This window comes from Polypterus senegalus, unplaced genomic scaffold (assembly GCF_016835505.1).
Source record: "Polypterus senegalus isolate Bchr_013 unplaced genomic scaffold, ASM1683550v1 scaffold_4671, whole genome shotgun sequence".
In the NCBI taxonomy this organism is placed as follows: domain Eukaryota; kingdom Metazoa; phylum Chordata; class Cladistia; order Polypteriformes; family Polypteridae; genus Polypterus; species Polypterus senegalus.
The window spans coordinates 1-60,287 of record NW_024377635.1 but is presented as its reverse complement, the minus strand read 5'-3'; the positions used below and the strand labels follow the sequence as shown (position 1 = coordinate 60,287).

At 38.9% G+C, this 60,287-nt stretch overlaps 1 protein-coding gene and 3 long non-coding RNA genes across 6 annotated transcripts; 1 reads left to right on the top strand and 3 right to left on the bottom strand.

Annotated features, from left to right (window-relative positions):
- Positions 1-35,136: 35,136 nt before the first annotated feature.
- LOC120519363 lies at positions 35,137-36,165 on the bottom strand. The gene is made up of 2 exons (XR_005631458.1): positions 35,992-36,165; positions 35,137-35,519 (listed from the first exon to the last, which is right to left on the bottom strand). It is a non-coding gene; the product is annotated as an uncharacterized LOC120519363 (long non-coding RNA).
- A 329-nt stretch (positions 36,166-36,494) lies between these two features.
- LOC120519361 lies at positions 36,495-38,225 on the bottom strand. The gene is made up of 5 exons (XR_005631457.1): positions 38,057-38,225; positions 37,468-37,626; positions 36,861-36,927; positions 36,641-36,706; positions 36,495-36,569 (listed from the first exon to the last, which is right to left on the bottom strand). It is a non-coding gene; the product is annotated as an uncharacterized LOC120519361 (long non-coding RNA).
- Positions 38,226-47,004: 8,779 nt separating this feature from the next.
- Positions 47,005-49,350, bottom strand: LOC120519364. The gene is made up of 3 exons (XR_005631459.1): positions 49,020-49,350; positions 48,119-48,207; positions 47,005-48,038 (listed from the first exon to the last, which is right to left on the bottom strand). It is a non-coding gene; the product is annotated as an uncharacterized LOC120519364 (long non-coding RNA).
- A 341-nt stretch (positions 49,351-49,691) lies between these two features.
- Positions 49,692-59,628, top strand: LOC120519365 (mediator of DNA damage checkpoint protein 1-like). Of its 3 annotated transcripts, none has more exons than XM_039742457.1 (4): positions 49,692-49,885; positions 55,927-56,054; positions 58,218-58,844; positions 59,478-59,628. In XM_039742457.1, the coding sequence occupies exons 2-4, from the start codon at positions 55,934-55,936 to the stop codon at positions 59,489-59,491; spliced, it is 762 nt and encodes a 253-aa protein (XP_039598391.1). In that variant the 5' UTR covers positions 49,692-49,885; positions 55,927-55,933; the 3' UTR covers positions 59,492-59,628. The 3 variants fall into 3 exon arrangements, with proteins under 3 accessions (XP_039598391.1, XP_039598390.1, XP_039598392.1); XM_039742456.1 differs by lacking the exon at positions 49,692-49,885 and adding an exon at positions 52,248-52,267; XM_039742458.1 differs by lacking the exon at positions 49,692-49,885 and adding an exon at positions 53,590-53,672.
- Positions 59,629-60,287: the final 659 nt, after the last annotated feature.

Below are 60,287 nucleotides of genomic sequence, written 5' to 3'. Positions count from 1 at the left end.
GGATGGCTTTACCAAAACAATTATTGATGGCGAATCGATTATTCATAAAGCTTGAATTGGTGATCTGTTTTCTGTGTTAACCTCATATTTTTTCATACTTCTTCTCAAACTAAGGTGGTGCGAGGGTAAAATGAATCGGGATGCTGATCAATGTAATCGGTGTACCAGGAAATCATGCATTGACAAAAGCTCCCCTTTGCTTGTAATGCAAAGTGTGATTAAATGCATTATTTTTAGCGTTATGGAGCACATGCATGAAGCTTCTCAGCTGTGCTTGTGCTAAGAAAAGGAAAGATTTTAAAAATAACGTAACACGATTGTCAATGTGACCTTTTGTAAGTAGTGCCTGGAGGATTCAGTGTGGAGAAACTCTAGAGACAGCGTGTGTATTAACTTGTGGATTTTTCTGTGAGTATTTGGTGGCAGTCTGACGAAGTTGCTTCGGAAGACGGCGTTAGCCGCGGAGCTCAGCTCAGAGCGAAATGAGATGAATGGGAGGGGAGATGATGACGTGACTCCCCCACCCGCCTTAACTGTCAATCCCCCACAAACACAGTCTCGGATTTGCATAAGCACACCCCTTCACCTACAATTTTAACTTAGTTACAAAGTGATCAAAACTCGTTTATATCCTCGTCCTCTCATTAAACTGTATCATGGCATGTGAAAGCGCCAGCGGTAGCCTGTCTATGAACTTAATTTAAAGTTTAGGTTTACACCTTGCTTTCTTTCCAGGTAGCAGCACTCATGAATATGGTAGTATATGTCACTCGCTCGCTTCTTATTGTTTGCTGCCTTCTCAATTATATAATGCATGTTTTCTTAAGCGCTTTTGGAGGTCTTCCTGGTTTTCTACGCACTGCGTTGACAGTCAGTTCGCGATGATTACGTGGGAGGCGTGATGATGTCACACTGAAACTCCGCCCACGTCTTTCCAGCTCAACTCTATTACAGTTAATGGAGAAAAATACCTTCCAGTTATGACCATTAGGCGTAGAATTTCGAAATGAAACCTGCCCAACTTTTGTAAGTAAGCTGTAAGGAATGAGCCTGCCAAATTTCAGCCTTCTACCTACACGGGAAGTTGGAGAATTAGTGATGAGTCAGTGAGTGAGTGAGTGAGTGAGTGAGTGAGTGAGTGAGTGAGGGCTTTGCCTTTTATTAGTATAGATATACTGTATATATATATATATATATTACACTAAACCTCTCTATTTTCTCTCAGCAGACCAAATATGAGAAATTGTACCTGTCCTGGCCCGAGGACATAACTTCCTTAACATCCATCCATAACAGACTATAAAAACCTGTCATCCTTCATATCTAATCAGTTCTACTTTGGGCTCGAACCTGTACACATTGTACTCAACTAAAAGCCTTTTGCAGCTAAGGAAACTATACTGGTGGCTGCCCTAAACCTTTGTTGTTTGTCCAGTCATTTATTTCACATTGGCGTAGATGGCAGGACGGCCTCCTTCAGAAAACAGGACATGGACCCTAGAAGAACCTGGACACACCAGTCGAATAACTGACCACTGAGGAGACAGGTGGGAGATTATCTGTCCCACATTCCTGCTGGGGGGGGGTTGGTTAGTGTTGGCGGGGGAGGACCTGAGGTATGCTTCAACTCAAGGGGCTGCTAAAATACCTCGGGCATGTGGACGAAGGGCCTACAGACTAGGGCCAGGCTCAGAAGAGAACACATGGGGGACTGATTATGGGCTCCCAGGTAAATGAACCACTCCACAGGGCCCCACAAAGGGAAACACCCTTACTAAATGTGGGAGTACCCCAGGCTGGCAGGCAAGGAGTGTGATGTAGTGAGAGTGCAGTTCCCAGCTGCCGACTGCCTCCCAGGCCACACAATTATGGACTAAAGTCGGGTGCTGTTCAGGTCCGCCTGAAGCTGTTCCACTATGCTCAGCTACCACTAAAGGTATCACACGGGAGTTGGTAGGGGTCTTCTCGTGATGCATCATCTATAAAAATCCTGATGGATCAAGGGGCGCCCTTTACCTCGGAAACATTTAGGGAAACAGTTAAGTTACTGTGGATAAAAAATTAAAGAACCTCGGTGTATCATCCTCAAACCAATCATTTAGATGTATCAAACAGATGCTTCAAAAGGTGGTCAGTGAGGATGGAAGGAAGCAGCTCCTCCCCCTCGTTCTTTTTGCATACTGGGAAGTCCCGCAAGCCTCTACAGGGTTCTCACTGTTTGAATTATTATATGGATGACAGCCCCAGGGCATATTAGACATTTCAAAGGAAGGCTGGGAGGAAGAGGCCCCCCTTCCACAAACATATTGGACTATATCACTCAGTTACGTGATAGATTCGATAAAATACGGCCCGTCCTAAAAACTCACGTGGAAAAGGAGCTCTTATGACCATGGCACATTGCTTTGCGAGTTCTGACCGGGCGATTGTGTCATGGTCCTCATTCCTACATCACATTCTAAATTACTGGCCCATTGGCAAGGCCCTTAAGAGGTTAAGGAGAGGAAGGAGCTTGTAGACTATTTGGTTAAACAACCAAACTATCGACCGTGTGAGCGGATATACCACTGTGACAAATTAAGGCTGTATCGCTCCCTTGAACTCCTGTCCACGACTCCAGACACCAGATAAAAGTCCAAATGATAACTTTATTTATTTGCCACAGTGCACAAAGCACCCTCTCCTCCAATATACTCATAAATCACAATAACAAGTACAAGGTACAAGTCCTTCTTCTCACCCCGAAAGCACGTCGCTCTTCCTATGATGTACGTCCGGGTTATAGGGCACTGAAAGATTCTTTGGTCCTCCTGCAGCTCCCTCTTGCGGCCCCTGTGGTATCCAGCAGGGTGGGTGTAAAAACTACATAGTCCATGACTCCCTGCTGGTCTTCGTGGCACCTCCATACTGCAGGGAGGGCTCCATCTGGCGGCCTGGGGGTATTGGCCCTGCTGAAACTATGGAAGGACAGGGACTCTGACCCCTCCTCTTGACATCCCAGCGTAAATCTGACCTTAACTTCCGTCCTGATTTGACAATCCAGCAGTCCTGAGCTCGAAGCAGCCATCTCAGCCATTCCTGAGGTTGTGAATAAAAAATCGAGGCAGACCTCACTAGTTGTGCATGACATAGTGACAGAGCCTAGGGTAATAGTCTGAGAATACCCCTTTACGCCTTCGGAGGCAAAAGAACAGAAGTGGAGCTGGAGATCAAACAAATGCTGGAAATAGGTGTAATAGAGGAGAGTCATAGTCCCTGGTCCAGTCCCATCGTGGACGACCTCCTCGAGCGACTAGGGCACTCTAAATTCTTGACCAGCCTCGATATGACAAAGGGTACTGGCAGGTTCCCTTAACGGATTCCGTGAAGGAAAAGATTGCGTTTATCACCCTTAGTGGACACTGGCAGTATTGTGTCCTTCCATTTGTGTTACATGGGGCCCCCACGACCTTCCAGCGTCTGGTAGACAAAGTGCTCCAGCCTCATAACTCATACAGTGCTGCCAACCTGGATGATGTTATCATCTATTCCAGCACATGGAGGGAACATCTACAGCAGGTACAAGCAGTATTGTGGACGCTAAGTGAAGCCGGCCTACGAATTAATTTAAGAAATGTTTCTTCAGGTTAACAGAGGCCAAATACTAGTGGGGTGGGGTATTGTAAGATCACAGTGTTCGAAAGTTAATGACATTTTGAAATGGCCCCATCCAAGAACCAAATGGCAAGTCCAAGCCTTTCTAGGACTAGCGGGCTACAATCGCTGGTTTGTGCCACACTTTTCCGAGAGAGAGCGGTGCCCTTGACGAACCTCACAAAGAAGAGGTGCCCAAATCTGTTGTATGGGATGCTAAATCAGAAGCTGCATTTAGTGACTTGAAAGAGGCCCTTACATCAGCTCCAGTATTGAAAACTCCTGACTTTTCTTTACGTTTCGGACACAGATGTTGGTGCCACGTTGAGTCAATGTGTCAATGGAGTTGAACACCCCGTCATGTATCTTAGCCGGAAACTGTTGGACCGCGAAACCAGGTATGTGGCAGTGAAGCGGGAAGCCCTAGTGGTTAAATGGTCGATCAGCTAGCTGAGGAACTACTTCTTGGGCCTGGAGTTCACCCTGGTGATGGACCATGCACCCCTACAGTGAATGGCCTTACTCAAGGAGTTGAACTCACTGGTCAAAAAGTGGTTCTTGGACCTACAGCCGTATAAGTTTTCAGTCCTTTACCCGCGGGGTAACCTACAGGCCAATGCTGATGCCCTCTCAAGGTGTCATAACCTCTCGGCCAAGTACGGCTGACCCAATGGGTCTGGGCTGAGGGTGGGGCCATGTCATACATGTGCATTTGGGAGTCAACCAAAGGGACCAATCTCACACCAGGCCAGGGGGGCGGGGTGGCGGATTGCGCTAAACCTCTCTATTTTCTCTCAGCAGACCAAATACGAGAATTCCTACCTGTCCCAGCCAAGAGGACGTCACTTCCTGTCCCAGCCCCGAGGACATCACTTCCTGTCCCAGCCCAAAGACGTCATTTCCTGTCCCGGCCCGAGGGCGTCACTTCATGGGAACAGACTATAAAACCCATCATCCTTCATATCTAATCAGCCCAGGGTAGTGGCTGCTGGCTTCTTTTATAACGCACTGGCAGCACTTCTGGGTGTGGTGGAAGAGCTGCTCTGTAGGGCTCAGCAGCAACTACACCACCCTCTGGCTGCTCAAATGGAACCCAAAAGGCTGCACAAACTCCAACTCCATTGAAACCCTCGGGAGTCCTAGGCACCTCTGCAACCCAAGAGGGCTGCCATCTAGCGTTTGTGGAAGACGAATGTTCTCTTCGTTCCCTTGTACTAATTCATGTCTGAGAAGTAAGCTTTACAAAGCCATGTAATAGCATGCTTTATTTTAGCAAACAGAAAAATATTTGTGCAAAGGACTCAAGGTCTGAGCATTCCACACATGAGTCTGCCTTATCACGTTTTCCCTTAACTTACATCTGAGCATACATAACAAAAGGGGCCAAGAAATCAAGTTGCATAAGGGGCGTTGAAGGGGCTCAAGGATTGTGTATAATAAAGTGTTGACTGTTACATTTTATAATGATATTAAATTACGCATTCTAGGGGTTTAAAACTGGACCCCACCCAACAGGCGGGTTCAGAAGAGCCCTGCGCTGTCATGTATATTTGATTGTCTGCTTTTCTGAAAGCGCTTCTCACCGTGACTCTGAAAATAAAGCTGCTTTATAACCACACCTGCTGTCGGGTCTGAGTTTTCGTCCACAGTTTTGGCTAGCTGGGGCAGGAGACAGTAGGCGGCTCCTGCAGGATCGTCCAGAGGACCGTGGTGGAGCCGATTCCGCCGGATCGGGTCCAGCTTCGTAAATGTAGGATTGGCCTGCCTTGGGCGTTTCCTGGGGAGTCCCTGACCTCTCCTCCTAGCGATCTGACGCGACTGGCGGGCATTTCCTGGCAGGTGGATGGAGTCACGGTGAGTAGATCGGGGATTCCTGTTAGTTTGACTGGTGTGCTGGAAGTAATATGAATATAGAAGGAAAAGGAATAAAAAGCATATACAAAATATAAAGAATAAGAAAGCATACTGTATGGAAAATACATAGGAGGTTCTAGGGCTCACGGAAAGTGACTTTGGGACCCTACGGAAAAACACAGTGTGAATGTTAGCTAGTCACCCCTGTGGAAAGGATTAGAAAAGGGTGGTGGCACTCCTATAATAATTTGAGGAGCGGGGTGAAAGGGCATATTTAGAGAATGTGTGTCTAAATAAGCGGGAGGTCGAGTTTTCATCTGCTGTCTGGTCATACTCTTGTTTCAACGGGTTGCTAAGGTGACGGAGACAATACCCTGGCAGATTGGCGCATACAAACCGTCTGATGAAGGGATCGGGGTAAAAACCTCCATATCCTGGACTCCACGGGCGTATTGATGTAGGATTCTGCTGATGCAATAAGCGGACGCAAAGTCACCTGAAGCTGTAATCCGGGAATAGGAGCGGACGGCGGGTGGAGCGGGTTTATCGAGGGCTGAGTCACTTTCTGCTGAGATCCTGCCACTCACTATGGGAAAAACAATTAGTAAGCCAGTCAAACAGTCCCCCAAGAGTCCTAAAAACCTAACGTTAGAAGGATTATTTTCGGGGGATCGCCAGGCTCCTAGTGCGCTGTCGGGATCGAAAGGCGGGTCCCCTAGAAAGCTCATTGAAAAGAAGACAGGATTAGATTAAAAAATGTAGGAGGTGGAATAAGGACAGTGGAGGTAGATGGCCAGTGGAAGGAACTGGAGATATGAATACAAGAAATTAGAAAAATACTGTGCAGAAATACACAGGGTTGTTGTAATGGAGGTCCTTATCGGATGGATATTTATGACAGATGGGAATTGGTTATTAAAGACCGTACGTTGGAAGGCACAAAAGCGGAATGAGCTTTTAGTTGCTGAACTTAAGAATAGAAAGGAAAAGAAACTGCTTATAGCTTTACAGAAAGTGTAGGCTGATACGGGACCCCAGTCTGAAGGAAGGAGGAGAGGAGTGATAAAAAAACTTTTATATCCAGTGCTCTCTTCCCAACACTTTACCCACAACCCCTTCCACTGCCACATTCACTCATTGCCCCAAGGCTCCTGTGGTTACCGATGCCCCAGTTACTGATGATTTCTTTGATGAACAATATCAATGCGACCCCTCCTAACTTACAGATCCTGATGATGAGACTGGCGCCACTTGTTAGGGGCTATGGGAGGCTCTTCTAACTTATACAAAAGCCCTCCATTTCACGATTTACTAGAAGCAAAACCCTCAGAGATAAGTCCCCTGAAAACCTTACCCCGTTTAAGTCCCCTAAACCTTTAGCACCCACATTTTCATGCCCTTTAATTGAGGTTCCTAACCCCGACGATCCCACACTCCCCAGGAAATGCTAACCCCACTACTGTAATGATACACGTAACTGGGATATTCAAGAGCTGAAAGGCGTAGTGTCCGAATTGCCTGATCGTAAGGTAATCGGTGGGTTGAAGTTTGTGGAACAGGTGCAGCAACTAGACAATATACAAACCCAGTGCCCGAGTGGACCCAAGTGCTACGCAGAAAGTTGGGCACTACTTGGGCTACTGTCAATCATGGGCAGCATAATGGAGTACAGTGGCAGTGGAATGAGGCATTGCCTCGTGGACAAAATAATGAGGGTCCTTTCCTTGCCAAATGGGAACCGTGAAAACTGCAATAGCTGCAAAATATAAAAAGGGCACCGACTGACCTTTTCAGCTGCCAAACAAAGAAAGATGAGACGGTAGATGAATGGGCACACCGCATTCAGGACTTGATGACAAACCATTCTGGCTTAGACAGCCCAGGCGACCGTAACAAGGCAGGGTTCCTCCTTTTCTGTCCGGACTCAGAAGTGATATTCAAAATAAAGTATGCACGTCCTGTATTTGGATGGGAAAGTGCCACTTTTGATGAAGTTAAAAAAAAACGGAGCATGCTGAACGACAGACTAAACAAAAGAGTCAGACACTCAGACCAAGTTAATCGCGGCACAAATGAATTATTATGCAGGTGGAGCTGCCTCAGGCAGGAGGACGTGAAGGACGTGGATTTTCCGAGAACAGGGGCAAGCCGGGGAGAGGTCGTGGATTTTTACTTCCTAATCCGAATTCTTCATCTGCTCAGCCGCCTCTCCCCTCAGATCAAGCACCTACACATCTTGCCTGTTACGATGGGACACTTCTGCCGCAATTGCCCACATCAGCTTCCTCCCCCGCCTTCCTTACCTGAACCTGAGGATATTCCTTTCACAGGGACCCCCAGCCACTCTCTTCAGTTGCCTTTGCTCACTTGCCATGCGGACAGAGATCCTTTATTGACTTTGCTGGTGAATGGCACTGAAACTGCTTTTCTAGTCTGCCTCGAGCGATACACTGACTGTTCTTAGTGCTTCTGGACAACCACATTTTTACTGGTGTCTAAACCTCTTCGAGTTCAGCTTCATTCCAGTGGTTCCACTTTGATGCACCGTTTTTTATAAATCAGCTCTGCCCTGTTAATCTGTTAGGAAGGGATGATGACTAAGCTCTCCCTCTCTATTTCTCTAACCAAACGAGGGTTTCACTGTTCTATTCCTAAATTCCTGTGCCAAACCTCCCCCCACACTAAGCCCTCTTTTGCAGCCTGGACCCTGAACATCTCCTCACACACCATTCTCCTTAAAGCCCTACACTCTTTTCTTTTTCTTTCCCCACTTGCAAGTCCCCAACACCCTCCACTGCACTGCCCAGTACTTCCCTTCTGAAGTGGACACACCTTGGTTAGAATCTTTTCTCTTTCAGGTACTAGCCCAGAGACCCTTCATATCCCTTGCATTTTTTTCTCATCCAACAAAGCCACTGCTGTCAGTGCACCTCACATATTCGCGAAGCGTTTTCTATTTAGGAGGTTCGGTTCCCCATGTTTTCTTTAGCCAATTATAGCACCGTTCACTGAGTTGAAATTGGGGTAATGGGTGGAACAATGTCTCAATAGGACGGACTGGCTACATGTTGCTTTGGGTATCTTTGATACCTCAGATCATTTGATAACTAAAGTTTGTGCTTCAAAATGATTTTTAGTACATCATTGTGCCATCCTCTCCTTTTCTCTTTTCATTGCAAACCATCCCTCTTGGCTTTCCTCACTTCCCGATGCACTTTGGTCCCAGGGGAAAAATGATTATGGAAGGATAGCACACTGTGAGCCACTGGTGATTTACCCAAAATCCTCCTTCCGCCGCATCGCTCCCAGTATCCTCTGTCTCCAGCAGCAGAGGCTGGCATCTCCGCCGTCATTCCGATCTCGTGAAGCGTGGAGCAATCATTCAAATTAAATACTCTCCAGTCAACTCCCCCGTTTTACCTGTTTAAAAGGCTGACGGTTCATGGTGTTTTGTTCAAGCTCTTTGACAAGTTAATTCTGCAGTTTTCCTAGGGCACCTATTGTTACTAATCCTTCCACTATTCTTTCTCTGATACCCGTCCGCCTGTTATTTCTCTGTTATTGACTTTGCTAATGCTTATTTTGTATTCCTTTGCACCCGACTCTCAATTCTGGTTTGCCTTTACTTTCCAAAACCGCCGTTGGACATGGACCGTTATGCCTCAGGGATTTATTGTAGCCCTTGTGTATTGGATAAGCTCTTGCTCAAAATTTAAAAGGCTTTTGGCAGAAAAGACAGTGTATTGATACAGTATGTGGAATGTTGTGTAGTACTACAGAAGCAGATTGTGCACGGGATACTCAGCAATTGTTATTATTTAGCAGAAAATGGCCACAAAGTTTCTAAAACAAAACTGCAGTTAATTCAAACAACTGTGAAATATTCAGGTCATGACATTTCTTGTGCAGAGCTCTCTCTCTCTAGCGACCATAAACACCATTCAAAATCTTCCTAGACCAAGACATGTTACAAAGCAACAGGTTGTGTCTGTATTAGGCATTATAGGATACTGCCGGCAATGGATTTTAAACTTCAATGAAAGAGCACAGATTTTGCAAACTTTAGCGGTCACCCTGATCTCCCCCTTTCTGGTCAGGTGGCATGGAATGATGAAGCTGGGAAGGCTCTATGTGACTTAAAAAAAAAAGTGCTTCCTACTGTTTGCATGCGTTGGGACTGTTGACTATCTCGTCCATTCACTCTGTTTGTGGACGAAAAGGGGGGATATATGAATGCATTTTTTACACAACTCCATGGAGAAAAAACAAAGGCTTAGCCTATTTTTGAAAAAATTGGATCCAGTGGCTGTGGGACTTCCAACCTGTCTCAGAGCTGTAGCAGCCACAACAGAGGCCGTGCTAGCCAGTACAGATATAGTGCTCATGAGCCCCCTAGTGGTAAAAGTGCCTCACGCCGTACACTCCATTTTAGTACAGGCTAAAACCTCACATCTCATTACTGCTAGGGCAATACACTACCAAAATATACTCTGTACATTGTCAAACGTTACCATAGAAAGGTGCTCCACCTTAAATCCAGCTACATTGCTTCTGAAAATCCAACTGTCATGATAAAATAACTAAGGTTATAAAACCTAGACCAGACCTACAGGAAACACCCTTAGGAACAGGAGAGATAATTTTTGTGGATGGATGTTCTTTATGATTAGAAAATGGAACACCTTCAACCAGCTATGCAGTGGTCAAAGGTGACCACCTGCTGGAAGCAAACCGAATTTCTTCAAGTTTAAGCGTGCAGGCAGCTGAGTTGATAGCTCTCACCCGAGCTTGTCAGTTGTCAGAGGGAAAAATTGTAACTATCTATACTGATTCTAGATATGCTTTTGGAGTCTGCCATGATCATGGGGCATTATGGAAACTCAGGGGATTCAAGACCAGTACTGGCAAGCCCATTCAGCATCAAAAACTAAAAGAATCCCTCTTAGAGGCCATAACGAAACCATCAAAGCTAGCGATCGTTAAATGTCAAGCTCCACAGGAAAACAGGATCCTGTCAGCAAAGGAAACAAATTAGCTGATCATTTTGCTAAATGGGCTGCGTATAATAACACACCAATCTTTTATTCCAACAGAGAAATGACCAGGGGCCTCATGTATAAGCGGTCGCATATGCACAGAAATGTTCGCGTAAGAACTTTTCCACGTTCAAATCATGATGTATAAAAACTACACTTGGCGTAAAACCGCGCACAATTCCACGGTACCTAATGCCTTGTCATCGGCGAGTTCTCCGCTCGTTTTGCAAACTGGCGGCACCCAGCGTCAAAACAATGCTACTGTTCTTGTGTGATTACTCATTATTTTCATGGCCAGCGCTTTACAAATACACAGAAACTAACCGCATATTGTTTATTAGTGTAATGCATCTGATTGTAATTAACTTCGTAACAATATAATGGTCAGGGAACAGCCATAGTATTCCAAATACCATAATTGCTTTAGCGTTGTTACTTTCACTTTTCCTTCTCTTTCTTCTTCTTCTTCTTCTTCTTCTTTCAGCTCCTCCCGTTAGGAGTTGCCACAGCTGATCATCTTTTTCCATATTACTCTCACTGCATGACTCGAGTATTTATATCACTGTATCTGAGTGTGAATCACAGCAGCAGCTGATCGGAATGAGAATTATCGGTATACAGCATTAAGGACACGCTGTCTCAGCCACTGCAAAGCGTTTTAAAGCCTTTTCCTGTACAGACCTCGCGGTTCAGAAACAGTTTAATCCCAAGAACTTTAAATGCACTCAATCTATTGCTCCTTGTAGAACGGTTTGTACTTATAAGTACAATCACCCCACTGTAAACTTGCACTACAGTTATAATATCTCACAACCTGAGCCACTTTATAAAGCGTATTTATATATGATGGCGATAGCATTTTAAGGTGAAATGCAGGAAAATATGTTTGTTAAATTATGCACATAAAAACTTTAACTTCATTTAAATAATCTATATTCTTCACTGGGAGTGTATCGTGAAGGATAGAAAAATTAAACATGTACTACGAAAATATTTCAATGTTCTTTAAGCGTTTTGAAGAATCGGTAGCTAAACACAGATGGCTTAACGTCTATTACAGAGCTGATTGTATGGCGTCGGTTACTTGGGGAAAGAAAAGTATAAGGACTCTTGGGAGCCGCCAATATATATTGAATATAAAGAGAAGAGAAAATAACAACACAGCTAAAAGCATGGCGACAAATTTGACAAAAGATAAATGCTTGTCATGAGCACGCGAGGCTCATTAAACACATGTTTAATAATGTGCTTTAGCTCCTATCATCATGAAAATGACATCGCGTATACATCTCAGTATTTTAGTTATTCAGAGAGCTGTAATATCACAAATGTAATGGACTCTGTGTCCAGTTGGAGGAAGAGAGCCAGTTTAAGAAGCAAGTAGTGATTCACACACATAGATCACATACGAGTTGAAGATCAAATACAAAACAAAGCATTTAACGTGCTACTTTAATTACGATGTGATTTGAGAAACTGGTTAATTAAACGATTTTAAGATGGTTTATGATGTTCTACTTTAATGACAAAATAAACTACATGATTAAAGTGGAAATGTTGAGATTGAAGTGGACATTTCGTGCTTTTTCCCCACCGTGTGCCTTTTTTCTCTGTACCCTAATAAGCTTTCTTATGACACTCAGACAGTGGGTCTTACAACTTCGGCTTTTCATGGCGACTTTGATATATGTGACTTCTTTTTATTTCGGGCACTGTGCGATTTGTGAATATGAGCTTTCAAGTTTCTCCAACAAGCTATGTCACTCGATCAACTTCCTTTTGTTGATTATACCACGGTTTATTTGAACAAATAGTATGTTTTTCCTTTGCCTCCACTTGGTATTAGCTGAAATTCTTATATTTTCCCCGTGCTTTTCCCATTGTCTTTTCACAGAAGGCTGCGCTTAAGGGCGATTTATATTGATTTGCATATTCAAATAGGCGTAATTCTCGGGAGGATTTGGGCGTTACATAATCTGGCGTGCACAAGCGTTAGTTTTCACGCTGGTCGGGATTTATGTAGCGGAAGAGCGTGGAAGTTGGAGTACACACAGATTCCTGCATCTGGATTTTTCTGTCGCGTAAGCACATTCCGACTTTATTACTTACGCCCATGTTATAGTCGCGAGTTCTAGGCGCGGCGTTATACATGAGGCCCCAGGACACTGATAATCAAATTATTTCTTTACAGAATGCAGCCACGGACACAGAGAAGAGAAAATGGTCCAAAGAATGGTCCCTCTCTGATGGAGTCTGGACCCATAAGCAAACTAACAAACCTTTCGTTCCCAAAGCTTCTTTTCCCAGGTATGGAAAAAATGCCCATGGCCTAGACCATGCTGGAAAAGACGCCATGGTTCAAGATGTTGAAAATATTGGGAAGCTGTAGGTTTCTCTACATATGCAGAGCAGTTCTGCAGGTGCTGTGCATTATGTCAAAAGTTTAATGTAGGAATGGGCACCCAGGTAAGTCCCGCCATTACACCTAACCTAATGGGTCCATTTGAACACCTTCAAATGGACTTCATTGAATTAACACCATCAAAGGGGTACCGATACTGTTAAGTAATTGTTGATGTGTTCTCCTGATGGGTGGAAGCTTTCCCTTCCAAACATGCAGATGCCAAACCTGTGGCAAAAGCTTTGATAAATGAAATCATTCCTAGATGGGGCACACAGAAATTACAAACTGATAATGGCACCCACTTTGTAATTTCCGTTATAAATGAATTAACCACCTGGCTCCAGATAAATGTGCATCATTATTGCAAATACCACCCCCAGAGTGGAGGTATTGTGGAACGATGCAATGGTACCTTGCAATCTAAATTGGCTAAAATCTGTGAGCAAACAAAACTCTTGGCCTGATGCTCTGCCTCTGGCCTTGATGGGATTAAAGGGGAAGAACACATTGGGCAGTTAGGGCTCTGCATTTGAAATTCTGACGGACTGACCCATGCCAGTCGGCATGGTCATAGGTAATGTTACACTGCATACTGTGGACAATGATCTTCTTTCCAGTCTTACAGGTCTCCGAGTTTCTCTGAAGGAAGTCCACGAGCAGGTGAATCAGGCCTGGAGAACTAGTCCTCCATCAAAGGACTCCCCGATTCCATTAGGAACCTGGATTCTGGTTAGAGATACTCGAAGGAAACATTGGCATCACCCTCGGTGGAGAGGACCGTTCCAAGTTCTGCTGTAGACACCACATGCTGTTAAAGTTGAGGGACTGCCTGCTTGGATTCACATCTCACATTGCAAAGATGGCACCCTTGATTGTGGTCCTACTATGTCTTTCCATCCCCTTGTCGACTGCTCTGGTCACCTTGACTTTTCCTTTTGGAATCACCACATCAGTTCAGGTGGATTTCTGTTCTATTATTGACTGTGGGACTGATCGACAAATCCAGTGGAACTGGTCTGACAAATATGTGTGTGTAACTGTTACAAACTCTGGATTGAAGTAACTGTGACATGTGGGACTGGGTTTTGGCTAATACTGGAACTGATGACTGGGGTTTATCAACCCTATAAGGCCCAGAAGTATGGTCTGAAATATCGTTTTTCTATTATAAAAGGACATGCCCCTCATGAATGTGCCAAATACCATTGTAACCCTTTGATCATTACTCTGAAGAACCCTTCTTTACATGATTCAGGAACCTGTATTTTAGGGGCATATGTATCTGGAATAGATCCTCTAGGAGATTTCAAATTAAGGTTGAGAACCCTGTTACTAACACCTCCCATTTCCCCACACACACACCTCTCTCTCCTACCCCTGGTCCAAACCCGCCCCCTGTCAAGGTCATGAATATTTCCACCTTTTTTTCCACTTTTTCGATTGAAACTGGGTATGGCGATTAGAACCGTTGGCTGCAATTGGTATTATATTCAGCTAGATAAGTGAATCAATCTGATTGCTATGCATGTGCTACAGCTAGGCCACATTTGGCCACTGTCCCTTTTCCTCTTTCTAACATATCTGATCCTACTGGCCTTCCTTGCCTACATGCCCTTTTATCTCTTCCTCTATTCCAATCGACTCTAATTGCATTACACTTTCCCTTCTTTTTCCCCCTACTCTTCCCATGACTCCCCCGATGTTCCAGCCTGATGAAGGTATTTATACCTGTTTTTTAGAAACAGGTACCTCTCATGGCACAAATGTTGGTAATATCCCATCCTTTTTTTTGTTTGCAAAATTTTCCGATTAATTCTTCCTCTTTAGCTTCCAAATTATCAACTTTTCTGATTACTCAGAATACTCCACGAGCTGATAGTTGGTGAATGTGCCATAGGTCTAAATTGCTTGACATCCTTCCACCTGACTGGACTGGCACTTCTGCTTTAATACAACTTGTTATGCCTTTCCGACTTTTCCCTTTAACTGCCTTCCATGTATGCGACCATGTTTGACATCGTCAACCCTTCTGTGGACCCTTCCCAGTTTTCCCTACATGGCCCTGGGGTGTATTTTGATTCCATTGGAGTCCCTCGTGGAGTCCCTGATAAGTTCAAGGCAAGGGACCAAGTTGTTGCCGAATTTGAGTCTATTTTTCCTCAGGTTACTATAAACAAAAATGTAGATTGGATTAATTACCTCTATTATAATCAACAAAGATTCTTAAATTTTACTAAAGAAGCTGTTGAAGGTATCCATGAGCAACTTGATAAAACATCCCTCATGACCTGGCAAAATCGATTGGCTTTAGATATGCTCTTGGCTGAGAAAGGAGGCGTTTGTGCTATGTTTGGTGATGCATGCTGTACCTATATCCCTAATAATACAGCTCCTGATGGATCAATCACCCGTGCTTTAGCTAATTTGACATGAACTAGCTACTAATTCTGGCATTTCTAATCCTTGGGACAAATGGTTTATGTCCACTTTTGGGTCCTGGGGCCAATGGCTTAAATCAGTTTTCATCTCTCTTACGGTTGCTTTAATTGTTCTCCTGCTTGTAGCTTGCTGTATTGTTCCTTTGATAAGATACATTGTATCCAAGTATTTTACTGCCTCTATGGCAAAGGCTTACGTTTTACACAAAGAAAAATGCTTCAGATCAGCACAGCCACCCCACACTCCTCCGCCCACTCCACTCCATCCTCCTCTCCTACCCTTTCCTACTCAACTCTCCCTGATCAAATATTTTTGTTTGCTAAAAAAGGGGGGAATGTGGAAGACGAATGTTCTCTTAGTTCCCTTGTACTAATTCATGTCTGAGAAGTAAGCTTTAAAAACCATGTAATAGCATGCTTTGTTTTAGCAAACAGAAAATATTTGTGCAAAGGACTCAAGGTCTGAGCATTCCACACATGAGTCTGCCTTATCACGTTTTCCCAGCTTACATCTGAGCATGCCATAACAAAAGGAGCCAAGAAATCAAGTTGCATAAGGGCGTTGAAGGGCTCAAGGATTGTGTATAATAAAGTGTTGACTGTTATATTTTATAATGATATTAAATCCATTCTAGGGGTATAAAACTGGACCCCACCCAACAGGCGGGTTCAGAAGAGCCCTGACAGCTGTCATGTATATTTGATTGTCTGCTTTTCTGAAAGCGCTTCTCACCGTGACTCTGAAAATAAAGCTGCTTTATAACCGCACCTGCTGTCGGGTCTGAGTTTTAGATCCCACCGCGTTCCAGGGCAGGTACTGTCCTGATCAGTCTGCTCCCCGGTCCATGTAAGGGAGGCGTCCTGGCCAGGCAGGGGCCCTGGCCATCTGCCACACTGCCCCTCCCTCAGCTGAGCCATGTGGGGCTAAGTGGCCCGTCCCGTGAGCTCACTTTCTCAGGGGCCGAGGGAGTCAATGCTGCTGGGTTCACAGTTCCTCCTGCAATAAAACAAGAAGAAAGGGATGGGAAGTGCTGCCCCAACACCATCCACTGCCATTCTAAATGAGCACCTCAGGCGTGACCCATATTTTGACATTTATAACAGCGTCGCCTCCCACTCCTGCTCCCATGGCCTGCGGACATGCAAAAGCAGGAACAGGAATCCCGATTCACCTTGCATCCAGCCGAGGTGGGCGTTTCTCTCCGCCTCCACGCAGTCAAGCCCTCTGCTGCACCGAGAATGGACAGGATTTAAGCTCTGTGCTGCTAGGGAGGCCCAGTTTTCTCTTTACAGGTCCTCCTCTTGCTCTGGGGTTCAATGACAGTCTGGGTCTCTCTATGAGGAAGAAAAAGACTGCGCTGTCTGCACCTCTTTAGACTTGTGTGAGATGCATACCAGTATTTGGGGTGGGGCACTCTGGCTGCTGACACTTACAAGCTGGTGCCATGCATGCACCTCTGTTGTATCTGCCCCCACCACGCGATGTGTTATTTCATGTCTAGAGGGCTCTAATAATGTTAACAGTGTGGGAGAGTTTATAAGGGCTTAAAATATATAAAAATAACCATACAAACATATGGTTTATACTTATGAATTTTCATCTATTGTGGGGGTTCTGGAGCATAACCTTGATCGAGGAGGGATTACTGTATATCGCATACGGTGTGTCTATTTTTACTGGTAGTTTTGACAAATTAACAGAGTACCTCTTTTATGTGTGTTTTTGCTTTATTGTTAGTTTGTATTTTCTATTATCCAGTTAGCTCTGGAGAGACCAAAATTGCAGGCAAAAGACAGGTCAAGTGGCTTTATTATCATATTATCCATACACAGTATCAAAGCATACAGTGGCACCAAATAACATGACAGGTAATAAAATTATACAATGCCATAAATATGTTGTAATTATTTGAAATAGATAGTAATACATAATAACAACATTCAATAATAAAATAATATAAGTAGCTACAAGTGTAAAATATGTAATGTATATAAATAAGCTACTATTAGCAGATCTGAGAGCAGGAAGGATGCATGGAGTTCAGTGTCAAAGGATAGATGCTGTTGAAGAATCTGGATGAACTAGTTTGGGTGCTACATTATCTTCTACCAGGTAGAAGTGGGACAAAGAGATTGTGGGAGGGGTATGATTGGTCCTTCACAATGCTATGGTCTTTGCGGATGTATCCCTCTATAAAGGTGGCTTTAATGGAGAATAGAGAAGTCACAATGATCATTTCCCTATCCATTGCAGGGCATTACAGTCAGAGAACACTGCAGTTCTCAAACCAGACAGTGACAGCTGGTCAGAACACTCATGATGGTGCCCTGTATAGCCTGTAGAATGTGATGAGAATGGAGGGAGGTAGGCTTAACCTTCTTAGATTAGATTAGATTACTTATTGATAAAAGCACAATTAAAATAACAGAGGTTGTGCCAAAGTGCTTTACACAAAGAAGCATTAAAATAAGCACAATGTATTATAATCTTGCAGAAGCAGATTAATAAAACAACCAATTATAACATCCACCACAATACCATTATACATTATATAGTGAAAAACGGAAGAAAACAAGTAGGCCTTAATCCAATTTTAAAAACCTTCGTCAGCCACCGAAGGAACGGAGACATTGCTGTGCCTTCTTGATACCCCCAAGAAATACATCATTCTGCTGCAGTTAGTCAGAATGCAGGTGAAAAGAATCTTAACCAGAAAAAGAAAATCTAAGCACACCTCACCAGTTTTAACGTCATTAAATTTGTTACCCGTGTCTGAGGTTCGATCCCCATGGGGAGGATGCAAAGATGTGTACACCTCATGAGCCCCAATAAGGACAAAAACCGTCTAATTTACTCTTTGTAATATTTGGCAGATACTGTATAACATATATATATTTATATATATTTTAGTGTGCATTATTTGTTGTATACTATTTAATTACCTCATTTTGACTATATATATTCTTTTCCTTGTAATAATTTCTTTGAAGTCTTTTAAAGCACTTAAGCTACATGCTTTGTATGAAAATTAATTTGGCAGATACTGCTATAACATATCTATGATGTGTTTTCTCACAACTGTGAGGACAAGGTGAATGTTTTCCAACTGGCTGACCAACCACAGGCATTACCTAGTAGGTTATTAAGCTACTGCAATCTGCGTGCCTGCCCAATTTCTGCGCACAGGTGTATTGAATGCCTAGCATGCCATAAAGTGTTCATGCAGGAGTTAAACAGATAGGGCAGCACCGTAACGTGTGTGATGATGTAGCCTTTCAGTATGCACGTGCACAGATCGGTCCGGCAACAGGAACCAGGTAGTGACACACACCGCATGTGCTGAATGAAAAAAACAAAAAAATCCACTTTATGAGGCACAGCTCAATCTGAACTGTGCATGCCGATTCACAACTTGACATTACGATATATTAATTTTAGCTCCACATTAGTTTACCATAATGAAAATATTCATCCTGCAAAATAAACAAAGCAGCATTATGTCATAATGTTGGCGTCCAAGGTTCAAAGCGCTGTAAGGGAAGCATAGCTGTGCACACCTGATGAGCCCCAATTAGGGCGAAACACATGTTATGTACTCCTTGTATTATTTGGCAGGTATTGTGTGTGTATGAGTGTGTGTGTATATAAGTATGTAATGTTTTAATTTTTCCACTCACATAATAAATGATATAAAGTCCCCTTTCTGTTTTGATCTATTGTTGCAATTTCCTTCAATGGACAAATTGTGTTTGTTTAAAAATATCTTTAGATATCAATTATTATTAATAAAATTTACCATTTGTCTTAAGGCATCAGGTTTACAAAACCTAATGTTGCCAACCAGTTTTATAGAAATAAATGGTCCTTTTTCAACAAAAAGGAATTAACATTGTGTTGCATTGCTTTGTGCTGACTGTCCCTATTAGTGTTAACTGTGACTGCCCACTTTTTCAGATTCTTTTATTCATTCTCAGTTGTGCAATCATGTCAGATACTGAAGGAATCAAGAGTATAAAGCCACGGTTCAAATCCTCATTTATTCCAATGGCTATTAATCTTACAAAGAAGTTTAATTTTACATCCACAGACTAAAGTGAGTGAGCTGTTATCACATCAATTTTTTTTATAGTAAGTGCTTGCTGCTGTAGTTCATATTTATAATAGGTTTGTTCTTAGTGATCTGTTTTTAATGTTGTTTCAAGGTGTCTCTGTAAAACCCACCTGAGAAACCAAACTTACATATTAAGACAATAAAACTGAACTGAATTTAACAGCTGCAAAATAAAATATTCTGCAGTAACTGAGGAGAATTTAAACAGCATGAAATAGTTCAGTTTATGGTGAACACCATGTGGATAGAGTGCAGTGGATATTCTTTCTTACAAGTTTAATCATCATAATATACCAATGTAATTTGTGTGCAGATTCATCTCATGTGAATGGTTTTATTAACCCATATTGATACAGAGCCAGTTCATTTTTACAACTTTAAAAAAGGAAATACAATACACTTTTTCATATTTTTTTTTTTAATAAATAAATGGTATGTTTAAAATAACAAAAGTGAAAAATCTGTGAACAATGTAAAAAAAAATTACAAAGAAATCAATCAATCAATCAATCAATCAACATTTATTTATATAGCACATTTTCATACAAAAAATGTAGCTCAAAGTGCTTTACAAAATGAATAGAAAAATAGAAGACACAATAAAAAATAAACATAAGTCAACATTAATTAACATAGAATAAGTGAGGTCCTATGGCCAGGGTGGACAGAAAATACAAAAAAAACCTCCAAAAGCTGGAGAAAAAAAAAAAATCTGTAGGGATTATAGACCAAGAGACCGCCCAGTCCCCTCTGGGCAATCTACCTAACATAAATCAAACAGTCCTCTTTGTATTTAGGGTTTTCATGGAAGGACTTGATGATGATGGTCACGTAGACTTCTGGCTTTCAGTCCATCCATGTTGGTGCATCATGATGCTTTGAGTGGTGGTGGTGGTGAGCAGTGGAAAAAGAAACAGAAGAGAGTTGGGGTCAGTAATGGATTTTGGAGCCACTGTGAATAGTTATTATGAAGAAATGAACATACAGAGTATCAGTATTAAGTTAAAGTGAAGTTATAAAAAGGCCATGTTAAAGTAATGTGTTTTCAGCAGTGTTTTAAAGTGCTCCACTGTATTTGCCTGGCGAATTCCTATTGGCAGGCTATTCCAGATTTTAGGTGCATAACAGCAGAAGGCCGCCTCACCACATCTTTTAAGTTTAGCTTTTGGAATTATAAGGAGACACTCATTTGAAGATCTAAGGTTACGATTTGGAATATAACATGTCAGGCATTCTGATATATAAGATGGAGTGAGATTATTTAAGGCTTTATAAACCATAAGCAGTATTTTAAAGTCAATCCTGAATGATACAGGCAACCAGTGTAGTGACATCAAAACTGGAGAAATGTGTTCGGATTTTCTTTTCCTAGTTAGGATTCTAACAGCTGCATTCTGCACTCGTTGCAAGTGATTTATGTCTTTTTTGGGTAGTCCTGAGAGGAGTGCGTTACAGTAATCTAGTCTACTGAAAACAAAAGCGTGAATTAATTTCTCAGCATCTTTCAATGATATAAGAGGTCTAACTTTTGCTATGTTTCTTAAGTGAAAAAATGCTGTCCTAGTGGTCTGATGAATATGCGATTTAAAATTCAGATTACAGTCAACAGTTACCCTAAGTTTTTTACTTCCGTCTTAACTTTTAATCCTGATGCATCAAGTTTATTTCTGATAACCTCATTGAATCCATTATTGCCAATTACTAAAATTTCAGTTTTCTCTTTATTTAGTTTGAGAAAATTACTATTCATCCATTCAGAAATATCAGTAAGACATTGTGTTAGTGTATCGAAGAGTCTGAGTCATCAGGTGCTATTGATAAGTACAGCTGTGTGTCATCAGCATAGCTGTGGTAACTCACATTGTACCCTGAGATAATCTGACCTAGCGGAAGCATATAGATTGAGAAAAGCAGCGGACCCAGGATAGAGCCTTGTGGAACACCATATCGGATATCATGTGTCTTTGAGATTTGATTACCACAACTCACAAAATATTTTCTCCCTGCCAGGTAGGATTCAAACCAATTTAAGACTGTGCCAGAGCGCCCACCCATTGACTAAGGTGATTTCTAAGAATGTTGTGATCAATGGTGTCAAATGCGGCACTCAGATCTTAAGGATGAGAACAGATAAATGGCCTCTGTCTGCATTTACCCATAGTCATTTACTACTTTAACAAGTGCAGTTTCTGTGCTGTGATTTGTTCTGAAGCCTGACTGAAATTTATCAAGAATAGCATGTTTATTGAGGTGGTCATTTAATTGCAAAATGACTGCCTTCTCTAGAATTTTACTTAAGAAGGGCAGGTTAGAGATGGGTCTAAAATTTTCAAAGGCAGAGGGGTCAAGATTATTTTTCTTGAGCAGGAGTTTAACTACAGCAGTCTTAAGACAGTCTGGAAGACCCCGTATCTAATGGAATTAACTATGTCCAGAATATTGTCAATTGCATGATATATATGAAATATATATATGAGTAGAAAATTCAGTAATCATAAAGATGTATAAATAGTGAATGCATTTAACTTGAACACAAATACAATGAAAATGGCCAACAATGGGGAGGTGTTAAAAACTATTGGAGAAAGGGAACACAAATATATTGTCACACACGTGCGAATAGAGGGACGTTGTGTGGACCAAGTAAAGGTAATTCCATGCCAGGCCAGGGGAGGGCGGGGGTGCACTAAACCTTCTCCTGTTATCTCTACAGACCAGCCGCGGGAAAACCTATCTGAATCAAGAGCGTCACTTCCTGTTCCAGTGCTCAGAAGAATGTCACTTCCAGTTCCGGCACCCAGAAGAGCGTTACTTCTGGTCCCAGTGCCCAGAAGAATGTCACTTCCAGTTCCGGCGCCCAGGCTGATGCCAGAAAAACATTATTTCCGGTCACCCTACATCACTTACAGATAACATACATCACTTCCTGTCTGACCACTTAAAACTGCCATCTTTTCCAACCTTCATCAGTTCTGTCTTGGATTCCGTAAAATCAACAACTCTGTTGAATAAAAAAGAAAACCTTTGCAGCTAGGAATATTATATGGGTGGCTGCCCCAAACCTTTCATGTATGTGAGTCTGTTTCTTTTTACAATATTTACAAGTTTTTACCTTGGTATTAAAAAAAATGTTAACCAAGGTTTTGAACACAGTAAAAGTGAATCATTAAATTTGTCAAAAAAAGAAAAATTCTACTTTAGCTTTATGAACAAGATACTACTCAGAGTCAAAGAGTTATTATCCTGCAATATTCCATAAAAAATGTGTTCTATTTAAGCATACTTTTTCCTGATTAGTAAAGCTTAACATTTGTTCACTAATAATATTTCTATATCCCCTTTTCTTCCAAGTTTAGCTCAAATTTATCTACATAAAATACAGTTACAAAAGAAAATTGAAGGTGTTCTAAAAGTTAATAAGAAGCAAATTAATGGGTCCTTGTCTGTTGTAATAAATACACTGCATGGTCAAATGGCCAGGGACAAAGACAAACTTGCAGCTTTCAAGGTTGCCAGAGATAATAAACCTCTGGGGGTCCCAAGCCAAAGCCTGCACAGGCCCCCCTGCACATCTCAGCATATATAATTGTGGAATCACAATTCCATTTCAGGACATCTTGCAAACTTTTCTTCTCTCCACCATCACAGGCAGTTTGAGTTGATGTAACAGACAGTGGAGATGTAGGGGGCACCATTGCAATAAACAGGAAAAAGACAACAGAGAAACACAGCAGAAGTTAGTGTCCAGTGCAGATCTTTACAAACTGTACACAGTACCATTTCTGATCTATTACAATCAATGCAAGTAATTAAGAAAAGGCCAAGTTAGAAATTTTGAAATGATCGACATTTGTAGCCTGGCACTTCTCTATTGGGAAACCATTCCAGATTTTGTTACAGGAGTACAGAAAGCTTCCGGTTTTTATGGTTGATCTTGGAATTGTGACAAATAGGGGGCGCTATCGCTCCCTTGAACCCCTGTCCAAGATATATTTCTAGAAAACTGGTTGGATACATTAGGTTTTGTAAACCTGATGCCTTAAGACAAATGGCAATTTTATTAATAATAATTGATGTCTAAAGATATTTTTAAACAAACACAATTTGCTTATAAGAGGGAAATTGCAACAATAGAAATGGAAACTTTATATGATTTATGCATTGAGTAGGAAAATAAAAAAACTACATACTTTATATAACATACATATATACAGTGATCCCTCGCTATATCGCGTTTTGACTTTCACGGCTTCCCTCTTTATCACAGATTTTAAATGTATGCATATCTAAATATATATCACGGATATTTTGCTGGTTCGCGGATTTCTGCGGACAATGGGTCTTTTAACTTATTGTACATGCTTCTTCAGTTGCTTTGCCCAGTTGATTTCATACAAGGGACGCTATTGCAAGATGGCAGAGAAGCTACCCAATCAGAGCACGTATTACATATGAAATAAAACTCCTCAATGATATACAATATGCTTCCCGATGCGGTGCTTTGCATACTTAAAAGCCCAAACAGCACGTATTGTTTTGATTGTTTGCTTGTCTCTGTCTCTCTCTGACATTCTCTGCTCCTGACGGAGGGGGTGTGAGCAGAGGGGGTGTTCGCACACTGTCTTAGAAGATACTGGACGCTCCTCTAAAAAATGCTGAAAGACTACCTTCACATTGCTGCTTTCCTTGTAGCTGCTTTGTCAGTGATTGCCTCGCATACTTAAAGCCCAACAGCCCTATTGGTTTTGATTGTTTGCTTTTCGTTCTCTCTCTCTCTCTCTCTCTCTGACATTCTCTGCTCCTGGCCACCTCCTTTGAAAAGGAAGATATGTTTGCATTCTTTTAATTGTGAGGACGGAACAGTCATCTCTGTCTTGTCATGGAGCACAGTTTAAACATTTGACTAAAGGGTGTAATTTCATGTCTAAGGGCTCTAATAATGTTAGAAAATGTATTTAGAAAGTCGTAAACAGGTTTTCTATGCTCTAACTGCGAAAATATTCGATTTATAAATAAACATTCTGGTACATGTACAACTCGGTTTACGACCAAAAAGTTCGCCAAACTTTTGCCTCGGTTCATGGCCACACACTTCGGTATAGGAACAAGCCAGTTTCCCTTTTGGTTTGTACATGTTCAGCCTCTCCCTGTGCATTTCCTGTGCAGCGAGCAAGAGAGAGAGAGTGAGAGCGCGACACACACACACAGAGGCCGTGCGAGATGCAGAGACACAGGCAGCGCGAGAGAGCGCAACACACACACACACACACAGAGGCAGCGTGAGATACAGTCACACAAGCAGTGCGAGAGAGCTGGGCGCATTAAGGTAGGAAGGCAGTTAAAGAATGTACTGGGCTTGATTTTGTTTTCACTTCTGTTTCCAGCAATCTGTTTGTAGCGTGCATTGTTGCAATTTTATTTTTCTTGGTGGTTTATTAAATTACTGATTTTTTCAAATGTTCATTTTTTTCCTTGTGCTTAAAACTCATTAAAAAAAGTGCTTTTAGCTAGCGGTTGGTAGCGCTATAAGCAAACTATTGCAGTGTTAGTTTTCTCTGTTGTTCAAAGTTTTCTCAATGTTATTCAATGTTTTTACATTTAGTTTACTATTATGCTGTGCATTCTATGGTTTAATTAACTATATTTGTGCTTAAAAACTTTAAAAAATATATATATTTACATAAAAGTCGCATGGTCTGGAACGGATTAATTGTATTTACATACAATCCTATGAGAAAAATTTCTACAGTTCACGACCAAATCGGTTTACGACCAGAGTTCTGGAACGAATTATGGTCGTGAACCGAGGTTCTACTATATATAAACAGTGATCTCTCGCTATATCGCGCTTCGACTTTCGCGGCTTCACTCTATCGCGGATTTTAAATGTAAGCATATCTAAATATATATCCGGATTTTTAAGCTGGTTCGGATTTCTGCGGACAATGTGTCTTTTAATTTATGGTACATGCTTCTTCAGTTTGTTTACCCAGTTGATTTCATACAAGGGACGCTATTGGCGGATGGCTTAGAAGCTACCCAATCAGAGCATGTATTACATATTAAATAAAACTCCTCAATGATATACGATGTGCTTTCCGCTCGGTACTTGATTGTTTGCTTTTTTCTGTCTCTCTCACTCTCTCTGCCTGACGAAGGGGGTGTGAGCAGAGGGGCTGTTTGCACAGAGGCTGTTTGCCTAGAGGATCACGACGCTCCTCTACAAATGCCTTTATCAGCGGTACTTCAGCATACTTAAAAGTACAAAAAGCACGTATTGATTTTTGATTGCTTGCTTTACTATCACTTTCTCTCTCGCTCTCTGACATTCTCTGCCCCTGGCGTTTACTTCTTTGAAGAGGAAGATATGTTTGCATTCTTTTAATTGTGAGAAAGAAATGTCATCTCTGTCTTGTCATGGAGCACAGTTTAAACTTTTGACTAATGGGTGATATTTAATGTCTAGGGGGCTCTAATAATGTTAACAGTGTGGAAGAGTTTATAAGGGCTTAAAATATATAAAAATAACCATACAGACATATGGTTTCTACTTTGCGGATTTTCGCGCATCATTTTTTCCACATTTTGTTATGTTACAGCCTTATTCCAAAATGGATTAAATTTATTTTTTTCCTCAGAATTCTACACACAAAACCCCATAATGACAACATGAAAAATGTTTACTTGAGGTTTTTGCAAATTTATTAAAAATAAAAAAGCTGAGAAATCACATGTACATAAGTCTTCACAGCCTTTGCTCAATACTTTGTCGATGCACCTTTGGCAGCAATTACAGTCTCAAATCTTTTTGAATATGATGCCACAAGCTTGGCACACCTATCCTTGGCCAGTTTCGCCCATTCCTCTTTGCAGCACCTCTCAAGCTCCATCAGGTTGGATGGGAAGCATCAGTGCACAGCCATTTTAAGATCTCTACAGAGATGTTCAATCGATTTTCAAGTCTGGGCTCTGGCTGGGCCACTCAAGGACATTCACAGAGTTGTCCTGAAGCCACTCCTTTGACATCTTGGCTGTGTGCTTAGGGTCGTTGTCCTGCTGAAAGATGAACCGTCGCCCCAGTCTGAGGTCAAGATACTCTGGAGCAGATTTTCATCCAGGATGTCTCTGTACATTGCTGCAGTCATCTTTCCCTTTATCCTGACTAGTCTCCCAGTTCCTGACGCTGAAAAACATCCCCACAGCATGATGCTGCCACCACCATGCTTCACTGTAGGGATGGTATTGGCCTGGTGATGAGCGGTGCTTGGTTTCCTCCAAATGTGACGCCTGGCATTCACACCAAAGAGTTCAATCTTTGTCTCATCAGACCAGAGAATTTTGTTTATCGTGGTTTGAGAGTCCTTCAGGTGCCTTTTGGCAAACTCCAGGCGGGCTGCCATGTGCCTTTTACTAAGAAGTGGCTTCCGTCTGGCCATTCTACCATACAGGCCTGATTGGTGGATTGCTGCAGAGATGGTTGTCCTTCTGGAAGGTTCTCCTCTCTCCACAGAGGACGTCTGGAGCTCTGACAGAGTGAACATCGGGTTCTTGGTCACCTCCTGACTAAGGCCCTTCTCCCCTGATTGCTCAGCTTTAGATGGCCGGCCAGCTCTAGGAAGAGTCCTGGTGGTTTCGAACTTCTTCCACTTACGGATGACGGAGGTCACTGTGTTCATTGGGACCTTCAAAGTAGCAGAAAGTTTTCTGTAACCTTCCTCAGATTTGTGCTGTGAGACAATCCTGTCTCAGAGGTCTACAGACAATTCCTTTGACTTCATGCTTGGTTTGTGCTCTGACAGTAGCTGTGGGACCTTATATAGACAGATGTGTGCCTTTCCAAATCATGTCCAATCAACTGAATTTACCACAGGTGGATTCCAATTAAGCTGCAGAAACATCTCAAGGATGATCAGGGGAAACAGGATGCACCTGAGCTAAATTTTGAGCTTCATAGCAAAGGCTGTGAATACTTATGTACATGTGCTTTCTCAATTTTATTATTTTTAAGAAATTTGCAAAAATCTCAAGTAAACTTTTTTCAAGTTGTCATTATGGGGTGTTGTATGTAGAATTCTAAGGAAAAAATTAATCCATTTTGGAATAAGGCTGTAACATAACAAAATGTGGAAAAAGTGATGCTGTGAATACTTTCCGGATGCACTGTATATAGTACCTGCCAAATAATACAAAGAACACACAGCATGTGTTTCGTTCTAATTAGGGCTTATCAGGTGTGCACACCTAAGCTTCCTCTTACGGCGATCGAATCTTGGACATCAACATTACGCCACAAAGGCTTCTTCGTTTATTTTGCAGGATGAATATTTTCATTATGGTCAACTATTGTGGAACTAAAATAAATAACCCGTAATGTGAAGTTGTACTGTATGCATAGTTCCGATCGGGCATGCCGTAAAGTGGATTTTTGTTTTAATATTTTTTCATTAAGTGGATGTGGTGTGTGTCACTACCTGCTCCACATTGCTGGCCCGATCTGCGTGTGCTTGCGTATTGAAGGCAACACGTCATCATCACACTTTATGGTGCTGCCCAATCTGTTTAATGCATGCGTAAACACTTTACGGCATGTTAGGCTTTCAATACGGATGTGTGCGCTAATCGAGTAGGCACAAAGATCGGGTAATGACAAGTGACAACATTTAAGAGTGACACAAGTTGATCGGGTATGTCATTACCCGATTTGCGCAGCGCAGGTGTATTGAAAGCCTAACATGCCCTAAAGTGTTCACATATCGCGTTAAACAGATTGGGCAGCACCGTAAAGTGTCTGATGTCGTAGAGCCTTTCAATACGCATGCGCATGCAGATCGGGCCAGGAACGGGGACCAGGTAGTGACACATGCCGCATCTGCTTAATGAAAAACATTAAAAACAAAAGTCCACTACGGCACGGCCGATCAGAACTGTGCATGCAGTACAACTTGACATTACGGTTTATTCATTTTAGTTCCACATTACTTGACCATAATGAAAATATTCATGCTTCAAAATAAACGCAGCCTTTTGTATGCTGAACGCTGATGTTATATAAAGTATGTAGTGTTTTTATTTTCCCCACTCACTTAATAAATCATATAAAATTTCCTTTCTGTTTTGATCTATTGTTGCAATTTTCCTCTTATGAACAAATTGTGTTTGTTTACAAATATCTTTAGATATCAATTATTATTAATAAAATTGTCATTTGTGTTAAGGCATCAGGTTTACAAAACCTAATGTATCCAACCAGTTTTATAGAAATAACTAGACATTAAGCCTGTTACAATAACGGGCGCTAGAACAGTAATGCATAAACATTAGTAGGAACAGTCTATATTAAATGGCAAGGGACCTTGACCTCATTCTGTTTGTTGTCTTCATTTTTTTTTGTCAAAAATATTTTTGCAAGAAGCCTAAAGTAAAATAATAATAAAAATAAAACAGAAACGTATATGACAATACAGTAAGTATAATTAATATTGCCTTAGTGTAAAACTTTGTAACAATCTGTAATACACAATATCTGAAGAAGATATTTAGGAAACATTTCTATTTTTACCTCATGAAATGTTTCTATAAAATTTCATTATAGACAACATTTCTTGTAAATATTCTGGCAACAGTTTGTCTTGTTCAGGACCATCTACAACCTTGACAACAACATCTGGAAAACTAACACTTGATAATGCAACATATAACTGACCGTGGCTGAATCTGGTTCTGGCAAGTAAATACCAACTTTTTCTAAAGTTTGTTCTTCTGAGTTTCTCTTTTAGCGTTTTTCAGACGCTCATTTTCTTTTTCTTCAATCGATTTATTTGCTTGTATTTTTCTTTGTCTTTCAGCCTTTCTTTTGTTGATGTTTACTTATTGAGCTAATCGTTCTTCCAGGAGATGTTGCTTATATAGGATTTGATTGTCTGTGTCTTTTGTCCTACTTGACATGTCCTTTTTTGGGTGGCATGTTGTTAGTAGATCGTCCGTAATATTTTCTCTTACAGTAATATGCGTCACTGTATTGTGTGCCTTTAATTTTCTCTCACAGTAATACTGGTTTGTACTTCAGTAAAATGCCTGTAATTTTCTCTGACAGTAATACTGGCTTGGATGTCTGTAATATGACTTTAATTTTTTGTCACAACAGTGGGCAATAAGCAGAGTGTCCCCAGCAACTGATGTAATGTGTGGTGTGGAGCTGATAATCGTGCCTGTGGCATCTCCCCAGCAAGTACTGTGCAGTTCCCAAACAAGTATTTTAATCTGTGGTGGCGTGCAGCTGATTATTGTATGTGTGGCGTTTTATGTGCGCGGTCGTGCCTACCCAATCAGCACTCTCCCCAGCAATGATATCCTTTATTTGCTTATCATGTGTGCTTTATTTACTTATCATGAGCGGCCGCGGCTAGGCCATTGACTGTGTGCCCAGCTTCCAGTGTGTGTGCTTTATTTGCTTTATCATGCGTGGCCGCGGCTAGGCCATTGACTCTGTGCCCAGCACGGTGCGATGCGCAGCCCCGCACATGCGCACTTCACCAGAAGACACACACACACGGACACCTGTACGCACAGAGGGGTTTTATTAAAGAGGATATGGTCCTTTTTCAAAAAAAGAAAAAAGAACACTGTGTTGCATGGCATTGTGCTGACTGTCCCTGTCCTTAGTGCTGTGACTGTCAACTTGTTAAAATTCTTTAATTTGTTATTAGTTGTGCAATCAGGTCAGATGCTGAAGAAATCAAGAGTATAAAGCCACCGGTTCAAATCCTCACTTTTTCCAATGGCTATTAATCTTACAAAGAAGTTTAACTTAATATCCACAGACTTAAATTAAGAAAATGAGCTGTTATCACTTGAATCAATCTATTTGATCTATTTTTTTACAGTAAGTGCTTGCTGCTATAGTTCATATTTGTTATACATTTGTTCTTAGTGATGTGTTTTTAATGTTATTTCAAGGTGTCTCTGTAAAACCCGCTGAGAAACCAACTTACCTACTAATATAATAAAACTGAACTGAATTTAACAGCTGTAAAGTAAAATATTGTCCACTAACTTAATAGCAGAATTTTAACAGCATGAAATAGTTCAGTTTATGCTGACCACCATGTGGACAGAGGACAGTGATATTCTTTCTTACAAGTTTAATCAACATAATACACCGCTGTTTGTGTGCAGACTCGTCTCATGTAAATGGTTTTATTCACCCATATTGACACAGAGCCAGTTCATTTTTATAACTTTAAAAAAAGGAAATACAATACATTTTTTATTGAAGAAATAAATGGTATGTTTAAAAATAACGAAAGTTAAAGATCTTTGAACAGTGTTTCTCAAAAAAGAAATTCTACACACACAATATTTATATGTACATATAATCATGTGTATATTATGAGCAGAAAATTCAGTAATCATAAAGATGTATAAATGGTAAATGCATTTAGCTAGAACACAACTACAATGAAAATGGCCAACTAGGGAGGTGTTAAAAATTATTAGGGAAGGAGAACACAAATATATTTCCATCCATCCATTCATCCATTTTCTAACCCGCTGAATCCGAACACAGGGTCACAGGGGTCTGCTGGAGCCAATCCCAGCCAACACAAGGCACAAGGCAGGAACCAATCCTGGCCAGGGTGCCAACCCACCGCAGAAAAATATATTTACAGATCTTTAAAAAAATGTTAGCCAAGGTTTTGAACACAGTAAAATTGAATTATTAAATTTGTCAAAAAAGAAAAAAATGCTACTTTAGCTTTATGAACAAGATACTATTCAGTCAGAATTATTATCCAGCAATATTCCATAAAAAATGTGTTCTATTTAAACTGATATTTTTGCTGATCTGTCTCTCAACATTTGTTCACTAATAATATTTCTGTATCACCTTTGCTTACAAGTGTAGTTTAAATTGCTCAAAAATATACAGTTACAAAGAAAACTGAAGACATTATAAAACTAAATGAGAAGCAAATGGAGGGGTCCTTGTCCCTTGTAATAAATACACTGCCTGGTCAAATGGCCAGGGACAAAGACAAACTTGCAGCCTTTAAGGATACTGGAGATAATAAACCTCTGGGGGTCCCAAGCCAAAGCCCACACAGACCCTCCCCTGCACATCCCAACATACATAATTGTGGCCGTCTCACTCCAATCACAATTCCATTTCTGGACGTCTTGTGAACTTTTCTTCTATCACAGGCAGTTGGAGTTGATGTAATAGACGGTGGAGATGCAGGGGGGCACCATTGCAATAAACTGGAAAAAAAAAGAACAGATAAAAACAGCAGAAGTTAGTGCCCAGTGCAGAGCTTACAAAGTGTACACAGTACCATTTCTAATCTATTTCAACCAATGCAAGTAATTAGGAAAAAGCCATTTTTACAAAAGTGGGCTTGTGGAAGTATTTTCAAATGCTTGACATTTGTAGCCTGGCAGTTCTCTATTGGCAAAGCATTCCAGAGTACAGAAAGCTGCCGGTTTTTATGGTTGATCTTGGAATAAAAAGCAAAGCAACATTTCAGAAAAGAATTGTTGGGAGCAGACACTCCAAAATACAGGCAGCGTCTAAAATACACAAAGCTTTCTACTTATTTAATAGAACTTTGAAATCAATTCTGTGAGACAGGTGGCCAGTATAATAAGACCAAGACAGTTTTCAGAAGACAAAAAAAAACACAAAAAGGCCAATACCTCGTGATCACTTGGCAAAGGTACAGCAGATCAGAGCAGAGGTTGAGATGGAGGATTCTAGAAGTGCCGGGCAGGAGGGGCAGCCACTACTTCAACATGGCACAGATCTCTTCATCCTTCTTCTTTAACTTCTGCCCCATATCACGACCGGACTCTTCTACTTCACTGTAACTGTTAAAAACATAAACACAATAGATACACGATGTTCACTCACAGAGTTCAAACATTAATAAAGTGTCTCGGCTCTTTCAAAATCCAACAACAAAAGCACAGTAACTTAAGAAAATAAATGTTATTTTGCAAAACAGATCAATATCCCTGTTTAGTGACTGCTGGGACTGATGCGCCTCAGTCTCTGTGTTTGTCAGGATTTATACTCCGAGGCTTTCCTGTCTAAAATTAAAATACATGTTAGTTACTGGACAGAGTGAGCAGACATACAGTACAGTATTCAAGGCAGCAAAATATTATAGATCAAATAATAAACATGAGGAGGCTTTGCAGGAATTGTGCACAAATTACTTCTGAAACTGAAAGCCTCAGTAGTCTTACCTGTAGAAATAGCAAATCTAACATGAACTGCACATCATCTTGAACTGGGAATCTTAAAAGCAGAAGAAAAGAACATCCAGTTGTGTCTCAGAATTCAGGTACACTGTTCTCCATTATATTCAGTTAAATGTATGTATGTATGTGAACTTCTATAAGCTTATAACACGTGACAACAGCAGGTGCCCAGCATGTCACTGTGCCACACCAGACGCACACCACACTTCTCTGATGGCTTTGGATATAAATTTTAAAATTGCCTGTTTTCAGGCATGGATTTATTTTCTACTAAATAAGGTTAAAGAAATCCATTAATAATTTGTAATGATATTATCTGCATCCTGCCTTCTTGTAATAACTTAGTTGTTGCTACTCTTGTATGTAATTTAGCCTCAGCATTATATTTTGTTAACTTTATTATGGAAAAACTATCGCATTGATGTATCTGATAGCAACATAATAATAAATATCGGTGGCTTTGGACGGCACACTTTACACCCGTCGAGTATCAGTCGTGCACTCCTAATTCTATTCCTAATTCGACACCTCGATTACATTGTTTTGCTTAATAATTACCACGGTGTTCGCACTTTAAGCTAACAAATGTGGACAGATGTTAAAAGAAACACACCACCAAATGCTAATAGGGTGTTACGAAATAAAGGACATGCACCTATTAACCCAAACATGGAAAATGCTGTAATTTTTACGTTTAAACCACGAGATTACGGAGTATTGCAACAAAAAATTTAAACCCTTATTGACTTTTCCATCAATATGATGAACTTACAAAAAGCTGTACATATCCATTATAAAGTTCACAGACATATGTCGCATTTCATTTCGCTCCCTCTTCATTTGACTGGAGTTAAATTTTTCAGCCGATACATCTTCTTCCAAGACGTTATAAAATTCAAAAGTTGCCATCTTTTCCAGTAAGAAGTCCACTTACAGACAGAGATAAACAGCAATACAAAAATGACGAGTGACGTATGTCGTAAAATGTTAGACATGTGCAGAACAAATCGGGCAGCGTTGTGAAATGAATTTTAATTAAGTAGAGAGCGCGTGCACGAGACAAATCGGATAGGATCAGGCCAATACTATCCAATTGTATCCGGCTGCAGGTCGCAGACTCGGCCTTCCGCGCCTCCAGCCTTCCACACCACGCCCCCAGCATTTGCGTCCGTTCTCTGTTGCATCGCTTTCGTTGAAAAACTAGTAACGTTGATTTACCCTGTAACCCTAAACAACGATATTAATATGACTTCCTGCAATAACAAGTTTCTCTTTATGGTATTATTCTCGTATTTACTTCAAGAAACAAAAAGTTTTATAATTTTTCAGTCAGGATTCGATATAGTTAAAAGAAAGAGAGCATAACATATTTTTAGATTAAGGAAACACCATACTAAATATGAATGTGGTTGCTCTAACTGCTATTATAGTGAATTCTATCTTTCAACATATTTGAAGTTATTTTTACGGTACTTTTGTACTAAACGGTATGTCTGACATTATTTCTGTAACCTCGTTCGATAAAGGAACATTCCGTTAATGACATTAATTTATTATGTTACAAAATAAATGATGATCAGTAACACAACATAACAATCAACAGGCATGAAAATGAAGGTCTAAACTTTCGAGTTCTCTGTAAAAGAAACTTTTGAAATTGTATTGAACTATTTTTTTAATGATCCAGCTTATTATACAGTTCATACCTTTATTTCCATTGTCTGTCTTGAATTGTGTTTTCTTAATTTTGTTCTACGCTGCTTCTATAATGTTGATAAATTTCAAGTGGAGTTATTAAACTTTCAAACGTTTACTTGGTTTTTAATTTTAATGCATAATTGTTCTCCCTGGGACCCTAACTTATAAGTATGTACTTATCAAAAAGTGAAGCAAATCTCTTAAATTGCTACTAGCCCGATGCTCTTAGCTGTGCCGAGGTCGAGACTGAAGCGAAGGAGGAATCAGTGTTTGCTGTGGCTGCTCCTTTTATCTGGAATTGCTCGCCTTATTATGTTAGGTGTGCTGCAGCACAGGCCATTTTTAAGTCATCATTAAAGTCTTATTTCTTCTTGCTGCCATTTGACCCAACAAGAGGTTGACATTGTTTGTATATGTTGGCTCACGTACATTCATGATTAGAAATATGTATGTATGGGCATTTTAGGTTTATCTTTTATGTAATGGTTGGTTATTTGTGCAATTTTGTGATGTGTACATACGGTATATTTAAACTTCTTCTTTACCCTTCTTTGTACAGCACTTTGGTTCAATTCTGGCTGCTGTTGTAAATGTGCTTTAAAAATAAAAATTTGCTTTGCCCTACTTTATAAAACATTATTTTATTTTAATACATAACACTAAGCAGTGCAGATCTGAGACAATGGACTGTAAAAATGAAGTTGGTTTGCAACATTTATTACAAAAAGTTAAAGAATATATAAAATATAGAACAAGAGTTGTAGGTTGTAACTGAGCAATGAGGGACATGTATGTTTGTTACATTTTCTGCCAAAACAGACATTTTCCTTTTTCCTCTCACGTTATCTAAAAACAGATGCACGTCTTCCGTATGTGAAATAAAGGATGATGAAGGGTCTAAGGACATATTCCCTCTCCTCTTCTTCTAGAAATTCACATAGCAAATCAAATTTTGGAAGGGCCTCCTCAATGTTGTCTTTGTCCATTGACAGTAATGAGGGAGTGAGATGTGCCCTCTGAACACAGAAATGTTCTCAGCATACCACTTCTCTGCCTCGGTAAGATGCTGAAGGATTCTGTGTTGCTGTAATACGTTTTATCAAAAAAGAAAAGAAAGAAAATTCTTTAAATGGTCATCATACAGCTTATAGCCTTTTCCTCCAGATTTACAAAAAATGTAAGTAAAAAAAAATAATGTACAGTATATTTAATTTGATATACATTATTAGCATTACTGCTTTCGATCACAGATTCTACAAGTCTTCAATGTCTCTTACCATACACTATTATTAACACAACACACAATGCATTTCAAATGTTTTAAGGCCTTTAAGAGTTGTACTAGTACTCCAGTTTGTCAGAAGATGTAAAACAGGCTGTTAGTCTTTTGGGCTTTGACTTCTACTGTTTAACGATTAACAGTCGGCATCTGAGGCAAGCATGTCTAGCAAGTCTTTTTAAACATTTTATTCACTATACCATAGGCATTGTAAGCCAGCATCAACAAAATGTAATTAATCTTTCTTATGGAAGTTTATAAAATGAGGTGTCTGTACCTGCTCATCAGTGCCCTGTGCTGGATGTTGGAGAAGGGAGGCTGACGTTTCTTCTAAAAGAAAAGAAACCTGCAAAACGCAGTGCTATGGAACAGAATAGCAAGACATTTTTTTTTCATTTCAGATGTAGTGCCAAGTCTTTACTCTATTGAGCTATTAACGAGAAGACAAAGTCTAAACCTGAAAACAGAGAAAATAATATTTACCTAAGGAAATGTTAAAAAAGAACCAAAATAATAAGCACAATAAATGACCCCATCCTGGCAGTCCATTATTTCTGTACCTTCTAATTTTTTGTTTGATTCTTGGCCTTCATTTAGAAAGGTGTTTGCTCGCTCAGTCCAATGTGAGCAGTTACTTCAGTGATTTCAAAAAGAAGCACTAAGTTTATAATGGGAAACATTATGACTATTTGTCTTTGATTTACAATATGGGTAAGTTTATTTGCCATATTACCACAGAAGTGAATAAAAGTTATTAAAGGAACTTTAAATGTCATTTACCCCTTGGTGCTGGAGTTCTCAAGTAACATTCTACACCAGCACTTCCTCAAAGCTGGCATGTCATTCTAAAGAGGACTGAGCAGAGTCACATTGTTAAAAGGAGTTTAATGTTACAAAAATATTTATGCAAACCATTATAAACATACATTTAAAATATCTGGATTTTGAAAGGTAGGCGTTTCTGGAACTTCAAAACCACTTTGGACAGTATGCTGAAATTAAAAAAAAATCAAATATAATAAATTAAAAAACACAAATATCCAACACAAATTGTAGAAAGTGACAAAATGGGAACCAGCAACCAGATATAATCCTCCCTGTACAAATACTACAATGAAAGAAGAGAGGACTAAAGTTGAGACACACCTCATTAAAATTGAAGGGGGACTCGAGGATGAAATACAGAGACACCACAAAATGATCCTTTGGAAACCTGGACACAACATTAAATACAGACATACAAAAAATGATAGTTACAATATGAAATGGTCATAACATCAACATGGAAATTCTACAATAATGGCTATTCATCTGACTTGGAAGGCCCTAATACATCCATCCATCCACTCATTATCCAACCCACTATATCCTAATTATAGGGTCAGCCAACACAGGGCTCAAGGCAGGAAACAAACCCTGGGCAGGGCGCCAGCCCACCACAGGGCGCACACACACACACACCAAGTGCACACCAAGCACACACTAGGGAGGCCCTAATACAAGGGGTAAAAAAAAAAAATAAACAAAAATATTAAATACTGACATACAGTAAACTGTTGACAATGCCTTTTAAACAAAAACAGCAATGGAATTGCTCACTTGTTACACACCCTGTGTTACATCTGTAAATAGTAAAACCTGCCAAACAACGGAAAATGCTCAGCGTTTTAATCTGTATTTAAAAAAGTTCCAGTTCGGAAATCTAAACGTCAGTATTGTTTGCAAGCAGACACTCCTGGCATTCATACACTACCTGCATACTTGGCAATGTGGTCTTCATGACTCTTAAGGCAGGCCGCAGGATGCTGTAGTCTCTTTACTTTTTACAAAGAGGGCACTTGGATTCATTTGGATATTTAAGCAATGTAATCAAAGTTGTTTTTATATTATCTGCTTTTATGGAGAAATGTGACTGTGGAAATCAAGACAAATATAATATGTAATACTAAATTGGCAGAAAACGCTATTGTGCTTTTATAAATAGCTAACTTAACTACAGAAAATAAAGTTAAATAAGATATTTAACACACGTTAATGATGACGATAAACATAAATGCCTTTCATATTGTACACTAACATTGCAGATTCTCTACATATCATCCCAAAAATAAGTGAAAAAGTTAATATAGATTAAATAATATGGCAAATATTAAAAAGACATAATACAGGAGGTAAAAAATAATTAAAAAGATATGCTTAAAAATAGGACATGCCAGTAATGACGATAAACAAAGAACACTTGGATTTGTTATACAATATATAATCGTACATCTAATCAGTTTTGTTTAATGAATCTAAAGTTTCTTTAAATATACTGAGCTTTTTATTCTGTGAGTCCACACCTGGTTCTGTTGTGCCATTGTTCCGTGTCGGAAAACGTTTTCAGCTCCTTTTCTTTTTCGTATTGGAAAAACTACAGCAGCTCTTCTCCTTCTCTTACTACGGACTGTGCAAGGCAGGAGGCGTGGAAGGCCGGGGTCGTGTAAGGGCTCATTTATACTTCACGCTCAGAACGCGTACGCGTCCGCATCATGGCTGCCACGCGTTCCCAGCGTTCATTTCCGCGTCCTCTGAGCAGGTCCTCAGAAATTAGCAGCGGCCAGCGTCGCGAGTTACAATACCAGCAAAAGTCGAGCGCGCGTGTGCTAAAAGTCGGAACGTGCGTCAGTCTCTCTGTTTACTATCTACATGTGACAGCAAGCCTCTATGGAGATCCTTCGGGGATCGATGTGCGCTTTGCTGTTTGATGAATGGTTCAAAGTGTTGAAGCAACATGCCGACATACAGATGCATTCGTGGTGCTTTTATATTCAAGCGTCGCATATTCCCGATCGTAATGACACGATACGTTTTAAAAGTCTCACATACCATCTTTTGTGCTGTATATTTTTTATTTTTACTTTACCTGCTGTCAGGTCAAGAAGCTCGTAGCGATTAAAAACTGGGATGGCGTTCACGATGGTCTGCTTTAATAATAAAGTAAACTACGAGGTTAAAGTGGACATTTGAGATTAAAGCGAAATTTCCACTTTAATCACAAAATACGTTTTCACCGTGTCTTTTATTTTTTTCTCAGTGGTTCAAATACAGCGCTATACATTATGTTGCCGATGTGAAGTTGCAAAAAAATAGACGGCACTGAGACTTTTCAAATGTATCGTGTCATTACGATCGGGAATATGCGACGCTTGAATATAAAAGCACCACGAGTGCATTTGTATGTCGGCATTTTGCTTCACCACATCGAAGCATCCATCCCGTAGGATCGGCATAGAGGCTTTCTGTCACATGTAGATAGTTCCCGAATGTATTGACACGATACATTTTAAAAGTCTCACATACCATCTTTTGTGTCGTCTTTTTAAATTTTTTTATTTTTGCAACTTAACAACAGCAACATAATGTATAGCGTTATATTTGAACCACTGAGAAAAAAATAAAGGACACGGTGAAAACGTGTATTTTGTGATTAAAGTGGAAATTTCTTTAATCTCGAATTGTCCACTTTAACCTCGTAGTTTACTTTATCATTAAAGCAGACCGTCGTAAACGTCATTCCAGTCTTTAATCGCTACGAGCTTCTTGGACCTGACAGCTGCAACAGCAAAGATCACCACACAGAACAAATTAAATGTATGATATTCCAACTCTCTGCACATTTAGAATCTTTAGATTCATACTTGATATCACTTTCATGATGAAATGCATTAAAGTGTGTATGTTACATTTTACATATAATTTCATTTAAATAATGAATACTGTTAATAATTACACACATGTGGGTGTCACGGTGGTGGAGCAATAGCACTGCTGTCTCGCAGGGAGTTATGTTGCTGGTATTTCCTGCTTGTATTCCACACTGCGCTCCGGTTTCCTTCCAAAGATAAGGAGATTTGGGGATTTGGTGCCGCTAAAATGACGCTAGTGTATGTGTGTGCTTGTATTCACCTAGCGATGAGCGGAGACCTCGTCCAAGGATTGTTTCTCAGTCGTGCCCAATGCTTGTTGGAATGGACACATCCCTGGATTGATGGATTTAATCAATAAACATCCTTGACCATCACAGATATTGCGGTAAGGTGTTATCAGAATTTAATAGGTGTTTTAGGCAATTCACAACACAGAGAAGCCAAACATGTTCTCACCGTGATAATATCTCACACTGCCACCTGGTGGACTCCTCCAGATTTACGTAAAATACGCGCGCAAGTATAAACACTTCAACGCTTGCGTAGCAGGAGCGTCCTCTGCAGCATGCGTTGCTGTTGTTAAGTTGCAAAAATTAAAAAGTAAAAAAGACATATATAAATGACACGATATATTTTAAAAGTCTCATATACCATCTTTTGTGCCGTCTATTTTTTTTTGCAACTTCACATCGGCAACATTATGAATAGCGCTGTATTTGAGCCATTCATCAAACAGCAAAGTGCGCACATCGATCCCCGAAGGACCTCCATAGAGGCTTGCTGCCACATGTAGATAGTAAACAGAGACTCTGACGTCACGTTCCGACTTTTAGCACACTGCGCCCCCTGACTTTTTGCTGGTACTGCAACTCGCGCACGCGCGCTTTAATTTCTAAGGACCTGCTAGGAGGACGTGTGAAATGAACGCTGGGAACGCGTGGCAGCCATGATGCGGGCGCGTACGCGTTCTGAGCGTGAAGTATAAATGAGCCCTGTCGCTACCCGATCTGCGTGCCTACCCAATTTGCGCACGCAGGTGTATTGAAAGCCTAACATGCCGTAAAGTGTTCACGCATGCGTTAAACAGATTGGGCAGCACCGTAAAGTGTGTGATGACGTAGACTTTCACTACGCACGCGCATGCAGATCGGGTTGGCAACGGGAACCAGGGAACATTAAAAACAAAAAAAAATCACTTTACGGCACAACCCGATCTGAACTGTGCATACAGCACAATTTGACATTACGGTTTATTCATTTTAGTTCCACATTAGTTGACCATAACGAAAATATTCATCCTGCAAAATAAACGAAGCAGCCTTTGTGGCGTAACACTGTTGTCCAATGTTTAATCGCCGTAAGAGGAAGCTTAGGTGTGCACTCCTGATGATCCCCAATTAGGGCGAACTATACACTGTGTACTCTTTGTATTATTTGGCAGGTACTAATATATATATATATATATATATATACTGTATATATATGTTATATAAAGCATGTAGTGTTTTTATTTTACCACTCACGTAATAAATCATATAAAGTTTCCTTTCCGTTTTGATCTATTGTTGCAATTTCCCTCTTATGTGCAAATTGTGTTTGTTTAAAAATATCTATAGCCATCAATTATTATTAATAAAATTGCCATTTGTCTTAAGGCATCGAGTTTAGAAAACCTACTGTATCCAACCACTTTTATAGAAATATATGGTCCTTTTTCAAAAAAAGAAAAATTAACACTGTGTTGCATGGCATTGTGCCGACTGTCCCCTTAGTATTAACTGTGACTGTCCACTTGTTAAATTCTTTAATTCGTTCTCAGTTCTGCAGTCAGATCAGATGCTGAAGAAATGAAGAGCATAAAGCCACCGGTTCAAATCCTCATTTATTCCAATGGCTATTAATCTTACAGAGAAGTTTAACTTTATATCCACAGACTTAAATTAAGAAAATGAGCTGTTATCACTTGAATCAATCTATTAGATCTATTTTTTTTTTTAACAGTAAGTGCTTGTTGCTGTAGTTCATATTTGTAATACGTTTGTTTTTAGTGATGTGTTTTTAATTTTATTTCAAGGCGTCTCTGTAAAACCCGCTGAGAAACCAACTTACCTATTGATATAATAAAACTGAACTGAATTTAACAGCTGTAAAATAAAATATTCTCCACTGAGCAGAATTTAAACAGCATGATGAAGTTCAGTTTATGATGAACAACATGTGGACGGAGGGCAGCGATATTCATTCTTACAAGTTTAATCAACATAACACATGGCTGTTTGTGTGCAGACTCCTCGTCTCATGTCAGTGATTTTATTTACCCATATTGACACAGAGCCAGTTCATTTTTATAACTTAATAAAAAGGAAATACAATACACTTATCGTACATTTTTATTGAAGGAATAAATGGTACATTTAAAAATAAAAGTGAAAGATCTGTGAACAATGGTTCTCAAAAACAAATTACACACACCCATATTTATATGTACTGTATATATATATATATATATTATGAGTAGAAAATTCAGTAATCATAAAGATGTATAAATGGGAAATGCATTTAACTAGAACACATCCATCCATCCATCCATTTTCTAACCCGCTGAATCCGAATACAGGGTCACGGGGTCTGCTGGAGCCAATCCCAGCCAACACAGGGCACAAGGCAGGAACCAACTACAATGAAAATGGCCAACAAGGAGAGGTGTTAAAATGAATAGGAAGGAGAACACAAATATATTTACAGATTTTACCTTAGTATTTAAAAAAAATGTTAGCCAAGGTTTTGAACACAATAAAAGTGAATCACTAAATTTTTCAAAATAGGAAAAATGCTATTTTAGCTTTATGAACAAGATGCTGCTTAGAGTCAAAGAGTTCTTATCCAGCAATATTCCATAAAAATAATGTTCTATTTAAATTGACATTTTTCCTGATCTGTCCTTTAAGATTTGTTCACTAATAATATTTCTACATCACCTTTGCTTACAAGTGTAGCTCAAATTGCTCCACAAAAATATACAGTTACAAAGAAAACTGAAGGTATTTTAAAAGTAAATGAGAAGCAAATGGAGGGGTCCTTGTCCTTTGTAATAAATACACTGCCTGGTCAAATGATGGGGACAAAGACAAACTTGCAGCCTTCAAGGACACTGGAGATAATAAACCTCTGGGGGTCCCAAGCCAAAGCCCGCACAGCCCCCTCTGCACATCCCAGCATACATGATTGTGGCCATCTCACTCCAATCACGATTCCATTTCAGGACATCTTGTGAACTTTTCTTCTGTCACAGGCAGTTGAAGTTGATGTAACAGACGGTGGAGACGCAGGGGGGCACCATTGGAATAAACTGGAAAAAAAAAAACAGAGAAAAATAGCAGAGGTTAGTGCCCAGTGCAGAGCTTACAAAGTGTACACAGCACCATTTCTAATCTATTACAACCAATGCAAGTAATTAAGAAAAGCCAAATTAGAAACGTGGGCTTGTTGAAGTTTTTTGAAATGCTTGACATTTGTAGCCTGGCACTTCTCTATTGGCAAAGCACTCCAGATTTTGTTGTACGAGTACAGAAAGCTGCTGGTTTTTATGGTTGATCTTGGAATAAAAAGCAAAGTAACGTTTAAGAAAAGAAATGTTGGGAGAAGACACTCGAAAAAACAGGCAGGGTCTAAAATACTCAAAGCCTTCTAATTATTTAATAGAACCTTAAAATCAATTCTAAGTGAGACAGACAGCCAGTGTAATGAGACCGAGACAAAAAGGCCAATACCTCGTGATCACTTGGCAAAGGCACAGCAGATCAGACCAGAGATTGAGATGGAGGATTCTAGAAGTGCCGGGCAGGAGGGCCAGCCGCTACTTCAACATGGCACACATCCCTCCGTCCTTCTTCTTTAACTGCTGCCCCATAACACAACCGGACTCTTCTACTTCACTGACTTCACTGTAACTGTTAAAAACATCAACACAGTAGACATTCACTCACAGAGTTCAAACATTAATCAAATGTACTCTTACTTCTTATTCTTCCTCCTTTCTTGGTTCACCTGTAGATCAATTATTACCAAAGTAAACCATCACAATAGATAAAGGTCTGCTTAGAGTAACGTCTAACTAATAATATTATTCTTAATTGTGTTTTTTTTTTTTGTTGGATTTTGAAAGAACCCCAACTTAACTGTCATTGTATGTAACATCATTTGTTTCCATTTACATTACACATACAGTAGACATTGTGTTATAATCTCTGTATATCTCAATTTGTAATGTGTTGTGCTCAGGTGTCAGTACTTACATGAAAACATCTTTGTTTTTCACTCCTACCTTAGTTTTGTATTAATTTAAAATTAAGTCTCGGTTCTTTCAAAATCCAACAACAAAGCACAGTAACTTAAGAACATAAATGTTATTTTGCAAAACAGAACAAAATCCCTGTTTAGTGACTGCTGGGACTGATGCGCCTCAGTCTCTGTGTTTGTGAGGATTCACACTCTGAGGCTTTGTCTAAAATTAAAAAGCCGTGTTAGTTACTGGACAGAGTGAGCAGACATACAGTACAGTATTCAAGGCAGCAAAATATTACAGATCAAGTAATAAATATGGGGAGGCTTTGCAGGAATTGTGCACAAATTACTTTTGAAACTGGAAGCCTCAGTAGTCTTACCTGTAGAAATAGCAAATCTAACATGAACTGCACATCATCTCGAATTGGGAAATCTTAAAACCAGAAGAAAAGGACATCCAGTTGTGTCTCAGAATTCGGGTACACTGGCATCTGTTCAGCCACTTGGAAGGCTGGTTACCACCGGGCATCCTGTAGGGTCAAGAAAAAAATACAATAAAGGGGCATTGTTTTTCTAACTGCAGCAATAAGAAATAAGTTCTCTCTAAGGAGCAAACCTCCTCCATTATATTCAGTTAAATGTATGTATGTGTACTTATATAAGCTTATAACACATGACAACAGTAGGTGCCCAGCCTGTCACTGTGTCACATCAGACGCACACCACACGTCTCTGATGGCTTTGGATATAAATTTTAAAATTGCCTGTTTTCAACCATGGAATTTTTTTCTACTAAATAAGGTTAAAGAAATCCATTAACAATTTGTAATGCTATTATCTGCATCCTGCTTTCTAGTAATAACTTAGTTGTTGCTACTCTTGTATGTAATATAGCCTTCATCATTATATTTTGTTAACTTTATTATGGAAAAACTATTGCATTGATGTAATCTGATATCAACATAATAAAAAAGATGGCTTTGGAGGGCACACTTTACACCGGTCGAGTGTCAGTCCTGCACTCCTAATTCTATTCCTAATTCGACACCTTGATTACATTGTTTTGCTTAATTATTAGCACGCCGTTCACTCTTTAAGATAAAAAAATGTGAACAAATGTTAAAAGAAACACATCACCAAATGCTAATAGGGTGTTACGAAATAAATGACATACATCTATTAATCCATTAACCCAAACACGGAAAATGCTGTGATTTTTACGATTAAACCACAAGATTACGAAGTGGTTTAACTAAAAGTGATGTACTTACAAAAAGCTGTATATGTCCATTCTAAAGTTCACAGACACACGTCGCATTTCATTTCGCTCCCTCTTCATTCGACTGGAGTTAAATTTTTCAGGCGACACATCTTCCATGACGTTCTAAAATTCAAAAGTTTCTATCTTTTCCAGTAACAAGTCCACTTACAGACGGAGTTAAATGACAACACAAAAATGACTCGCAAGTACAAATCAAACGTGACGAGTGACGTGTGTCGTAAAACATTCGACATGCGCAGAACAAATCGGGCAGCGTCGTGAAATGAATTTTAATTAAGCAGAGAGCGCGTGCGCGAGACAAATCGGATGGGGACTCATGTCGCAAAGTAAAAAAACGCAGATCGGACAGGGTCGTAATAGTAAAGCTCTGCGCATGCGTGCGCAAATCGGGTAGGCACCGCAGGCCAGGGTATTGGACCATGTCGCTACCCGATCTGCATGCCTACCCGATTTGCGCGCGCAGGCGTATTGAAAGCCTAGCATGCCGTAAAGTGTTCACGCATGCGTTATACAGATTGGGCAGAACCGTAAAGTGAGCGATAACGTATTCGTTCAATACGTATGTAATAACACACTCCGCATGCGCTTAATAAAAAAAATATATATATACTAAACATTTCGCTTTACGGCATGGATCGGTCTCAACTGCGCATGTTGATACACAACTGGGTAGTACAGTATATTCGTTTTAATACTGTAGTAGTTTACCATAATGATAATATTATTAAATATTCATTGTACGTTCTGTTTTCAGGGCTGAATTAAGCTTGTCATACTCCTTGTAATAAACGTTAATTGTTTATCACTGAGATCCCTTCGTTTAGTTTACATAGCACTTTTTTTTTCAGTTCCCATTGTACAAAGAAGTATTTGACCATTGCATATGTTATTATAGTCTTCATATAAAAAATAAATGTCGGTTTTAAAAATAGATGTATTCAAGTACTATATTGTCTTTGAGTAACGCAAAGAAATTACTCGTGTCAGCTTTATGTTGTATTTAAATTCCAATGTCAAATAGTTCAGATATATAGCAATACAATAAATAAATAAAGTGTGAACTAAAAACTGAGTAATCATATAAAATATGTTCAAAATATTGACAAGATGCCATATATGTTAAAGTAACCAGGATGATTATTGCATAAATGCACAGCAGTATAGATTATTATTGCATTTTAGTAAACAGTCATTACACACACTACCTACATTAATTGTACATGATCAATGACAATGATTTCAGATTGAAGAGATATGAGTTCAATAAGTTTATAGCAGTTTTTTGTCTGTTTGTATTGGATTCAGCGGGTTAGAAAATGGATGGATGGATGGATGTTTGTAGCATACAGATTGATCTGAAATGCCTGCCTGATGGGAGAAGCTCAAACACGTTCTGTCCAAGATGAGTGTTTGCCTTGATGATGTTTTTAGCCCTTCTTACACAGGGAATCTTGTATAGATGATCAAGTGATGGCAGTTCAGTTCCATTAAGCGTGCTGTGATGTTTTTATGATCCACTACAGGGCTTTTTTGGCAGGTTTGGTGCAGTTGTTGTACCAGGCTGTCATGCAGTTAGTCAAAATGAGTGTGTATATATGTAAAAATGAACTGTTGATGCACTTTTCATCCCTGGAATAACTTTACATATTATTACTAATTATGAAATACACGTGTGTCATAGGGCATCATGGTTTACAAAACTTTGTTTCGGTAATACTAGTGGATTGCATAAAGAGTCTTTCAAGAAAAAGAAATCTTCATTTCATGTCTAATCCACAAAGCACAACCCCAGCACCATCTTCTGTGATACTATTGCTTGTCTTGTACTCAAATTTAAATAGCTTTTATTCACCCATATAGTGTCTTAAATGCGAGTTAATAACTGAATAAATGAAAAAGGAAATACACTTTTCATGCAAATTTTATTGAATAAATGTTATGAGAACAAAAGTGAACAATGTGAGAACAATGCACCTAAAAAAAAAATTTGTCAAATGTACAAAAAAAAAAAAAAAAAATCACCACAGATTTAACATTTTACCCAGAGCACAGAAAATTTAAAGTTACATTTTTTGCTATTTTGATCATTAAAATTATTCCACAAATAACTTCTGTAACATTTTAATACTAATAAAGTCCAAACTGCTTAACAAATACATATAACTTTATGAAACTGCGAAAATACATATACACAAAAAGTACACAAGAGGAAAATTATATACATCTGATGGTCAGATGGCCCTGTTGAAGAACACAAAAGGTCTAGTTGGTCAGAGAAGGTCACAGACTCCCCAGGCCCCTGTGGACATTCTTAGCAAGCATATTGTTGTAGTGTTAATCCAGATGCCACTCCATTTCAAGGGGGTCTTCAGAAATCTTCTCTCTTCAGCACCACAGACAGTTGCACAAGACTTGACCAGGGTGCATGGCAAAGGGCATCACCAGACAAAAAAAAAAAAAGCAAAAAAACAATGGTTATTATCTAGTGTAAATCTTTCAAAGTGTATGCAGTTCAAGTCATAAACCATTACAACTGATAGAAGTGGGAATTAAACAGAAGTGAAGTTTAAAAATGGTGTTTTAAAAGTATTTTGATAGGTTTTCATTTATAGCTGGCATTCTATATTTTTGGTATACATGTGCAAGCTGCTTCACCAGTCCTTTCATAAGCAAATTAGTTGGCAATATTGGTTGTGGATTAAAGATTAAAATGAGGAGTGTTGGGGGAGAGACAGTACCAAATACAGGAAGGGACTAAATTGTTCAGAGCTTTTTATGTAATGAATAGTAAAGTACTTTCAAATCAATTGTGAAGGAGACAGCCATCCAGTTTATTAAAGCTAAGGTCAAGTAAATGAGCTTGGAATATGGAGAAAAACAAAATGTAAACAAAACAAGATACATTACCCCAGAATACTTGGCAATGACGCAGTAGATTCAGACCCAAGACTCAAATGAAGGATTCTGGAAGCACTGGGCAGTAGCATCATCTTCTATTCCAACAGATATCACAGCATTCCCTCCTTCTTTAATTGCTGCCCTATCTTTCGATTAAATTCTTCCACTTCACTAAGGCAAGTAAAATATAAAAATAATAAATAAGAATTGTTCAAACACTTACTTCAAACATTCATAGACTTGACTTTTACCTGACACTGTATTCTGGGCCACCAAGAAATAAATCTTCTGCCTCCTGTCCTGATACACCTTGTAGAGCAGCCAGGGCATGGATGATGGACTATCCAAAAGTAAGAAAAAACAGAATACAAAAGTTGCTTGCATGTAACTGAAATATGACCACATCACATTATAAGTGAAGGCATACACCAATTACCCAGTAACAAAGCATAAAACCCTAACAATGTGTTCTTTATTTTGCAAATGAAACAGCCTGGTTTTGTTTCTATTGAAACTCATACAATGAGAAAAACAACAGCTAACGTGATTGCGAGGATTCATACACAGACTAAGATATTGTGATCTAATACCTTTATTAACACTCTGTGGAGGGTTGCGGCACGGAGAGGGGTTTAATGAAAAAAAAAAAAATAATAAAAGCACAACTATAGGTCACAAAGAATTACTTAGCTACACAAAATATTGCACTAACACTGGAATAAAAAGTAAACATAAGGCTTCTTAACAACAATTTTTTAGAAAACTTTTAGCATTCGTTAGTGAATGCTAATTTACTTCTCTGTTTAAAAGAACTGTAAAATTTAGACACCTGAATTGAGATGCATTTAGGCAGTTCAGATTTTCATATTCCCAAAAAGAGAAAACCTACTAATCCATTAATCAAGTATATATCGGTAAGTAACAGGAAAGTCCACCCAAGCAGTTTTTTTAATAACACAATTAAAAGTTTTGCATATTTCAAAATATTCATGCGTGTTCATTGAAATTACCAGCCTCTTTAAAACGGTACATTTGGTAATATTCCAATTAGTAAAAAAAAGTCAGACAATACTAAATATATCTAAATTATATTACAGTATATACTGTATTCTCAAAAACTGAAAAGCATTCAATAAACATTACACATAGTACCTTTAATCATAAAACTCACGGACGCGCGTCGTATTTCACTTCGCTCTCTGACCGTTAAATTGTTGCTAAATTCTTCCCGTAAAAGATATTCTTTCAAGTTGTTGTAAAATTGAAAAGTCTTCATTTTTTCAAGAAGTGAAAAGTATTCTTCTTCCCGAAGAAAAATTCAATATGCTCCTATTCTTCTTTATGGCGTTCTTCTTTCTCCTTCTCTCTCGAATGGTGGAAGTTATATTTGTTAATGCAGACCGAGAAATTTAAATCCCACAGTAACTTTTTTTCTCGTGTGTCGTAAAACATTAGACATGCGCAGAACAAATCGGGCAGTGTTGTGAAATGAATTTTAATTAAGCAGAGAGCGCGTGCGCGAGACAAATCGGATGGGGACTCATGTCGCAAAGTAAAAAAACGCAGATCGGACAGGGTCGTAATAGTAAAGCTCTGCGCATGCGTGCGCATGCGCGCGCAAATCGGGTAGGCAACGCAGATCGGGTAGCGACAGACCATCCAGGCAAGATCGTAATAGTAACGTTCTGCGCATGCTTGCTCATGCGCACTGGGTTCGGGTTCTTGGCGCGCATGCGCACTGGGTTCGGGTTCTTGGCGCACATGCACGTGTAAATCCGGGGGGAACCGCAGATCGGGTAGCAATAGGGTAGGTTGGACAGCTTTTTCTAAGATTGGCAGTCACTCTCTCCAATTATTTGCGAAGTCATGTAAAGTAGGTGTCCCTATTGGCTGGAAAATAGCTTTTCCTAATTCGCTGTTAATCTCCCAATTATACACGAATACACAAAATGGGCGTCACTTTAACGGGAAGTTATTTTCTTCGTTTAAGAATTGTGCTGTTAAGGTAAACAGACGAGGTAGGTAGTAATTATATTTTTTTCTCTCTGTACAGCCTAGTTCAAATTATGAGGAAATATCCAAGTACGATTACCTATAAATAATTGATGTTTTTCACTTAATTTTGTTTTATTCTTGGAATACGTTAGTGTTATAGACTTCGCATTCTGTCTAACGCGATATCTGATGCCTATGCAGAAATCATATATCATGTGCAGTATAAACTATAGAAAAATGATGAAATTCTGTACTTATAAATTCAGCTGCGACAACAACGTGCAGTAATGGATTCATATTGCTTCCTGGTCAACTGCCTCAGAATTGAGCTGACAAGACATGGTTTATGTCTTCAACTACATAAATCTTAATCGACAAAATGTAATATTTTATTTTAATAGGACTCATCCGTTTTCACTCCGTCCATCTTCACCAAGCCATATTTGTATGAGCTTCGGGCGCATGACTGAGGGTTATTTTATTATATTAAGGGTTAAAAAGATTACTCTTGGTTTAGGTTAAGTTAGGATAATAATAAGCGGAACAAAACGAAACGTCGACAGGTAATAGAACGGAATTAAGTATTATTCACCATCATTTTAATTTCCATTTAAATTGACACTTGCTGGCTGTTAAACTCGTCGAGAAAAGTTGATTTTAGCATGTTGTCTCCCTCTTTGTGTGTGTAAGGTTAAAACTGATTTTCACGTCTTAAAGTACTATTTTTGCGTTTGTGTAGCGCTCCGGATGACTTAATCCCAGTAAAGATAATGCAATTTTGAACAAGCATTTTCGAGATACCTACCATAAACATATGTATAACAATAGTTTACGAAAAAAAATACCTGTTTAAAACAAGTTGCGGTTTTTTTTTTGTCTTGTTACGGACCCAAGCCTGTTGTTTTTGGTCCAGTTTGGTCTGGTACCCATCCCCGTATCATTCAAAAACTATATGACCAATGTGCATTGATAAGAATTTACTCTTTTTAGTCCTGGGACCAAGGCTAATGATTTGCAAAATATTTTCAGGAGTAGATTTTGAGATAATTTATTGTTTACAGTATACACAGACACACACTCAAACATTAATTTAGGTAAAAATAGCCGATTGCTTGTTTGCTTTACCAGATCATATTCCTGATGATGAAGAAAAAGAAACGCACACACCCTAGATCTGTAAAAGTTGATGTAGATGGCCATTCCATCCCTTGTCTGTCCATGCAGCTTGTTTACTTCATTTGACCTAATGTGTTTAGTTTCAAATTAAGTATTATTTAAGTTGTTCATTTGGTTTAATTTAATGTTCATTTCACACTAGATTTATTATACATAATAGGAAATGTACTTGATTCCATATTATTGTACAGTATTGAGAGCTGGATTGTAAAGTCTTCTGTTGAGTAATATCCTGTAGTTTACTTAGGAAGCACTCTATGGATCATTTTTATATCAGTATATCACAGAACAGGCAACACCAGTCTAAGGATGTCACAATATCAGAAATTTTATATTCAATACCAGTACCGATTGAAATTTTGTAATACCTTTTGATACAAAAGCAAAAACAGAAATCTCATTCAGAAACCTTTTAATTAAAGTACCTCCATTGCTGAAATAAGCAATATTTTGCCTTTTTCAATAATGGAATATTAATTATATAATTTATTAACTATAACAACAGCTGTAAAAATAATTCTATATCCATGAAGTCATTCCCAACTCACATTTTAGGAAATAAGTATAGTTATTCATAAATATTAAAATGCAATGAATTTAATATGTGGCAGAGATGGGTATCCCACCAAGAACATTAACAAATTGGTGAATTTATAATCTTGATTGATTTTAAGCAATTATTTTTTAAAAGATTTTTATGATTGTGGACTTCCTGATGTATCTTTACAGGTGCACATTTTACATTTACTCTCTGTTATTTTCTGGCCAGCATCTGATTGCTTAAAGTCCATTCTAAATATAAAAATTCAAACATTGTTATATAAATAAATGCACTGTTAGTGAATTCCATGATTTTCTTGGCAACCAATTACAAACAACATCCTTCCATCCATTTTCCAACCCGCTGAATCCGAACACAGGGCCACGGGGTCGCTGGAGCCAATCTCAGCCAACACAGGGCACAAGGCAGGAACCAATCCCGGGCAGGGTGCCAGCCCACCGCAGGACACACACAAACACACACTAGGGCCAATTTAGAATCGCCAATCCACCTAACTTGCATGTCTTTGGATCGTGGGAGGAAACCGGAGCGCCCGGAGGAAACCCACGCGACACGGGACAACATGCAAACTCCACGCAGGGAGGACCTGGGAAGCGAACCCGGGTCTCCTAACTGCGAGGCAGCAGCGCTACCACTGCGCCACCGTGCCGCCTACAAACAAAATGGTGTAAGTAGTATGTACAAAATAAATCTGAGTTTTTGGGTTGAGTATTACTTAAGCAGTTGTGGATCTTAAGCATTGAAAGTGCAAAAAAAAAAGGTTCTGGTTTCAGTTCCCAGTAACTCATTCCATTGCATTCTGATTAATGTATTATTTAACTGAAATTTATGCAGGTCTTTTCATGAAAGAGAATCTTTCATGTTTCAGGAATCATTTTAAGGTATTTGTTATACTTGTGGCTACTAAAGATTCAGAAATGGGAACGGTTTTGTAAATCTTGAGTTATTTGTATGGAATGTTATTTTATTTTAATAAAATCAATATAATCAAAAAAAGAAATGAGAATGGTTTATGTGAAGTAATTTTTTTCATTAAAACTTTTCTCTGCTTGCATGAAAGGATCCAATATAGGAGGAGTGTTTTTTTTTTTTTGCTGTCACAGTTACTATTTGTTATTAACAACTTTTACTGTAGATAGTTGGCAGGATGAATTTATTGACTTGCCAATATTCTGATTATCAATCAAGTCTGTGTTTTTTCCAGTTTTTAGTGGCTATGCTCGTGTTCCCTTGCCCACTGACTAGTACATTGTTGCATTTTTTTTTTTTTTTTCCTGGTGTTATTGACAGGCTACAACAAGCTGTGCTATATGTTCTGATACACATTTTTCACAACCACTGTCCTGGTTCACTGTTAGATCACAGACTCTGGACTGTTGAGGCAGAATCCTACTACGTGACTTTTTCAGCAATTTTTAGTTTTAGCCTTCATTTGCATAATCTTAGCATTTACATTAAGTAAGCAGGTTTAGAATCTGTCTGAAACTTCAACTTGACTTGAACATGAAAATGATTTGTTCTTGGTAAACATGGTTCTATTGTTGAAGCTAAAGATAAATGTCTGGTATGCTTATATTGTCTGTAACCAATTTTTTAATGATTATTATATGATACATTATATTATGTTGACGTGAAGGTCTGTGATATGGTTTGCATATTTGTACCTGGAAATCCACAAAGGTGGAAAATGAATCGCATATCTTAAAATGTTTTTTTATTCCTAAGCTTTCGATTCCTGCCAGTAACTATCGTCATTATCACCACTTTGCCAGAAAACTCGCCTTCATTTTAATTGTATATACTACAGGCAAAAAGAAGGCATGCCAATGGGATCACCATTATCGGGACTGTTAGTGGAACTGGTAATACAGTGATTTGAAAGTCTGGCTGTAACTCCGAACACACCAAAACTTTGGATACAGTACGCGTTGACGACACATTCATCATATTGAAAAGTGACCAGCTGAATGATTTCCATAAACACATCAACGCAGTAGTCCCCACAGTCCAGTTTGCTATGGGAAAAGAAATAAACTGATACATCAATTTCCTGGGCGTATCTATTGAAAGAGGTAACAACCCTTATTACAGGTGATTTATCTTATGAAATATTATGCATACAAAATATTATACTTTGCTAGCATTCACCAATCATTGCATAAAAGGAGCAATGTTAAGATTTTCTTTAGAAGAGTCCACACCCATTGTAATACCAGAGACTAAAAAGAATGAAAGGCACTATCTTTTCCAACTGTTAACATCAAATGGAAACCTAAAGACATTCATCAGACAGTGCTTTACACAGGAGACATGAGAGACCTCAACATACAATCTAACCTGACACCTTATCCCACCTGGTACACACTTTCTTATCATCACAGTGTATCAGAAAATACAGCAGGTATCCCATCCAGATCAGGCATCAAAGTAGTGCACAAGCCTACAAACATTCTGCGCACAGTCCTTTTTAATGCTAAAAGCAGGCAATCGGCTGCAGAAACATGGAACATCAAAAATACTCTCCATATGTATACAGGAACATTGCAATACACTCAGATTTACACACATACAAGTTTCACTGGACACACATTTAAATGGGACAAGTAAAATTCATGGATGATACTAAAAGTGACAGAGAGCTAGCTGAATTGTGGCTATATAATGAAAACACCATTAACAGACATTTCGACATGAACCCAGCATATGCAGGCTTGAAAAGAAAAACTTGTAAAAATTAATAAGACTTTATAACCAACAACCTCCAAACTGTACCTCATCAATCATCTTCCCCATCCGCCTGCCTTCCCTTCCTTATTTGCTATATTGCCTTGGATTCTTTTAAGTCTAATCATGTTTCTCTGATGATTATTCCTGGTAGGATTCAGAAGCTAAGGAATAAAATAGTGTTTTAAGATATGTGATTAATTTTCTCCTTTTGTGGATTTCCTGCTACAAATTATATTATGTCTTCATATAAATAAACAGTTGATCAATCATCTTATGTAACATAACATTTTCAGGGTTGTGGGGGACATTGGAGCATATCCTGACAGTTCTGCATGCAAGACAGAAATCAGTCCATCACTGGGTGCATTTATTTGCTCATGCTTACTTAAGAACAAATTAGAATTGACATTTAAACTATTACACGTGTCCTTTGGGGTAAATATAGTGTGAAACTGTGGTCATACATCTCAGCCTTTGCCCCATCTGTCCAGAGAACATTGCTTCTTTTTCTAGAAGAATTAAGTGGATAGAACTGGCAATCATTGAATGCCTTTTCTTATCTAGATTGTTCTAATATTCTAAGAAGTGTTGTCTGTCAAACTTCATTCATACGTGTTCTTTTTCTGAGAACAGAGGTTCACACCTTTCTGACCTTTCATGTACAGGGAAATTGTACAGTCACTATCTGATGACTCACCTGTTGAATTTAATAGTGACTGAGGTAAGACTTATTTGTAAATTCTGTGATGTTATCCAATGGTTCTTGAAGCATTTTTGGTCAGCTCTTGGGCTGAAGTAGCTTTGATGACCTGGCATGAATAGATTACATGTGGTTTGAAATCTCCATTTGCAGATTATCTTTCAAAATAGTGGAATAATTCACTAATATTGCTTTAAAACCCTTGCCAGAGTTGGTCTTTCTTCTTGGGACCTCAGAGAAGTCTTTTGAACTTGTCATGATGTAACCACACAATGTAACTTTAATTCTTGTTTCCAAGTTTAGATACTTGATGCATGTAATAAAACTTAGGATGTACTAAGGTTTTCTAAACAATAAAATTGCACTTTTGTTGATTTAATACATGCATGGTATAAGTGTGTTCAAAATGTGATTTTTTTTTTTTTTTTTTTTTATTCAGATTATCATCATTTTGTTAGTATTTTTGAAATGACAATCAAATATCCTATTGTCTAAAAATATAAAAATATATTTCTTTTGACAATGTGTACTTCTGTACATGTCAATCAGTAGTATAGTTCCTTGTGAGTATTTTGTTCTTGGTCCAGCTAATACCCTATTGAACTGAAAGCTCTGCTGAAGATCTATTAAATCAGCATTTTTGGGCATAATCACAAGAAACGCTTAAAGCAAACACAGTATTGATCATCAAAGAGTATATTCATTTTACCTCTGCCTTATTTTATGCTGACACCTTTTTAAGAGTACCTATTCTAGTTAAATATTTTGGGTGGCTGGGTTTGTCTTTATGCTGCCAAAGGGCAATGTATGTAAAGTAGTTAAACTGTTAAAATGTACTTCAAAATGTTTTAAAGTCACCAGCAGCGTTTTTATTCAAAGCTGAAATTCTTTTCTTGTAGTACCATCATGGAGCAGACTCAGTTGATGGATGAACCACTTTTTATAGAAGAGACTGATAATGAAATATCAGTTAGAAGACCTATGGCAATGATAAAAGTCTTTAATAATGCTCACTGCCAAGAAAAAGGTATGCCTCTAAAGAAACTTTTTAAATATTTGTTTACTTTTTCAATTTAAAGCCTAAATTATGTAAACATGGAAATAAGCAGTTCTCTGGTTAAAGAGAAGTAACAGTTTAAATGAAGAGTTAAACATTACCCTTTTTAATATAACATTATAGGTTCTGAGTGTCACTTCATTAGGTACTGTATGTATGCATAAGAGCAAGCAGGTCAAACATCTTCAAAAAGGTTTGATTTATTGGAGCAAGAAAGTAACAAAATGTGAACAATTTGATTCTAATCCTAGAGTGCTAACTTGTGTCAACTCTAGTGTGTCCAATACTTTTTCAAATTTCTTGTGGTGACATTTTGTACTAAATAGCATTTTCTATCTCATCCAAAGACGCTCAGATTGATTAAGATGTGTACATTAGGGAAGGCACTGAAGTAACTCAAAGTTGATGTCTTTTTCATGGAGTGGTTGCTTGACTTTTCTAGACTTTTACCGTGAGGAATTGTCATACTAAAAAAGACCTTTCAAGAGTTGGGAGACTACTGGTTTTTCGCTCTTTCTCTCTGTCTTAATGATGATAATTATCTCAAAACATTCACCTGCTTGAAGCAAAAGAAGGTTGCTATTTTTATAACCCTTGGAGGAAAAAAAGGCTAAACATATTCTTTTGCACCACTAAATTTTAGCTGGGTTGGTGACATCTGCATTTTGTCATCAATAATTGAGAACCTTTTTTTCTAATCAGTACCTTTCACTGTTTACATCACCATAAGATGCCTTATATAAAACAGGAAATCAAGCAGATTCTAAATGACTTTCTCTCTGTGGTTTAGGAAGAGCAAATAAATAAGGTAATGAAAGATCAAATTATTCTCCGTTGGTCAATCCAACATTGCTGTTGGTGGTTATGGAACCTTTAAACCCTGCAGTACGATGGATAGGTTCTGTATATGGCACTTTTCACAAATTGCAACAGCAGCTCACAGCTCACATCATAATCTATATGCAAATTAGGACAAGCTGACAAAGAGTCAAAATTAAAAAAGCAATGGCTGTTCATTACTCCAGGCTGAAAACCTAGACTTAATAAAAATTAACAATTAGGTGATCATAAAAGCAAGTAGACTAAACAGGACAGGTGAAAATACATATGAGAAGGCACAAGAGAAACCAAATCTAGAAACTGAAGGAAAAAGAATTACTTAGACCACAAAAAGGAGTCTGACTTTAGGCTTTTACAAGGGAATGATTAATATTGCAGAACAGCAGACCCTTTCTGGGACAAGTCCCTGGCAAAATTAATGGTTAGGGTCAAAGCCCCAACCACACTTTTAACACTGGTTCCATGACATGAAATAAGGTGGTTTAAGCTTATGAACTAATGTTTTTCTAAATGTACAAAATAATTTCAAACTTCATGGACCCCAGTTAAATTTCCTTTTCACTTTTAAATATTCTTTTTGGTTATATTTTTGTGTTGGCTTGCAAAGTACTATTTCTGTCTGTTTAATTCTCTGAAGGAATATTTAGATTATCTAAAGGTAAAATAGCTGTGTTTGCCCAGTTTGATTGATACCTTTGAAATCTTTTCATTGCTATGACTTGTAGTGTTCATTAAGCTGCACACGGGCAAAAATTTACATTTGTTTTATTATTAGCTGGAGCAAAACTGCTAAGATATTTAAATAATGTTTACTTTTTTTCTTTTCCTCTAAAACTAAATTCAGTTTATTTTCCAACTCTTTCATTGCAGGGGTGGTGGTGGGGCTTTTTCACGGAATAGAAACCTAACAGACCCTACAGTTAACTAGAATAGTTTTTAAATGTTTCACAACACTAAAGAAAATAAACTAAATAATAACAATTGTGACAAAAACCTTGAACCATGTGACTTTATTGTTCCAATGAAGGTAATAACAAGCTTTGACATGCTATTCTTAAGGCTGCAAATTTGATAGCGCTTAATTATTTTATACTGAAGATCAGATATCGACATTCCAAGTAAAATAGAAATAAGAAACATTTAAATACTTTATTTGACAGTATGTACAAAATGGCTGCTTATTATTTATCTCTGAGCATACATACTGGATTATACTGTTTTGATAATCTTTTTGTGTAGTTGATGTTGTATAATATGTGCGCTGTAATGTAATCATATTTATTTTAATTGCAGATTTTTTATTATTTCTTGGGGAAAACACAGTAGGTCGGGAGGAGACATGCACTGTGGCTGTCCCTGTTGGATCTGTGTCAAAGTGCCATGCTGTTATTGAAATTGAGAGAGATTCACATTTATTGTGGGATCGTGGCAGCCTTAATGGCACCCGCAAAGGACGCAAACTGCTGAAGCCAAGAGTCCATTATGATCTGCAAAATGGAGATCTGATTATGTTTGCAGATGTGCCCTGTCAGTATATCATTCTGAACAATGAAAGTCCCAGTGGGATCCAAAAGGACTCAGAAAATGCCTCACACACTCTGGCAGCAACAAATACAGTGGCTGATAAAACCAAACAAGAAATCAGCTGCAAGAGTGTGCTATCGCATAATGGCTGTACATTAGAACAGCCAAACAATAAATCTCTTGGTATAAAATTGGAAGAAGAGATGGATGCAGATGAAGAGGAAGATGATTCTCTCTTGCCAGACACACAGGCTCATACAGTAACACGCCCTTTGGCATTTGAGAAGACACCAGTAACAACTTTAAGAAGAAATAATCTTCCACTTGTCTCTGACTCTGATTCTGAGGAAGAGGATGACAAAAGAAGAAAACAGAAAAAAAGTGCATATACATCAGGTTTGTGTTTCATTTTTCACAATGTTATGGATTATCAATTCTGTTTTTTTTTAGGAATTGTTTTGTTCATACCTAACAAACATCCTGTTACTATTAAGTTATTGAAAGTATGCATACACTTTTAACGTGTTAATATACTATTCAGTCTTTTCTATTTTTTGTCTTTCATAGTGATACAAGCAAATTTAAAAAATAAATAAATAAATAAATATGAGTACCGTGAAGAGAAGCCTTAAAACTTACTGAATACCCACTTTGAAGTAACAAAGATTTTGATGTAATAAGTTGCACCTTCCGTGTTTCAGAGGCATGCATTTGACAAGTGGCTGTAGTGCATCAGTATATGTGTTTGCCCTGGGTTAGACTGGTGCCCTGTGTTGGGGATTGTTCCTGACTTGAGTCCATTATTTGTTGGGATAAACATGTTAGGAAGATGGGTGGATGGATGCCTATAATGAATGACTCATCTGTTCTTCTCACTTGTTTGCCAGCATGCATGCTCAATATTTTCTCTCAATGGAGCATGCATTCATTTTCAACCCAGTTGCAGCAGGCAGTATCTTTACAAAATAATTTAAACAAGCTTTTGTCAAGTGAAACAACAGAAGTGATAAGTGTGACTTTTTTTTACAGTTATTATTGTCTAGTTGTTTACAGAACAAAGACAGAAGTTCACATCTACATCTAGAAATGAACATTCAATGTCAATCACTGCACTTGGTGATGACTTTCCAAGATGAATCCATACCCCTAGGGATGTTTGGTGCCGTAGAGGAAGACAAGAGGCAAGGTAAAACACATAGCAGATCTCCTTTTAAAATGGATGAATGTCACATCAGTTTTTTGCTTTTTCCTTCTAAAAACAACATGGACATCATGTTTTTACAAAATGTATGTAATCTCAAGACGCGGATCAATACTAATTAAGAAATGTTTATTATTCCGCAGATGTGTAAACATGGCAGTGACGTTATTGCTTCAATTTAGGATTAAATGCTAAAAATTAAAAAAAATATTGGGGTCCCAAAAGACTGAACCTGAAAAATATTAACTTAATTCAGATATCCAGTGAATGGGTGATGCTGATAGTCCTCTTTTCAGTGACGGTTGATCAGAAAAGATGAAGGTGTGGACAGTGAATGTGGATGCCTTGTCTGTTAAGTGGCATTCTAGTTGCATTTCCCAAAGAATATTTCAAACCCCAAAAGCTTTTGTGTAATGTTGGCTATTCAGTCCAACAGTCTTTTCCTTCTGCATAAGTAGATGACCCAGTGACAACAACAAGCAAACCAGATTGACTGCAACAAGTAAGGTTGGGACCTCCTTATAGCTGTGTCCATGTGGATCAAACAATGCTAAATAGGACTGGTTGGTCACTTAGTGTTCTGTCAAATGTATGTTAAATAAATCCATGTTAATGAGCTTCCTCGATGCATGTTTAAA

What these genes read in the sequence shown, in the direction of transcription:
- LOC120519365 (XM_039742456.1), top strand. An exon ending in TGCTCACTGCCAAGAAAAAG is followed by an intron (nt 56,055 to 58,217) that starts GTATGCCTCTAA and finishes TTTTAATTGCAG; the next exon opens with ATTTTTTATTATTTCTTGGG.